The 72089-nt window shown below is 44.1% G+C and overlaps 2 protein-coding genes across 2 annotated transcripts in view; both read left to right on the forward strand.

Moving 5' to 3' along the window:
* Positions 1-9121: 9121 nt before the first annotated feature.
* Positions 9122-28776, forward strand: LOC142491114 (thiol S-methyltransferase TMT1A-like). The gene is made up of 2 exons (XM_075593416.1): positions 9122-9716; positions 28131-28776. The coding sequence occupies exons 1-2, from the start codon at positions 9219-9221 to the stop codon at positions 28239-28241; spliced, it is 609 nt and encodes a 202-aa protein (XP_075449531.1). The 5' UTR covers positions 9122-9218; the 3' UTR covers positions 28242-28776.
* A 40237-nt stretch (positions 28777-69013) lies between these two features.
* Positions 69014-72089, forward strand: part of LOC142489967 (thiol S-methyltransferase TMT1A-like) — an 8549-nt gene continuing 5473 nt past the window's right edge. The window contains exon 1 of the mRNA XM_075591653.1: positions 69014-69632. Coding sequence (XP_075447768.1) covers positions 69135-69632 — 498 coding nt within the window. The 5' untranslated portion in view covers positions 69014-69134. The remainder of the gene's footprint in view (positions 69633-72089) is intronic.

Below are 72089 nucleotides of genomic sequence, written 5' to 3' on the forward strand. Positions count from 1 at the left end.
ACTGCCTACTAACTGCTCCATTTTTTCTTTCCAGAGAAAGCTGCACCAGCCACCTACTGTACAGTAGGTCTACCATAATACAGTACGCACATACAGTACAGTACAGTAACTGAACAAAGTTTTTGTTTTCTTGTCGTTCCAGGAAAAAGGGTGCACCAGAGGGGAGGGGGGGCCTTGTGTTCGTCAAATCTGCTTGTGCAGTCAAATGTACAGTATATAAACAGCAGTAATGATGTACACAAAACCTCTCCTCTCTCAATGAACTACTGTACCGCAGACACAATGAGGATACTGTTACAGTATGAAGGGAAAAAGAACAGGATGGGTTATTTAACATTACAGTATACTGTGCAATATTTATACTGTATATTTATATATACTGTATTTTTATTCTAAAGGTATTCGAGAATGTACTCTACTAGATGAGGACCTGGTGACTTTCAACACTCTCAGACACACAGAAAGGATTATTTCACATCACTGTATATTTATCCTGTATATTTTCAGTAATTTAGAAGCAGTGGCTGTTCTGAACAGCCCAGGGCCAGATTAACAAAACAATGGCTTGGATTGGATTAGCCAGACGATTGATGCTTGGCCAGGGAGGGATTAAAAACTCTAAGGGAGGGGGTGGGTGGTGTAGCTGTAGGATTGTACTGTGTCAGTATTTCCAACGCCAGGTCACCCTAATAATTGCATGAATAAACCCCCAAAGACAAGGCCCAAATATACTAGTACAGTATACTGTACAGTACTGTAAAGTATGTATTATTGTGTGTTGATGTTTTGAATTGCTGTTAACTTGAAAAGTTTCACCATTGTATTGTACTGTATTTGTAAATAAAAGTATTTTGTGGCGACTTCAGCAATAAAAGAACTGGTTAATTTATCTCACATAAAGTACGTGAATACGACCGCAATCACCATTGTACAGTAAATGGGTGCATAGGATGGAACGACAGGTGCTAAAGGGGTATAAATATGATACTGTATTTATCAGTATTGATCAAAGAGAATTGATCAGAAGGATTCCCCTTATAAAGTATACAGCACTCTATTGTCATTCATACAGTACAGTATACTGTAGTAAAAGGTAGACAACACATGGTCTTGCAGTACAGTATACTGTATTACTAAAAATCTGTCAGGTTGACCAGAATCACTGCGGATATCGGAAAATAATACAATTTTATTAATTCTACGTACTGTATATAAGGGGAATCCTTCTGATCAACTCTCTTTGATCAACACTGATAAATACAGTAATTTATCTCACACTCAGTACTACAAACTGCTTTTTGCTTGCAATAAACAAACAAACAGGGAAGCGCTACTGTATACTGTATGAGTTAGGATCAGGCCCAGCAGCCACTTTATGTTGAAAACCACATATGAAATGAGCATAAATTTGCATGAATAATTACACAAAAATATATAAAATAAATAGCACAAGTCTCTGACAGAGAGAAATTGTCCAGGTGGTGTGGATACAGGTTAATGCCCCTGTCTGATAGGACAGACTCGGGCAAGAATGGCCTGTGAGAGGTGAATATCCAGAATGGTAGCTGGGATGGAAAGCGCTACCAACTGTGCAGGTATTGAAGTGTGTAGAAATGGGAAGGTGCCGTAGGCATCAAATGTGGAAAGCGCTCACCCAGACTTCATACACTGCGCTTTTTGCTTGCATACTGCAAAGCCGCAAGACCAGCAACATTGTAAAAAAAGAGCAAAAAAAGAGCAATGAGCGCGAAATTGGCGTGGGAACTTCTGTTCTAGGGCCCCTAGAAATAATATTCTTTATTTTATTTATAAACTCACATTTATATATAAAGTATATATTTATTTCTCTTCATGTATTTATTTATATTTATTTATTAATTGTGGAGCTGCTGTGCGTGAGGGGCCATGGCCAGGATGGGGGGGGGGGGGTAACGGTACAGTATGTGGGTAGGGGGTGAGGGTGGTTAGACCTCACAGTACATTATGCACATTGGGCCCCCCTCCTCCCCACATTTACATACTGTACACTACACGACATCAATGCAGGGAGGGTTTACCAATGCAGGGAGGGTTTACCAATGCAGGTAAGGCTTTAGGCCTTTATATCTCTCTCCCTTCAGTGTAATCTGCTTAACAGAAACATTAGGGGGGGAAGGGGCTTTAGGCCTTTATATCTCTCTCCCTTCAGTGTAATCTGCTTAACACAAACATTAGGGGGGAAGGGGTTTTTAAACAATGCTGCTGTGTATAATGTATAAGGTTTTTTACAATTAGATAGATGTAATCCTTGGTATTGTAAGGGTTAGTTTGTTTTTAAATTGTCTTTTCTGGTTGTTACTTACAGTATATATTGATTTTGGTTTACTTGCTTGGTTAAAATACTGTAGTTAAGTTGACTTGTTTGGAAGTGTTTGTACAGTATTTACTGGTAGAGTAGCTTGCAATTATATTGTTAACATTCATTTGCAGAATGTACAGTACTGTATATGGTGCATAGATTTAATGCTATGCATCATTTACAGTATACAATGTACTGTAAATGCAATGTACTGTGTGGATTGTAATGTTATGTTTTATACTGTACAGTATGCTATTCATTAACTTCATTGCTCTACACATCTAGGGATTTCATTCCACCTTACCACCTTTCCTACACATGATTTGTGCTGTAGGCATTGGTTACTGTACAGTATATTACTGTATGCTAATGCAGATGTGTGATGCTTTGAGACTGTCATTTATACTTTGACAAGTCTACCTTTTGGTGTGTAGTGTGCATTATCCTTAGCGTTGTATACAGTAGGTGCCTTTAAACCCAGTAACCTACTGTATTGTGATTCACTTTGATTCTCCCTAGTGTTTTTTGAGTCACTATCCTTTTCATGATTAGGGTTGACAGTGTGTGTCGTTCCCTAGTGCTGTTCATTAGTGTTTAAGGGTCCATGCCTCTTTTTTAAGTGTTTTTAAATCATGTACTGTTTATTCATCCCTTTTTGCACTGTGTCAAATAAATAAACAAATATATCAATTGCATACCTGAGTGCTCCCATACGGGTTACTTTTTTCTCTTTTCACTCACATACAGTATGTATATATATATATATATATATATATATATATATATATATATATATATATATATATATACAGTATATATATATATATATATATATATATATATATAAATATAGCTGTATGATATATATATATATATATATATATATATATATATACACAGTGTATATATGTATACTGTATGTATATATATATATATATATATATATATATATATATATATATATATATATATACAGTGTATATATATATACAAAGTATATACTGTACAGTATATATTTATTTCTCTTCATGTCTTTATTTATTTATTTATTTAGATTTATTTATTAATTGTGGGGCTGCTGTGCGTGAATTTTTTTTATTGGGGGTGGGGGGGGGTGTTTGGCCCTCAGCACTCAGAAACACAGGCCAGACAGATTTAAACACACACACAATAGGGGGAGGTTTTTTTACATAGCTTGCAGGGAAGTTTAACGCACACACAATAGGGGGATAGGGGGAGGGTTTTTTACATAGATTAGAGAGAAGGCAGGGCGTTTTAAAAGCGAGAATAGGGGAGGGGGTTTTACATAGATTTTATTTATTTATTTAGATTTATTTATTAATTGTGGGGCTGCTGTGCGTGAATTTTTTTTATTGGGGGTGAGGGGGGTGTTTGGCCCTTGGTGTGAGTTTACGACTTGCAGCAGCAGCACAATGAATAAATATAAATAAATAAATAAATAAATGACAATAAATACATTTGAAATACATTTTTATTGATAGTGTACATGTGCAGGGGGTCTCCGGAGCTGAAGCGCACAGGTTTCAGGTCTGGGGACCCCGTGCCCCCCGAGATACAGGCCCCTTTAGGGGGTGCCGGTATCCCTCTGCTCTGCTTGGTTTACAGGCCGCGATCACGTGATCGGGACCTTTAAACGCAGAGCACTCAGCACTCAGAAACACAGGCCAGACAGATTTAAACACACACACAATAGGGGGAGGTTTTTTTACATAGCTTGCAGGGAAGTTTAACGCACACACAATAGGGGGATAGGGGGAGGGTTTTTTACATAGATTAGAGAGAAGGCAGGGCGTTTTAAAAGCGAGAATAGGGGAGGGGGTTTTACATAGATTTTATTTATTTATTTAGATTTATTTATTAATTGTGGGGCTGCTGTGCGTGAATTTTTTTTATTGGGGGTGAGGGGGGTGTTTGGCCCTTGGTGTGAGTTTACGACTTGCAGCAGCAGCACAATGAATAAATATAAATAAATAAATAAATAAATGACAATAAATACATTTGAAATACATTTTTATTGATAGTGTACATGTGCAGGGGGTCTCCGGAGCTGAAGCGCACAGGTTTCAGGTCTGGGGACCCCGTGCCCCCCGAGATACAGGCCCCTTTAGGGGGTGCCGGTATCCCTCTGCTCTGCTTGGTTTACAGGCCGCGATCACGTGATCGGACCTTTAAACCAAGCAGAGGGCTACCGGCACCCCCTAAAGGGGCCTGTATCTCGGGGGGCACGGGGTCCCCAGACCTAAAACCAACGCGGTTCAGCTCCGGAGACCCCCTGCACATCTACACTATCAATAAAAATGTATTTCAAATGTATTTATTGTCATTTATTTATTTATTTTTTGGCGGCTGCTGTGTGTGTGTATTTTTTTATTGTGGGTAGCGGGAGGGTGGGTGAATGGGGTATTCGCCCCAACGATGGTTGGGGAGGGCTTGCGGGGGGGGGGGGGGGGGGTTGGGGTAGCGGGAGGGCTTAACCCCTTCATGACCGTAGCGGTATTAACTGCTACGATCGTGAAGGGGTTAAGTGCACCCGCAACCCCCCCCCCCCCCTCCCGCAAGTCGTAAACTCACACCAAGGGCCAAATACCCCCCTCACCCATCCCCACTACACACAATAAAGCGGGCACGGTGGGTTAACCCCTTCATTGCCTTAGCGGCTATCCGCTATGGTAATGACGCAGCATTTTCCGTATTTTTAATAATATTGATCAGGAGCAGGGGGGGGGGGGGTTCCCTGAGCATTAATCATTAATTTCTGGCTCAGGGAACCCCCTGCTCACTGTACAATATTATTAAAATAATGCTTCTTTACCATAGCGCATAGACGCTAAGGTAAAGAACGAGTGTTTATTTATACTGTATATTGTATGTGTTTTATTGATACTGTACATGTGCAGAGGGTCTCCAGAGCAGAAGCGCACAGGTTTCAGGTCTGGGGACCCCGTGCCCCCCGAGATACAGGCCCCTTTAGGGGGTGCCGGTATCCCTCTGCTCTGCTTGGTTTACAGGCCGCGGTCACGTGATCGGGGCTTTTAACGCAGAGCTGGATACCGGCACCCCCTAAAGGGGCCTGTATCTCGGGGGGCACGGGGTCCCCAGACCTAAAACCAACGCGGTTCAGCTCCGGAGACCCCCTGCACATCTACACTATCAATAAAAATGTATTTCAAATGTATTTATTGTCATTTATTTATTTATTTTTTGGCGGCTGCTGTGTGTGTGTATTTTTTTATTGTGGGTAGCGGGAGGGTGGGTGAATGGGGTATTCGCCCCAACGATGGTTGGGGAGGGCTTGCGGGGGGGGGGGGGGGGGGGGTTGGGGTAGCGGGAGGGCTTAACCCCTTCATGACCGTAGCGGTATTAACTGCTACGATCGTGAAGGGGTTAAGTGCACCCGCAACCCCCCCCCCCCTCCCGCAAGTCGTAAACTCACACCAAGGGCCAAATACCCCCCTCACCCATCCCCACTACACACAATAAAGCGGGCACGGTGGGTTAACCCCTTCATTGCCTTAGCGGCTATCCGCTATGGTAATGACGCAGCATTTTCCGTATTTTTAATAATATTGATCAGGAGCAGGGGGGGGGGGGTTCCCTGAGCATTAATCATTAATTTCTGGCTCAGGGAACCCCCTGCTCACTGTACAATATTATTAAAATAATGCTTCTTTACCATAGCGCATAGACGCTAAGGTAAAGAACGAGTGTTTATTTATACTGTATATTGTATGTGTTTTATTGATACTGTACATGTGCAGAGGGTCTCCAGAGCAGAAGCGCACAGGTTTCAGGTCTGGGGACCCCGTGCCCCCCGAGATACAGGCCCCTTTAGGGGGTGCCGGTATCCCTCTGCTCTGCTTGGTTTACAGGCCGCGGTCACGTGATCGGGGCTTTTAACGCAGAGCTGGATACCGGCACCCCCTAAAGGGGCCTGTATCTCGGGGGGCACGGGGTCCCCAGACCTAAAACCAACGCGGTTCAGCTCCGGAGACCCCCTGCACATCTACACTATCAATAAAAATGTATTTCAAATGTATTTATTGTCATTTATTTATTTATTTTTTGGCGGCTGCTGTGTGTGTGTATTTTTTTATTGTGGGTAGCGGGAGGGTGGGTGAATGGGGTATTCGCCCCAACGATGGTTGGGGAGGGCTTGCGGGGGGGGGGGGGGTTGGGGTAGCGGGAGGGCTTAACCCCTTCATGACCGTAGCGGTATTAACTGCTACGATCGTGAAGGGGTTAAGTGCACCCGCAACCCCCCCCCCCCTCCCGCAAGTCGTAAACTCACACCAAGGGCCAAATACCCCCCTCACCCATCCCCACTACACACAATAAAGCGGGCACGGTGGGTTAACCCCTTCATTGCCTTAGCGGCTATCCGCTATGGTAATGACGCAGCATTTTCCGTATTTTTAATAATATTGATCAGGAGCAGGGGGGGGGGGTTCCCTGAGCATTAATCATTAATTTCTGGCTCAGGGAACCCCCTGCTCACTGTACAATATTATTAAAATAATGCTTCTTTACCATAGCGCATAGACGCTAAGGTAAAGAACGAGTGTTTATTTATACTGTATATTGTATGTGTTTTATTGATACTGTACATGTGCAGAGGGTCTCCAGAGCAGAAGCGCACAGGTTTCAGGTCTGGGGACCCCGTGCCCCCCGAGATACAGGCCCCTTTAGGGGGTGCCGGTATCCCTCTGCTCTGCTTGGTTTACAGGCCGCGGTCACGTGATCGGGGCTTTTAACGCAGAGCTGGATACCGGCACCCCCTAAAGGGGCCTGTATCTCGGGGGGGCACGGGGTCCCCAGACCTAAAACCAACGCGGTTCAGCTCCGGAGACCCCCTGCACATCTACACTATCAATAAAAATGTATTTCAAATAATTTTTAATGTGTGGATGTTTGCGCAGAGAGAGAGCAGCGGATCTCTCTCTGCTGCAAACACATCTCGCCCCCGCCGCCCATACAGTAGTATCATTTATGTATGTGCATATACAGTACAGTACTGTACAGTACTGTATGTTAGGGCTTACAGGGGTTGTTGTTATACAGTACTGTATATATATATATACTGTATACTGCATTACAATTCATTATAGGGGACGGCTTCACAGAGAATAGCTCGCAAGCGCCACCATGTGTATTTTGACGGCATTGCAGTATTGTAACCAGCCGGAATAAAAAGCTTAAATTCCTGCCGGAAAATAACGCAATGCACTCTGGCTGAAAAATATCAGAAACCTGAATACACCCGAGTATACCCGAATTCGCGGGACTAGCCGTGCTCGAATAAAGTGTGTCGCCAGTGTAATAAACGTAATTAGTATTAATTAAATATGTACTCATACTGATATTGAAATATATTCATACATAACAATGCTAATATGTTTTTAAGTATGATATGATATTAAGATTTAAAAAATAATAATGGGAGAAATGTACCGAGTATGTATATCCACAAAAATGAACGCTAATGTTGAATTTGCTTTAATTACTATAACAATCGAATCTGACATTCATATGTGTAATGATCATCTAACAACTAAATATAATGTTTACTATCCCAAAAGTACTTTGTGTTTAGACAAATGTTTGTTTAACATTGTAAGAGATACATACCACTAATGATATGCTACTGTTGAGGAAATGATGCCAAGTTTGGCAAGCATTTCATAAAAAAAAATTACATTATTATATGTACAGTATATATTTTCATATACAATTACATTATATAAAGTCATTAAGACCCATCACATGTTCAAAACATCTATTTGAACGCATGTCGTATTTTTTAAAATATAAGGACAGTTAATTTGTCATCCTTAATACATTGTTGAATAAAGTGTGACAACTACATTTGTGTCTCTATCTCAGATATAGATATGGATATAGCTATAGCCTTAGCTGATTGGAGGGTGGCAAGCTCCTACCTAATTGAAGCTTACCCCCTACCACATTTAAATGGTTAAAAGCTCACTCCATAGCATCTCCCACTCTCAGGGGAACTTGCCTGCATGCAGTGTGATTGTGACAACTCTAATACAGAGTGCTTTTCCTGGTAATGTACAGGTTATTAAAAGCTTCAATCAGACTTAGAACTTTGCAACTAATATTGACAGATTTATTATAAATCATTCTTCCTGGTATTGCACAGGTTATTAAGAATTTATATTAGTGTTAGGGACCCCTGGAAATGTGGTCTGCCGTGCAGTGGCTCAGGGACTTACAACAATTTTGGCCAAAATGTTAAACTAAAAGACCATTTTATTTAATAGATATTTATACATATATATTTAGGCACTGTACCATGTATGAGTTTCACTGGATGTGCACTGAGCTCTGTCTGTGTTTTATGTTCTGTCTCTGGTTTTAAATAGATATAGATATGTTTACAATGAACTTAAAATAAACATTACTGTAATACAACACATTACATTAACTTATTATGTTATTCATCTGTTATGAAATGATGACTCATTACTCACGTATAACAATCGCTACATTTTTTTAAAACTAATAATGTTCTATAAAAATGTTATACTCACTGTTTCTATACTGCAACTTCTTGGTTACAACGTTTTTGTTTTTTTACATAATGTTAAAGATCAAGAAACACTCTATATGCGATTGGGTGGGGGAATACCTGTTACATATATATATATACATATATATATGTATGTACAAAGATTTGCATGCTGTGTGATTGTACAGTTCTGCTGCCGATTTGTTGCTCAGGGAGTGGGTGGAGTCTGCACAGCCACATAACTTTAGAGATTCACAGCTAAAGCTGAAACTGTGAGCAGTCGATCTGACAACTGCAAGCACCAGCTCACATCTTCTGTGTCCCAAAGCCATGTCTCTCTTAATATTGATTCTGCAGCTGAGCATAGCACTCCTGGCACTGCCAGTTCATGTCCTCCACTTCCTTGGACTCTGGAGCTCAATATCCAAGAGGATTTTTCCTTACATCATTTTAAAAATCTCAGAGGTATATAACAAAAAGATGGAGTCCACCAAAAAGGATCTGTTCAGCAACCTCTGTGATTTTACAGGTCCCTCTGGGGAGCTCACTCTTCTAGAGATCGGCTGTGGCACCGGTGTCAACTTCAAATTCTACCCACGTGGCTGCAGAGTGACCTGCCTGGATTGCAACCCAAATTTCCAAACGTTCCTGAGTAAAAGTCAAGCAGAGAATGGCCACCTGAAGTTTGAACGCTTCCTGGTAGCCCCTGCAGAAAACATGAGCCAGGTGGCTGATGGCTCTGTGGATGTGGTGGTTTGCACACTGTTGGCATGTTCAGTGACGAGTATACAGAAGGTGCTGGAGGAGGTGCTGCGGGTTCTCAGGCCGGTGAGATTAAGATGATTTGTAGTTACATTTTCCATATTAGCAGTACGACAACTTTCTGTCCAGTAGCGGGGTTATGTTTTTTCCTATACAGGCATACCCCGCATAAACGTACGCAATGGGACCAGAGCATGTATGTAAAGCGAAAATGTACTTAAAGTAAAGCACTGCCTTTTTTCCACTTATCGATGCATGTACTGTACTGCAATCATCATATACATGCATAACTGATGTAAATAATGCATTTGTAACAGGCTCTATAGTCTTCCCGCTTGTGCACAGCTTCGGTGCAGGTAGGGAGTTCAACTTTGCTGTTCAGGACGTGCTGACAGGCGCATGCGCGAGCTGCCGTTTGACTATTGGGCGATATATACTTACTCGTGAGTGTACTTAAAGTGAGTGTTCTTAAAACGGGGTATGCCTGTATAGCACTGACAATGTTAGCAGCACTGTACATAGAATTTTGCAGTGTGTGTGTGTGATATTGCTCTAATAACAAGCTTCTTCAATGTGTGCTGTGTGGCTTGGATTGATAGTTTATAATCCTTTGAACCACATTGTTTAGTTAATAAGGAATTATTTATTGCAATGTGATACATGTATTGTAATAACACTGACTGTGTATACCGATTATATTTTACTTTCTAGCATCACACATGTTGAACAATAAAATATGCTAAATGCATTCAAATGGCCTCTAACACATGCAATCCTTGCTGAGCTAATTTTGATCTCATCCATTTCTTTTAAAAAAAAAATACAGATACAGTATGCAAGTGATGAACTAATTGATGTAATTCTGATATTTTGCAGAAATAAATGCCTGTGACATAATTTGATATTGCATGCAGGTGTTATAAAACCAGAAAAAGAGTCTATGTGCATTGTGTATCCAGCCTGATGCTATTTCAACATTACAGTTCAGTTCACAGTGAAGGTCACAGTGTCAGAAACAGGTTCAGCCTTTTTAGTACAGATCAGCAAATCTGACTAAATAAATGAATCTCAGCCAGAATATCCTATCTAGTCAAGATATGGCGTGCCCAGTTTCAGAAATGCTACAGTTGGACAAAATAAACTATTCTAGTATTTCTCACAGGAGACCAGGACCTTTAACACCTCTGAACCGGGATCATTCAATAGGCAAAACAAAATGGAATAAAATGCGTTTTTTTTTTAAAAACATGCGTACAACACAGTGAAATACAAAATACAGACAGTATACACACTTACTAGGGATCTGGGGGTGAAAACGAGCCTCAAATAGGTGCAGGGTGCCTGCTTCGGAAGGCTTAGGCTGCGCTTATAATGCCGGCAACGCGACGTCACGGCAAAACAAATGTAATGCCGCCGCATGCACTTATAGTAGAACGCGCGACGGCTTGGTCGCGATCGCTGGAAGTCAAGTCAATTTGATTTTTCCAGCAACCGCATTGTGATGTCACCATCGCGTCGCTGTCACCAGCGACGGCACTTTAAGCGCAGCCTTACCCTGACTTGGAAATTCCTCCCGGTTTCCTGGTCCTCTTTTTGGTTAAATAACGTAGCCACAACCGCTACGTTCTATTTTCAGAACTTGGACCTGGCGTCTGACTTAGTCTGTGCAAGGCAGGGTTTCCTAGCTTCAGAAATGAAGCTGGCTGCTCTGCTATTCGTACCAGAGCAACTTTGAAAAGCACATCCGCGCTTCACCAACTCAAGCCACAAGATGACAAAGCACCGATGGGTACGAAAAGCGTCAGAGCGACTGCGGGGATGTGGTCTCTTAATAAATCTTTTTTCCAACGGTCTCTATTGTCCAGTCTCCTCCTTGGTGCCTGCTGCAGTGCTCTGCACTTTTTCTCCCTTACCTCATGTCACAAGATGGTCTGGTTCTTTGCCTCGGCCATCTCTTTACATACCCTCTGCTGTTCTATCTTCAGCATGGAAGTAGGAGGAGCGACCAATCAGAATGGGAATTCCCTCCCACTAGCCAATTGAAACTGGGGCTCGTCTCTTGCCTGACGACAGAGGAAGAGGCATACCAAGCCAGCTCGAAAAGCCGGGTGAGTGGGAAATATGAATTATCCAATGGGAAATACGCCTACGAGCTGCATCTTCCCCCAGCTAACCAATTGCCACCCGCTGGGCAGGCTCCACCAGGTCTGGCAGTCTCCAGGGTGCCCTTTGTACTCCGGACCTGGCAAACCGCCCTTCCCCTCTCATCAAATAGTTTTGTCACCTCTGGACATCCTCTCTCCTTTGAACTCCGATGTCTATGTAGACATCCCGGCACCTATGAGGATGCCTGGGCTGACTGCATAGACATTTATATAATAAGCACAAAAACACTATAAAACATGTTTTAATAAAGTATATGTCTTGGGGAAGCTTATACCTGTGAGGGAAAGGGGTCTGGGATACTAGGGCTGGAAAACCAGGATTCTAGGGGACACTGTGTAGCCCCCGTGTAATACATCACGCTTACCCGCACATCATTCCTGCACATTGGGGAGAATTACGGGACTACCAGTAACTTTGACCCCCGAACTCCTGCAAATAAGTTAAATACATTTCATCCCAAATATCGTACCGAAAACTTTCATTCCCGAAGTTTTATGTCTCTGGGGCAAGGGGAACAGGTAAAACCCAAAACAGGTCAGGTTTTCCCTATACTTTGCATGGGACTTCCATACACATACCCCATCTTCATCTACAGACGGGTCCCCGCAAATCATAGACGATTTGCGGGTAAATTACCAGTACTACTGGCTACTCCGATCAGCAACATTTCATACACTTTTTAAGTCTAGTTGCCCCCCAATGTCCACCCTTAAACTCCCGTTCCCAAAGTCCCTGTTCTGTATCTATCTCCCAACCGGGGACCTAACTATACATGGCATGCCTAGCTATGGAGCTTACAGGGGACAGTAAAATGGGAGCAGAAATACAGGGAAACATATCAAAGTGCAATACTAGACTCAAGAGCTGACACTTCAGCTCTTGGCACACGGTTTTAGGGGCAGCCAGCCGGGTTTCACCTTTATTAATGAAGGCCGGCTACACCCTTCCGTCACAGTATTATTCGATTAGTTAAAATACAGTACATTTGGTTTTCTATCTCAGGTGCATTATGGGAATAACAGCTCTCGTTGAGACATCATACAGTATGACCAATCACTGTAATATTACTGGCAAGTGAGACATCAGGATAACTAAGGTTAATGTGAAGCGCTATGTACATTATGGTGCTATATAAATAAAGACATACAATACAATGTCATGTTATCTCACTAAACGCAGCTCTGTGGATCTGGCCCTTAGTGTTTTCCATTGCATCTGTCATGAACAGCACATTGTTATGAACGGCACACCTGTAAGCACATGACTGGTGTATGTGACAAGGGTTAATACTGCCAGCTATCTAGCTAACTAATTATCTCCCAGCAGGGTCCTATCAGATCCAAGATATCTTTATTTTTATTAAAGACCTGGAAATGAATAGTAACCCTTTTGTCACCTTCTCTGCTACTCAAATGGGGGGGAGGGGCGTCAGGAATATATGGTCCACTTTGATGATGGCAGCTAGGGCCCCTGGGAGTTCTGGGTACGGTCACCAGACTTCCATAATATAAACATATATTTATTTTATGCTTTTATTACTCATTAAAGTTGGCACATTAATAATGGCCAGTTCCTACTTCTGATAACCTCTATGAGGCAGAGGGGAAAAAACTCTTAAAATGTCACTTTAATTCTAGTTGACTTTAACACTTTGTGTACTATATTATTAAAATACTGAATATTTGAATGGTATTATTATGAAATCTCCCCCCTCAGCTGTGAGCAATGAGAATTGGCTAGCAAGCCTCCGTGCCAACATAGGAGCCCCATTCCCCAAGGCGTGATAAGTGGTCTGTGTCAACCCAGTCAGGGTCCATGTCACTACTAGCTTTCTTCCCCCCTGTGAATCCTGCACTCTATCATTCAAAGGAAAAATACATTTTTGGCCATGCCCATGCTACAAATTCTGAACAAAAGGCAACATTACATTTTCATCCAGAGAAAATATTTTTCACTCAAAATTCTATGAATGAAAAAAACAAGAATTTAAAAGCAGTTGACAAAAAAGATATAATGAAAATTGCATGTGCAAAAGAAGATTGATGTTTTCACTTTGGAAAAGGTTTGTTAAACCTTCCCATTTCCAAAACATGGATAAAAAACAAACAATTGCTTTTTAGATCTGGACAAATAGTGCTATGTGACAAGTAGCTTAACTAGTATCACTGACAGGATATTCTTGTGACTTTTATACAAAACTCAAATTAGAATGTATGCAAAATACTAAAATGTTTAAAGCTATGCCACGTCATCATATATGTATATACTATATATAGTATATACTATATATATGTATGTGTGTGTGATACATATGCACATTGCCTTATGCCTATTATTTTCCTATCGTGTACGCTTGCACTCATTAAAAAAAAATGGACTATTCATTTTCTATGACCATGTTATATATAACTGATTTGTTTTGTTACTGATTTGTCTATATATTTTAAAGGAATGCATTGAGGTGACATCAGAGGATCTTGCTTTTATATATATATATATATATATATTTTATATTATACACACATACACACATACAGACGAGACAACAAGTATTCTAAAACTTGCCTTAAACTAGCCAGGTACATGCTGGGCACATGCTGACACATTTCAGTGACATTTCTGCATAGGCTAATGGCCCATCGGATTAACACAGCAGAGGTCCCTGGCAGTCCCATTCAGTTTGAATGGGGCTGCCAGGGACCCCCGCTGTTAATCCGATGGGCCATTAGTCTCTGCAGAAATGTCGCTGAAATGTTTCAGCATGTACCTGGATCTTGTTGGTGATTGCCACTGGTTTGTTTTAGAATAACCGTTGGCACTACAGTGTATATATATATACATACATACATACATACATACATACATACATACATAGGGTAAGGAAAACAGCAAGCATTCCAACGTTGGAATCCAAATAAGCCTGGTGCTAGTCCCATAAATAATAAATAATGTAAAGAGTACGTCACCATCCAGCAGGGTAGCGGGACATCAAAGAGAAGCAGCACTCAGAGATAAGAGTACAAAGCATTGTATTGTAACAGACACAAAAATCCGACGTTTCGATCCCACAGAGGGATCTTCTTCCTGGGGTGTGCACACTCCAGGAAGAAGATCCCTCTGTGGGATCGAAACATCGGATTTTTGAGTCTGTTACAATACAATTCGTTTACACTTACCTCTGAGCGCTGCCTCTCTTTGCTGTTCCGCTACCCTGCAGGATGGTAACGTAATATATATATATATAATATATATATATATATTGCATTACCATCCTGCAGGGTAGTGGAACAGCAAAGAGAGTCAATATATATAAATTATAGATACAAATTGTAACAATTAAATGGAAAAAAGCTATCATTTGCAATCGGGGGATTAATGGACTGTGTACTTAGCCAAATGTTTCTAATGGAGTATGCGCATCTGACACTAAGTTACAGTATACTACAAGGTTTACATATATTTTACAATTCATATCTATTCATGTACATTTCTCATCTCATGCACCTTTCCCTACTCCAGATGTTGTCAGTTGTTTGTTCAACATTTTTGCTGACTTCTGGCTGGGAGCCAGTGGCGTGACCCAATCTCATGTCCTTGTGATTTTTATTTAGCCACTAACAGGGTTTACAGCAGCCCTACCTTATTCATGTCAGTTTTCTTCTTTGTTTGTACAAAGTTAAATGTTTGAGCAAAGTTCATGACTATATAATCTTAACTCCATATTCACCAGAAAACTGATATAGGCATAGTGCAGGCATAGCAGCCTTTGTAAGAGTCTTCTTAGAGAGTATTACAATTTCCCTTTTGTTCTTCATTGTTGTGGCTAATTCTCTTCATGAGTGGTCTGACATATGGACACACCATACAGTACACTCAACATTTGTTCTAGGGTTGCTATGCTTTTTGAGATAATATTTGAATTACAAGTGTAACCCCTCTTTTTTAGCCTCAGACTAACACCTGCTACTGAGATAAGGGCCTGAGTCCTCCTCTATGTGATGTTTCCCACGTGGCATTATATCAGATAGCGGGAGGCAGACTACATTAAGGTTTACCGTATAATCGTATATTTATAAAGTAATTGCCAATGGACACCTTAAGATCCTTATCAAAAGGATCACTACATACATTCACATAACACATTAACATAACATGCCCCAATAAACGATGTGCGGGTGTATATCAGTGTCTGACACTGAAGCCACCCAATACTGGATATCAAGGCCTGTGTGATGGGGCCGGTACACCGTTGGAACTCTTCACTATGTAATAATGTAGCAGGCCTATACGTCGCAAAACTCTTTGGTACCACTTTATATGACCGCCGTTGAGGATCCCCTCTGACGGTGTGCGTTTCTATGTGCAGCTCTAAGTTAGATGATCCGCCATCAATAAATCTTTTTGTTACTTTTCTACAAAGACCACTTGAGTGCCAACTTCTTTATTCTCTTGGACTGTCGGTGGGATACACTTTACTGCGGGACCACCTTTGCTGAGCACCAGTGGCTAGGTGTGGTCTAAATGCGATCTTTCTATGTGGAGCATGGGAGTGTGACCACATATGTATACTTTTTAATTTTGATTGAAGTGTTATTACACTATATTTACCTTTGTTCTCTGAGAATTATTGAAGAGAACATCTGCTGCACATAACAGCAGGAGGACCCTAGCTATCTCCGTACTACCAGCAGGCTCCTGATTTCTTTCACATTGCTTGTTAATGCTGGATATCACATCTTGGAGAAGACCTTAGTTCTTTGGTCAAAGTATTTTAAGCCTATACCCACTTCACTGTATGGTCAATCTATGGGTCTTAACACTGTTACACCTGCAAAAAGCTCTCATAATCTAGAAGCTAGAACTGCAATTAACATGAAGTCCTTTAGGCTAAAGTGTGTCCAGTTTAAAAAGCTGAAAAGTTTTTCTCTGGGATAGCATCTGCACATTGTTCCTTCCTCTCCAGTTTTGTTTCGCAGTATTAAAACCTATGTATGCGAGTCCAGAGGGATTAGAATTGTGATTTTGTTTATGATGTAGGGAGACACTATACGTTTCTAAACTGAAATGTAAGTTCTACAAATGTTCCAAACTACGGATACACTGTGGTCTCGTAATACGCTCTACATATTACATATTGCATTGAACAACTCAGGAGGTAAACTGTATATACAGTAAGACAGGTAATAAAAACAGTTAATATCAAATACCTCTCCTGTTTTATTTTGGAGTTAACTTGATAGTTTTCTTTCCATGCATACGGCAGGACTGGCTTGATGGCGGTTTCATCTGTGCCATTGCACCGAGCCCCACGATAATCCCCGCCGGCCCTGCATACAGCCTTTACATTTGTTGCAGTTAAAGAATCCCTTGGGTTTTGTACCAGCCAAAACTATCCTTGACCTCTTCATTGTGCTAACAGTTGGTGCTAGTTTATTTGTAAGGATTCATGCTCTAGTGACCATCTGTGGTCAATCTGGCAAATAATCTTTCAAAATTTCATCTTTTTTAAGTATTGTCTAGTGTTTATTCACAATATTTTTAATTTGGTAAGACTTGTCTAAAATATGATTTCTATCTAGATGGCTCACTTTAAATCCTTGCCAGTTTTAAATCCTCTGCTTAATACTGCAGATCCTTTCTAGGATTTTTTTGTTTGAGTGCTAGTGCTTGTTCGTTGTATATATCCAATTCTGTGCAATTCCTTCTAATTCATCTGAATTGGCCCTGGGCTCTAAAAGCTGCTAATAGCAAGAATCTCGCCTTCAGACCTCCCAAATTAATCAAGGCTGCATCCTTAATACATCATGGCTCCAAAAATGGACAAGTTTAACAAAAAAAATACCCAAAGACTAAACGACTTTTTCAAAAAACATGCGGCCAATGGCCATTCCCTGCCATGAAATCCACATTTGGACTCAGAATCTGAGACGGAGGTAGATACCTTTCCATCCACTAAAAAAAACATAACCAATCTTAACAGCAATATTAAACTCTTGCATGTTCCATGTTGTATCGGAAATGAGGAGAGACATCGCTGGCCTGGGTGAGCGCACCGACACGCTTGAAAGGAAAATGGATGACACAATTACTCCCCAGAGACAGGAGGGTGCGGACCTGATGGAGGTAACATCGCAGATTGCGGAGTTGCAAGAGAGAGAGAATGATGCAGAGAACATGGAACGCCGGAATAATGTTAGAATTCAGAGCATTCCTGAATCAGTGTCTAATGTGGAGGAATTTATGGGCCACTGGGTGACAAATGCATTGCCAGACTTCTCAGAGGAATCCCTAAAGCTAGATAGGTGCCATAGGGCCCTGAGGGCAAAACCACAACCAGGCGACAGACCACAAGACGTAGTAGCCAAATTCCACTACTTCCAGACAAAGGAAGCATTCAGTGCTGCAGCTAGGAGAACAGGCAACCTGAGCTTTGAAAATATTCCCCTCCAAGTCTTCGCAGACCTCTCTCCCATCACCCTAAATCGCAGATGCAATCTGAAAGAGATGATGGCGAGGCTACGATCATCCGGCATTAAATACCGCTGGGCCTTCCCTTTTAGGCTCCAGGTGATCAGGGAAGGCAATGTTCTCTCCATGAGGTACCTGGAGGAAGGACGGCCTTCCTGAACTCGGCCTAACAAGCCCATCCAGCAAGCCTTTCGGACCTGCACCCAACCTGGTCGTCTCAGCAGCCAAAGGAGTGACCGACACCCGTGAACAACCCCCTGAAGATACACACCCAACATAATCCCTATAGCTGGCAAGTGACGAGGCTCCCTCAGAGAGGTCCAACCGGTGATCCGGAGAGGGGCCGTTGCCCCGCTGTTGGCAGATTTGACCATTTCTCCACAGTACTGGCAGACTCATACAGTTATAAGTCAAGACGTTCCAGCTATACGTTATGTGAGCGCTGTACCCACTTGTAATGTTTGTTTAAGGTAACAAGCTACACTGGGTTAAAATAGAGACTGTAATGGTCCTGTCCTGGATCAATATAAGGGGGCGCATCGCCTGTTGAGGAGCTGTTTTCCGCTGGGGGCAAAGGCAGATTGTAGGCTGGATGAAAATGTCCCTGGTCGGGTCAGAGAGACTCTTGGGGCCTCCATCTTCTCCTAACCACTGACACAGACTGAAGCACTGCAGGATAAAGCTTGAAACAAATTGTCAGGCTCTTGAATGAAAGGAAACAAAAAACTGCGCAAAACTGCATAGTGAAGTATATCAAATTATAATTGATTTGTATAAAAGGTGAGTATTACGCGTACATCAGGTTAAGAGAACAAACGCATTGAGTGCATAAGCACAACAGGTTACCACACTGCAGAAGGTATCAGGAGTCACTGGCAATCACAGTTGAAATGACTCGTGGAATCAGCTTCACATCCACAGTGGATCCATCGTAGCACTAGAAACGTATTATCCTACGCGTTTCGTAGCTATCAGGGACGAAGTAGCGATAGCTACAAAACGCGTAGGATAATACGTTTCTAGTGCTACAATTTTTTAGCCCATTATGCTTGGTGACTGAACCATTGAGTCTGTGACTTTAAGCTGCGCATACATCGTTTTAGCGAGATCGGGACTCTGTTCCTTTGTTGGACTGATCCACACACCATGTGTGCGGAAGAGACTATCATCTCTGGTGCTGTGACGTCATCCGACGGCGACGCGGTCCTGCAGTGTGCGTGTACACATGCCGGTTTCCCGGACAGGAATATTCCGTTGATGAGATCGAGACCACCGGACAGACGGGGTTCCAGTAGTACCTTCCACTGAGGACGTGAAGCTGATTCCAGGAGTCATTTCAACTGTGATTGCCAGTGACCCCTGATACCTTCTGCAGTGTGGTAACCTGTTGTGCTTATGCACACAATGCGTTTGTTCTCTTAACCTGATGTACGCTTAATACTCACCTTTTATACAAATCAATTATAATTTGATATACTTCACGATGCGGTTTTGCGCTGTTTTTTGTTTCCTGTTTGTTTTAGCGTTGTTGGAGTGTTGAGCCACCCTGACCCATTACAGCTGAAGCCGCCATACTGTTTACACGGTTATTGTATGTATATACACTCCAAGGTTGAGGGTATTATTGTTTTAAATCACTACTCACTGTTAGTAGATTAGTTTATATTGGTTTAATTAGCTGCGCACTTTTTTCCCTTTCTTTGTTCTCTTGAATGAAAGCTCAGATGTCCGCAGCTTTAGCCCAAAGGCTGGCTGCTCAGTTGGACTTCCGGACTTGGGGGGAGAAAAAAAAACCTCTGCATATTAAGTTCCTCATAATATTGGATATAGTTGTAGTGGTTAAGCATTTGTTAGATGCCTATGGGGGCCCTCCCAAGTATGCTGGTGTAAGTGGGGGTATATTAATATTCATTTAAAAAAATGAAACAATGCTATAGTCCTAAGCATTCAAAGTGTATGAATGTTGCTAAAAAGTTATATTATGATTATCCATTAAATGTGCTTGGAGCCGAGGTGATATGCTACTCCTTGTTGAAAAACAAATTCCTAATCTGAAGGGATCATAGTATAAAAACTTCACAAAGCCCGTGGATTGGAAGTGGTGCTGGGAGGTCAGGTTCATGCAGCCCATTCCCCCACATATACAGCACCGGAAATGGCGTTTACGCCCTTGCATTCCCCTTTTCTTTTTTCTCCCCAATTCCCATATAAAAAGGGCAAATTAGTAAAATGGGGCTCCAACCCCATATCAGCACATCTCAATTCCTCTTAAATCCCATTACCACTCCCTCTCCCTTAGTACCAGTCCACAAAAATCACTAAATTTACTAAACATTTATCTACTGATGCAGCGGCCGTTATTCGAACACTTCACGCGTCATGTACATCGGAATCCCGATTTGAAACCGCGGGATGAATTCCAGCCTTCCCCGCACTAAGATGCGAGTGCGGCGAGTGCAGAAAAATGAATTTTAGTGTTCTGGCTATTAAAAACATAGTAACACAGTAGCACAGTAGCACAGTAGCACAGTAGCACAGTAGCACAGTAACACAGTAGCACAGTAACACAGTAGCACAGTAACACAGTAGCACAGTAGCACAGTAGCACAGTAGCACAGTAGCACAGTAGCACAGTAGCACAGTAGCACAGTAGCACAGTAACACAGTAACACAGTAACACAGTAGCACAGTAGCACAGTAGCACAGTAGCACAGTAACACAGTAGCACAGTAGCACAGTAGCACAGTACTGCACACATTACAATTCATCCATTTTATTGCAAATGAAGAAACAGAATCCATGAAATTCAAACAAAACATCCGTGATAAGCGCGGGTGCCTGGGGCGATTGGCCGCGTTCATGCTGCATGGGGAACAGCAGAGAACTCAAAATCGGCGCCGAGATGTGTTCGAATAATGGCCGCTGCATCAGTATAACAACAGTATTCAGACACAAAAGTTTTGTAAAAAGCTACCATAGCTCCACTGTTACAGTATAATGGTTCTTTGTAAGGTCCCGCGCTGCGGGGACTCCAGCTCTCGGCGCCTCCTTACCTGTTACTCCCGCTGCTCCGAATCCCCGGCGGTGTTTCTCTGCCATTGGCATCACCCCCGCGGCTGCTCTCCCTCTTCCGGGTCGCGCGCGTCATCTTTACAGGCGCGTGCGGACCCAAGCTTCTCATACCCGGAATCCTGAAGGTAGTCCTGCCTCCTCCTTACAGGCATGCACACTAGTGCGCTCTCCAGCCCCAGCTCTACCGGGTCTGCCCCCAGTCTTCTCTCCCCTATCAGGATTAATCCCTGGACCGCACCTCCGCTCCTCCCTTTCCCCTGATAAGCCCCTGCCCACTATTTAGTCCTGTCTCCCCATTCTCCCAGTGCTCTGCATAGCTACTGTACCTTGGTGCTGTCTGCTTCTGCTTGGCTCTCTTGTTGTTTCAGCCCCTGTTCCTGTCCCTGGATTCTCTGCTGACCTCCCTGGATTTTGACCTTGGCTTTGGATTTCGACCACGCTGCTTTCTGGACCCTCAAACTTGGTTTATGGACACTCTACCACACTGACTTCTATACCCCTTGGACTCAGCAAACGGACCCTCGACGACGCAGCTCTCTCCTCTCCACGACCTAGGCTTACGGACACTCTATGATGCACCCATCTCTACTCCTGGACCATTGGCTTACGGACTCGACCATTCTACGCCAAATTTGGCAAGTACCGAACTACTTCTATTTTTGTCCCCGGACCAGCTACGCTACTTACCACACTCCGGCCGCGCCCCCGTTTGCTGTTGTGTGTGTTATTTGTCCGTTCCACCTTAGTCCTGTGGTCTCGTCTGGTTTGTGGGCAGGCCGAGCGTTACATTATGCAGAGCCCATCAGACCCAGACCCCCCTAAGGTGGAAGATAACCTGACCACTATCTCCAAACATTTTACCTTTCTGGATAATCAGGTCACCGCCCTTAACCAACAGGTTGCTACCTTATCCTCTCAAATGCCCAAGGTTAACGCCTCCAGTTCCGCTATTCCTCACACTGTTTCCCTAGAGGGAGCTGGCACTTCTGAGTTACGGATCCCTACGCCTAGTAAATATGCTGGAGACCCACTTGCATGCCGTGGGTTTTTAAACTTGTGCGAGATACAATTCGAATTGTCACCTTCTCGCTTCCCCACGGACCGAACCAAGGTAGCTTACATCTTTTCCCTCCTCACCGGGGACACTTTGGCCTGAGCTTCACTGATCTGGAAGCTAAGACCTGAACTCACTTACAGCTTTCCCAACTTTAAGAGAGAATTTTGTTTGTTTTTTGATACCCCTGGACGTAGTGATACGGCTGCTTCCTCCTTGTTCCACATCTCACAGGGACGGAAATCTGTGGCACGATACGCTCTGGAATTTCGGACAATCGCGGCTGAGACTGATTGGAACGATGGTGCACTCTCCGCGGCCTTCTGGCAGGGGCTTTCGGAGTCTTTAAAGGATGAACTGGCGGCTCACGAGAGGCCATCTTCATTGGAGGGTCTGATCTCTTTATGCGTCAGGGTGGATCAACGACTTCAGGAAAGGCGGGCCGAACGTCAACGTCCTCGTACTGCCTTCTTTAGGCCTTCTGTTTCCAGGTATCCTGTTCCTGCCTTACCGGCATTGGACGCTCCGGAACCCATGCAACTGGGCAGCCATCAGCTTTCGTCTGCGGAGCGACTTCATTGGAGGAATGAGGGCCTGTGCTTTAATTGCGGATCTCCTGGACACATCTTGCCTCGTTGTCCCTTGAGGCCGGGAAGCGCCAGCACCCAGTGTGGTATGAGGGGATTTCACTGGGTACAATCTCTTCCTTCCCTTCTCCCACGCAGGAGTTCCCCAAGCGCATCTTACTCCCTGTCCTCCTTAAGTACGTCAGCTTCCAAATCCCTGTCCTGGCCTTCCTCGACTCCGGATCCGGAGGGAATTTCATAAACCATGCTTTTGCTATTCAGAACAGCATCCCTCTCCGGGAGAAAGCCATTCTGGTCGGGTTGGAGGCTATCGATGGTCGACCTCTTCAGCCAGCCTTTATTTCCTTGGAGACACTTCTCATTGAACTTTCTATGGAGGATGGACACTCGGAATTCATTACCTTTGATGTCATCCATTCCCCTGCAGTTCAACTCATTCTGGGCCTACCGTGGTTACAACTCCACAACCCCATTATTGATTGGACTGCTAAGTCCCCCATCCATTGGAGATCTCCCCATGTGGAATTGCTCCCTCCTCCCCCCACGGTAATACGGAGGCCATGGCAGAGTATATCGCGGAGAACCTTCAGAAAGGCTTTATCCTGAATTCCACCTCCCCCGCCAGAGCAAGTTTTTCTTTTGTGAAAAAAAAGGATGGAACTCTTCGTCCATGCATCGATTTCCGCGGGCTAAATAAGATTACCATCAAGAATCGCTACCCGTTGCCCCTGATCCCCGATCTCTTCGATAGGTTGCAAGGCTTGACAATCTTTTCTAAACTTGATTTACGGGGGGGGTCTATAACCTTATTTGCATCCGCAGTGGCGACGAGTGGAAGATCGTGTTCAACACGCGCAGTGGTCACTATGAGTACCTGGTGATGCCTTTTGGGTTGTGCAATGCCCCTGCAGTCTTCCAAGACTTTATGAATTAAGTTTTCCGTGATCTCTTGAACATTTTTGTGATTATCTACTTGGATGATATCCTCATCTTTTCCAAGACCCTCGACAAACACATTCTCCATACCAGGAGAGTGCTCTCTCGTCTGCGGGCCAACCGGCTCTATGCCAAGATGGAGATGTGTGTCTTTCATCAATCCTCAACCACTTTCCTAGGATACATTATCTCGGACCAGGGGTTCATCATGGATCCGGAGAAGCTCAAATCTGTACTCTAATGGCCGCAACCCAACTCTTTGAAGGCGATCCAACGTTTCCTTGGCTTCGCGAACTATTATAGGAAATTCATTGCTGCTTTCTCTACTCTGGTAGCACTCATTACCGCCCTTACCAAAAAAGAGGCCGATCCTTCCTCTTGGCCGACGGAGGCTAGTCGTGCTTTTGAGTATCTCAAAAAAACCTTTGTCTCGGCCCCCATTTTGCGACACCCTGTTCCCACCCTCCCCATTAGCCTAGAGGTCGATGCTTCTGATGTGGGAGCCCACCCCCGAAGATAAACTCCACCCCTGCGGGGTTTTTTCCAAGAAATTCTCTCCGGCAGAAAGAAATTACGACGTTGGGAATAGGGAGTTGTTGGCCATCAACGGGCCTGTAGAAGGGGTTCCTATACCCTGAAACGTGACGTTGCCCCACTTGCCCTGGACTTTTAACTCCCCGTGTTTTCCCTTTTCTTTCCCTCTCCCCTCTCCCTTATCCCTTTCCCTGTCCTTGTCCCTGACCTAGCACATAGTGCTTTCTTTTTTGGTCGTTGTTTGACCATTTTTTGCATCATTCGTGTACCATTAAATACTTACTTTTGGCTGATCCATTTACTACTGTATCTGTTCGAGTGCTGGGAACATTTGTGGTTTATTGATTATTTGGGAGGAATCAGGGTCCTCCTTGTTCCCGTTTTGCACCTATTATTTCACTTTATACAGAGTTTTGTGTGCTGTCTAATACTGTTTGTTCAATATTTTTCTTGCGTCAAGAGCTGAGCAATCTATAAGGTGGGGAAAAAAAAGAAATGTTGTGAAAAAGCCAACAAGGCAGATGCCCTGCTCACAGCCAAATTGAGAAACAAACAACTAATATCTGGTATGCGATCAATTAGATAGCAATCGAGTTCCTTGATGTCCAAACCAGATAAAATCCTGGACGAATTTCACAAATGTTACTCTATATATAATGGGAATAATCCACATTCTGAAGGGCGAATAAATGTTTATCTGACCTCACTAAATCTCCCAAAGATATCTATAGCAGAAAATGAAATGCTCAACCAAAAAAATTGCTCCAGAGGAACTTTACCTGGTCATTAAAAACCTGAAAACATCTAAGGGCCCCCGGTCCAGATGGCTTTACCAATATTTATTATAAGAAATTTGCAAAAATTCTCTCCCCCCATATGTTAAATCTCTACAATTCAATATTATCAGACTCCTCTTTCCACCTTAACATGTTGCAAGCTTCAATATCCTTGGTCCACAAAGAAGGTAAATATCCTACGAATTGCAAGAACTGTCGTCCAATCTCATTAATGAACTCAGATATCAAAATATTCTCAAAACATTCTAGCTAATAGACATATCAATTCTTCTTTCCCTTATTCACACTGACCAGGTGGGGTTCATACCTCGAAGACAAGCGGCAGACAATATCAGGCGCATAGTGGCCCTAACAGCTCATCACAAAGAACAAATGTCCCCTCTATCCTGCTCAGACTTGACGCAGAAAAGGCTTTCGACCGTGTGGATTGGGTCTACGTGAACGAAACCCTAAAAGTGTTTGGATTTGGGGGAACGTTGCTCAAAGCTTTGATGTCTCTATAGAAAGACCCCACAGCCAAGGGGGATCTGCGAAGGTGTCCCTTCTGAACAAATCCAAATTAAGAGTGGGACGCGTCATGGCTGCCCCCTATCACCATTTATACTGTATGTGCTTTATGCATAGAGACTTTGGCAACTCCAATCCGGGAAAAATGCTAATATCTCAGGCATACAAGTTGGGGATCAAAATTGTAAATCGGCAGTTTTTGCCGACGATATTATTCTTACAATGTCTAGGCCCCTGATCTCCCTCCCCAATCTATTTAATGATCTTGCCCATTTCAAAAAACTATCAGGCTTTAAAATAAATAATAATAAATCCGATGCCCTCAATATTAATCTCCAAAAAGAAACGACTAAACTAATTTGACTTAATTTTGATTTGAAATGGCAAGAGCATGCAATAAAATACTTAAGAGTACACATATTCAAGGACTACTCCTCCCTATACAAAGCAAACTACCTGCGTTTACTGAAGACTCTCGCAACAAACCTCACAGACTGTTCCAGAGGACTGACACACCGCAGAGACTCTGCACCACTGTGGATTCATATGACCAACAATATATATTCTTTTCTATTCTTTGCACTAGTGTTTTGTGCTTCCTTATGCTTTGCTGTGTTTAGTATAGTTGGGCATATTCCCCAAAAGTATGGCTTTAATATGTATTTTCTGTATTTTAATTTGTTGGCAAAGTCATACAGTAGGTGGTTAGTCACAATTCTAGTTGTTTCATTAAGGTGTTGTTTACTCCTCTGGTATCTATCAGATAATATCTTTTATGCCTTTGCCCTTCCAAAAAACAAGACACAGAATAAGCTTAACTATATTGAACTATGGGAAAAAGATCTAGGAGTAGAACTGGAAAATGACGATTGGGATAATATCTAGCTGCTCCATATGTACAACAGTTAAAGAAAATGCATATAAAGTTATGTTATGGTGGTACAAACACCATTAACCATATCCAAGTATGTCTCGGGTTACTCCCCCCCCCCCCCTCTGTCCAAAAGCATGTGGAGAAACAGACACTTTCCTCCATATGTGGTGGACCTGTCACAGAATTTCAGAATGATGGCAGCAGGTTCAAAATTGGATCCATGAAACCTGAAAACAGATATACCATTGGACCCATGGCTCTTCCTTTTAAATAAAGCCCTCCACAATCTTTCAAGAGCAGAGAACAAACTAGTGACACATATAGTCTCAGGCACTAGATGTATAATTGCTGAGGGCTACTGTAGAAAAAAAAACAAAATACAGACTCAACCGAATATCAGGGCCAAAGTGTGGTTCCTACTGTATGTCAAATGGAGAAGCTTACCAATTTTCTTAATGACACTTGTCAGAATTTCTCTCCTTTGCAGACAACCCCCGCCTTAACCTAGGAACAATCATGTTATAGCCCTTCTCCACTAACCCACGGCCCCTCTTTCACAAACTCTGAAGCAGGGTAAGTCCAATATCAGTTAGGCCTCGCGGTAGTAGCCAATAAAATTTAAATTCTCTGTTACTAGAAACACAACCCCTACTATATGTTCCATATATGATGTATGTTTTGTTGTAGCTCAAGACTTGAATAGTATATGTACTGTATAATGTGTTACACTGGTATCCCCTTCCCCTCCTTATTTTATTTCTGTTCCCCTTCTCCCCTCCCCATGTGTTTGTAAAGATTATGTGAAATCACCAATAAAATTTATGTTATATAAAAAAAAGTAGTAGATCTTTTGATCTTGTAGTTTGCTCAACAATGCAACTGAACAACTAGGAAATGTATTTATTTATTTATAAAATATTTTACCAGGAAGTAATACATTGAGAATTACCTCTAGTTTTCAAGTATGTTCTGGGCATAGACTAAAGACAAATAATACATGGTTACAAATACAGTTACATAAGTGCCTGAAACGCGTAGGGTTGTTATGTATTAGTTTTTTGTGTGTCCCCATTTTCATTTTATGTAGTCTTTATTAAACTTTTTTAGCCCTTCACTTGGTGAGCTTTTGGTGCATTTCTTGGACTTCTGCGAATCAACTTTCCAATCCTTACTTCATATATACATTATATACAAGACACTGCATGCACAGTATAATAACAATTATAATAATATCCAGATACAACAACCCCTATTTTTCCATATAGCCTTGTCACTGCTACCCCTGCACTGTTGTTTTGTCTAGTTGAACATATTTTGTTATATTACATGAGTAATTAGGACTGGATGAACTGCTCTCTTATAACCTCATCTATATATTTTATTTCACATTAAAATCCAGAAAGCTATATCTAGTCTAGTTGTGCAAATGAAACACAAATGCAGTTTTTCTTTCTGTAACAAATGTCTGTGTGCTTTGCTTCTCAGGGCGGAGCTTTCTATTTCTTGGAACACGTGGCTTCCACGGATGAATCCAGCTGGATGTACTTTATTCAGCAAATCCTAAATCCGACCTGGAAACTATATTTTAATGGATGAGAATTAACAAGAAGCCCCTGGAAAGACCTTGAAAGAGCAACATTTTCTGAGCTGAAATTGCGTCATTTAAAAGCGCCGTTCAATCGTAATCCTATAAGTCCTCACATCATTGGATATGCTGTGAAATAACTTAATGCAATGTACTATTCAATTGGGTCTATGTATCAAAGTTTCGTAACTGCAAAACTGATGCAAAAATGTGGATGGGTGGATATGGAATCTGTCCATCTATTCCCAATCACCACCATAGTTGTACTGCGGATGCCTTGGGGAACAGATCTCAACCTACAAATGTTATACAGCAATATTACATAGCTATAAAGTTTGGGATAATATTGGCTTAAGGGAACTCACCTTTAAAAATTACTCCCCCATTTAAAAACCCTACATTTCTCTAAGCTCTACATTTAGGCATATTTATTAGACGTACTGAAAAATAGACCTCTATGGCGCCTGGATGACTTTGAATCTGGATCTATTCAAATGTAGATCTCCCTGTATCCATACCAATATTGGTGGTTTCTTTAAACCTCAGAAAAAGGGAGACAAAAAACAGGACATGCCACAAAGGTGCATTACCTATGTGATAGACTGATTTAAAACTAATGATCAGGGATGACTTGGCAGATGGTAAATCCACAATTTAATATTCCATATGGATACAATAAAACAGATTGTAATAACAATCTAGAACATAAACGTTGTACACTTGTACACAATGAACGTTGGTCCTCTTTCCTCCGAGTAAAAATTGGAATCCTAATCACGGAAGGTTCCTAGAATATGCACCTTATACAGTGGGTTTCTGTGGCGATCTGGTCCCAGAATTGTAGCTGGAGTTGGATGCCGGTGTCTCTGGCTATGGGGTCCTCGCTGTTCCACAAATCACCCTACGCGTTTCAAGACCAGTTCTGGGACCAGATCACCAGAGAGGGGCATATTCTAGGAACCTTCTGTGAGTAGGATTCCAATTTTACTCGGCGGAGGAAAGAGGACCAACGTTCAGTGTGTACACGTGTACAACTTTTATGTTCTAGATTGTAATAACAATCTGTTTTATTGTATCTATATGGAATATTAAATTGTTGATTTAACATCTGCCAAGTCATCCCTGATCATTAGTTTAAATCAGTCTATCACATAGGTAATGCACTATTGTGGCATGTCCTGTTTTTTGTCTCCCTTTTTCTGAGGTTTAAAGATACCATCAGGATTGGAATGGATACATTTGAATAGATCCAGATTCAAAGTCATCCAAGCGCAATAGAGGTCTGCTTTTCAGTACATTTTCCAACTGGTTGTCAGACAGCCAGACAGACTTTTTAGTCAGCATCTGGAACTTAAGTTATTGGACTTTAATTTAGCACTGTGCCCATTATATGTATATATATATATATATATATATATATATATATATATATATATATATATATATATATATTTATATTTATATTATGTTTTGTCTCTAGCGCTAATTGCTCTAATTATTCACCCATATTTTTTAGACGCCAAATATTACATGCAGTACCTAATTAGAGGATATATATATATATATATATATATATATATATATATATATATTTATACACACATATATACACATATAGCAAATAAAAAGATCACTTGTGAGCACATTCACATGTCTTGGGCAGGTCTGCAACCCTGCTTTTCACCATTATCCCCAGCATACAGTGCTTCCACTGCATCAAGGGATTCTGAAAACGTATATATACATACACATATACACATACGTCTAAAAATGTGTACCTGATTGTGGCAGACGTGACAAGAGGAGACTCGTGACTGAGACACTTTGAATCACTTTCATAATCTGGCTATTAAGAGAAAGGCTCCACCTCATTACTTTATTATTTCATGGTCTCAACCACACATGATGCAGAAAAGAATGGATGTACAGTATGGTCAAATCGGAGGAGGATCTGTGCAGTGAATTCTCAACAGATGAGTGGAAGAAATTTTGGGAGAAAGTCACCAAGAGCACTATTTACACAATCATAAAAGAGAATTCCAATAAGCTTTAATACAGTTTGTATTTCCCAATGTATAAGCAAAAAATTGCTCGCTTTCACTCTCCCCCCCCCCCCCACTCCCCTTCTGTTGGTGAGGATATGGTGGGAATGTCCTAAAAATGTCCCCTCCTGGAGAAAAGTTTATTTAGTTATTTTATTTTAGCTTTAAATACACATTTAGGAAAGAAGAAAATTACATTCATTTTAGAGGGAATACAGTATGTTGTAATTCCAATAAATCATTTCAGAGTCACAGGAGTAGGTCTCTATGGTACTGCAGGAACTATTGTAATTGTGACTTTTTATATACTGTACTGTAGTTACAGGAAGCTAGTGAGGGAAAGGCTAATAATGAAAATATGTATCAAATATACTTGCCTGAATTTGTTCTAGATACTAGATAAAGATTTATAAAATGTTGGGTAAACTGGTTACATACTGCTTCATACATAATTAATTTTATTTAAATGTATAAGAATTTCAAAATTATCTTACTTATATGAAAAGCACACCATTGTGAAAGATTGTGTAACTTCTCATTTTTAATATTTCATCTTTGGATATAAAAATATACCCCTGGTAAAAATGTACCCATTTGCCCTCACCTTTACTCAACAGTCTAGTTGATATTTATCATTGCATTTGGAAGCTAATATAAACATATTCTTCTAACCACTTTATTAAAGAGTTTTAGATCTAAATGGAAGTATCTGAACCGGAGTAACACATTTGAAACTTTAGATGGTTTATTAACTGGTCTTAAATATACAAGCTTGTAGATTAGTTTTCAATAAAGGCCATATACAGAACATACTGTGTGATCTTAAGCAAAACACTTTGATACATTACCCCAATGTAAAGAAAGTATAAATAAAAGTTTATTTTGAGGCAATGCTCCATTTCCTGCTTGTATTTGTGTCAAATGTAAAAAAAAGTTTTTTAACATATGAAGCAAGAGAAGTTTACACTTTAGAACAGAAGTTAAATAGATTTACATGGGTACAATGTCACCCAGGGGTTTAAATTAAGGATTTATGTATTCAGATTTTCTCAAATAGTGAAGAGATGCAGGAGGCACCCACTACTGTGTAGTGTATTATATTGTATGTCTTTATCTATATAGCGCCATTGATGTAAATAGCGCTTCACAGTAGTAATACACAAGGAAATCAAATAAATAATAGATAATATATATAACAGGTCATGGGAATAATTGCTTCAGACATAAAAGTAACATTAAGGAAGAGGAGTCCCTAGTCGGAGGAGTTAACAGTCTAATTGGTAGGTAGGAACGTACAGAGATAGTAGGAGGGAATTCTGGTAAGTGCGTCTGCAGGGGACCAAGCTATATGTATCATATGTCTAGTAATATCTACGGTGCTACTCATATGCTTCTTTAAGCAAGTGTCATATTGCATGGTCTCAAGTTATGTAATATTAGGGAATAATATAGAATATACCCCAGTACATCTGAGCTTTATGTACATTATATATATGTACTGTATATGTACTGAAGAACTCATTTATTCTGCACTATCGCAACTGGACTAACATGGCTATTTCCGTTTATATATATAAATAAATATAAATATTATATATAAACGGAAATAGCCGTGTTAGTCCAGTTGCGATAGTGCAGAATAATTGAGTTCTTCAGTATTAGGTGATACCTTTTTTATTTGGACTAACAATTTATGACATAGGACAAGCTTTCGAGAGTTTTCCTCTCTTGCTCAGGTCTGTAATACTGATATACAAAGGTTTCTATGACTTAGACAGAGATTGGGGGGAGAAAACGAAGAATAAAGAACAGAGAGGCACTGGAGGGGTGTTAAAACAGAGATAAGGAAGGTGAGAATTAGGGATGGGGGGCTGTACATCCACAGCAGCACAGAATATATAGCAAGAAAAAATTGATGTGCAAAATCAAACACCTCCCAATTACATGTACATGTGTATATCATGTAATCTGTTCCTATTAAATGATGCTATAATGTCTCGGGTCCGACACAAAAACCACACAGAAAGATAGACGAGAGAAATAACATAAGCGCAGATAAGGGAACAATGTAATCAAGTAGAATATAACAATATAAATTTTGCTAAAATAGCTAACTATTTTGGTTATACCTTGACGTGGTGTGCAGGTTTATGACGCTTTGGCCAAAAGTTTAACTAAATAACCAAGTAAATATTATTATTATTATGGAAGTATTTAAACTTTATACTTATTACTTTATATGTTTTGTCATTTGGATGTAGCATTGGGCACCCCTGTCTTTTGTTGTAAAATAGCTAACTAGACAGAACAAAATACTAGCAGAATACAATATTTGGCCGAGAATCCCAAGTTGATAAATAGAAGTAGAGTACGATCCTAAAAAGTTGAAAAAAGCACAAAATAGTGAAGTACAGGATAAAAAGGTTTATATACGCAAAAGGAGGAAAGCCACATACAATTTGTCAACGTTAAACAGCATTATGTGATAGAATCCCAGTACCACAACCAATGTGGAGTAGATTTCGGTGTCTGAGAATTCCACGCTGGCGGACAACTGCAACAGCTGGTAGACAGACACCAAGAATCCAGCACGCTCGGTCGCTTCCTCGTCTCCTCGTCACCAGCTGATCACGTCAGGAAAATCGACTGTGTCCGTGCACTCGGGTAAAGACCACACAACTGAGTATGCGGTCGTAGTTGGTTATTCGTAGATACTGGTTACTGAATAGTATCAGTAGGATCTGAAAAGCACGTAACCCAAGTAACTTAAGTGGAATAGAATATGTGATCTATAATTTTAAAGTGGGCAGATGGAATTGCAAAAAACTACTGGACATATTTGGATGGAAATGGGATGTATGTTATCATTGGAAATACAAAAATGCCCCAACCATAATTATAAGGTAATCCTACCAATGATCTACAGAGACAGCTTCTAGGTTTTAGGAGATGTCATTTTGATATATATTCAGTTTCAGTCTTGCTCCATTATCAGGCAAGATTGCATTATTGAAGTGAAAAAATAGTAAAGTGCGCTACTGCTAGCATTAAGTGATAAAAATAATATATATGGGATATGTAGCTGGGATTAATAGCCTACAAATCCTAAACACCCAAAATGATCAACACTATTAGTTGAACAGATAATACAAAGTATGAAGGTGAATAGATGGAGCGCCTGCTGCTGTGAACAGAGGGGATGGCTTGGCACCCCTTAACACTTGGAGAGAAAAAAACAAAGAAGACAGAGCAAAACCGCTAATGGTAAAGTGTGTTTTAGTAAAATTAAAAGCTATAAACAGGTAAGTATTCTGCATACATCAAGATAAATAATCACAGGCACATCATGGGTTAATGGTCATCAAATATGGAATAAGTGGGGGAATAAAGTTGTCATCTACAGGTAGGTGGCTTCTCTCACATAAGCACGATAAATCCTCCTGGAATACCCCACCGTCAGATAGACCCTTCAGTGGACTGGAACCTGCTTCAGTAACATCACCGATACCCAGTAAATTGAATCCCACATGATTGGAAGTGTGGTATGAACAGCCCCGGTGGTGCAGTAGTAGCAGATCTCCTCTCACCGGACAGGTGGGGGACAGATTTTAAGCGTCACTCGGGGGCCACATCTGAAGATGAATCGCACACAAAGTCCCACAAGTCCAAGTGAGTAGCTAGTAAAGTCCCAATGGCTCAATGACGCCACCAGCCTCCTTGTCTACCCTTTCACACGGGGCAGGAGATAGTATTGGCAACTGGCAGGAACCGTAGACAGGGACTCAGCATGCCACATATATTGCACACAGTACAAACATATGCACTGCTGAGGTTGGAGCCAGGAAGCGTACTAACACTCAGTGAGCATTGTTGCCAGTCCGCAGGTGATTGCATCAATTAGCTGCGAACAGCAGCAGCAGCAGAAGTCGGAGCAGTACAAATGATATTATATTGACAGATCAAATACAAGATTTTAGCACAAAGTTAAAATAGGACCATCCTACGTGTTTCGTAGCGCGAACACCACTTCATCAGGGAATAAAAAAATCAAGCTAACGGGTTCAGTAAATACCCCACGGTCTCTAGTGGTTGGTCATGCATTAGGAACATAGCCAGCCAATCCACGGTACCTTATGGGAACCTTCACAGCCGGCAGCCTAATTAATTAGTTTAATAACAATCTACAAAAAAACAATAAGCCCAGCATATAATAAATATACATAAATGCTGTAAAAAAGAAGAAAAAGTCATTAGAACACATAAAAAACAATAAAACACTAATGGTAAGGAAATACTTCGCTAAACACTAACATGCAGAGGAAGATTGCGTTATTGCCATTGCACCCTGTCATCGCTCTATTGTATATAGAGCAGTTTATAGATTCATTGAAAGTTGAATTTTTCGTTTCTGTTTTTTCATGCAGTATTTGTGACCCAGATATTAATTGTCTTCCATTAGGATTGATAATATCCCGCATTGGTATATTTTTTATTCAGTAGTTTTTAGGGGGTTTGGCCACATATATCAGTTGCTTTTTGTCCTATTGTGATTATCGTATTATATATAATTATATATATATATTATATATATATATACTGAGTTAAGTTATGGTGAGTAAAAAAAGTGACAAAAACCCTCCACAGCAAATCAAATATGCAAATGTAAATACAACTGTATGCTCATCTGCATGTCTTAGGCAGGTCGGCAACCCCGCCTTTCACCATTATCAGCACACAGCACTTCCACTGCAGCAAGGGATTCTGGGAAAAGACATGCAAATGAGCACACAGTGCCACTTTTTGCTTCAAAAAACATTTTTAACATGGTTCCTGTAGAGGGAGAGATGGGGTGGCCCGGTATTAAAGGGGTTACATCCCATTTGGCCAACCCCTGACCTCACCAGGGAGACAAGGGGTTAACTGGGCTGAGGTCCAGAAATGTGATTTAACCCCTGTTATTACATGTAAATGTGTATTCCCCTGTTCCCCTGTTTTATTATAACATCTGGTTTAATCAGTGTCTGCATCACACACACACTAGGATCCATCCGGGAGCACAAGGGTTAATAGTTGTTTAGTGATTATAGCCCTTTGTGTAATTTTCCCGCCTTTTCAGGCACCATTTTGCAGGCTCCCATAGGCCGCCATTGAGGCTCTATGTGTTTCAATGGCGAATCTTGCTGTTGAGTCCTGTTTCCTGAGAAGACCAGCAGATGGCGTCCGAGAGGAAGAGCGGCGGTTTCCCATTGTAAGTCAATGGGCCCATTGACTTCAATGGAGAATCCTCGAAAGACCTTTCCAGGAACGAGTTGGCTGCCGTCCAAACCGCTTAACCGCAAAGCGGATACATTTTCAATAGGAGAGCTTTGATCACTTACAAGTCAAGTTCAACGACAAGTGGCGTGGGAATAAACAGTTCTAAAGCACCTAGAAATAAAATTCTTTCTGCCCCTAGTTCCTAGACCTCCCCCCACTCGACCACAACCGGGTCCCCGTATCCTGGACCACCGATAAGGGTCAAACCGAGAAGAGCGGGTCGCGCCATAGGTTCCAATGGCGGCGGCAGAAACGGCTCAGGAAAACAGCTAAGTATGAAAAGCTGAAATTTGGTAATCCATAGCTCCGGTTCCGGAGGGACCAGCGGAACAGGGTTTGGGGTATATGTAGCCACTGCTCCGGCATCGCTGCAGAACCATCCTTGACCCGCTTGGATCAACCCGACGGAGTATGGACCCCCTTGAAAGTTTGGGATTTTTCCCTTAGACTCCAATGGCGGCCAAACCCCATTGACCGGCTACGGCGGAAAAACCCCATTGACTTCAATGGCGGCGTCGCCCTGTTGAAAGTCTATGGCGGGGATTCCCATAACCGCCAACGGCGGCAGTTTGCCATTGAAAGTCTATGGCGGCGGAACCCGTTGTTTTCAATGGGGATTTAGTGAAAAACCGTGATTTAATTTACAGCGGAGATTTTTGTATTAAAATGTGAAACGGTTTTAAGTGTATTTGTGTATCTCCGGTTCTGAAGGTCATAGCAAGTCGCAAATTGGACCATAGGGTGTCCCAGTTCCGGCATTGAGAACTGGGAAGTTTTGACCTGCTGGACCTAACGGAACTGGATATTTTAATATGTTTATGTTTTATCTTTCATACTGTGTTTCAATGTATGGGTAAAACCCAGAGGAAATTCCTTTGCATACCAGGGTAGCATATGGCCAGAAAGGCGACCCAATGTCTAGGACCTAAGTATGTTTCAAAGGATTTTGTCACCCCCACTGGTTGCATGAGGGTGGAGATTACTCAAACCAGAGCAGTCTTCAAGTGTTCCATTTCACACCTCACAACAAAGGGTTTCCTGCCAGATATTCCGTTTGGTAGACTGGCTGGCATTCCTGATGCAAATGTGGAATTACAGAAATGAGACCCCAGAGTGCTACTGCGCATGTACCAACTAGCAGGGGGGCATGGATCAAAATGTGTTCCCACGTTAATGAGTGGCTAGAGTTAATTGAAAACCAATCCACTGTACTCAATGTTAAGGATAGGGCACAAAAGGTTTATAAACTGCTGTTCACCCTTTATCCTTTGTCTTCTTCTGATATCATCTGATTGTTACCTGATTGCGAGAGAATTGCTATGCTTCATACTTCTCATTCCCCAACCACAAAATAAGTGTACTTCTTGTTTGTTACTGTATTATTCGTGTGTTCACCTATCCAAAGGAATAAATATACTTTATTATATCTAAGACTCGTTCAGTTCAACCCAGTGATTTGTGTAACCTTAATACCTGTGACAGGCTATCGTCACAGTTCCCTATAGGCTTAAGCTTGCTGCATGGTCACAGCTTTGAGCACAGCCAGGATTAAGGTGCATACCCAGAAAACCCACCCACAGACAGCTGTTTCGACCTTAATGGGTCTCATCAGTGTGGGGTTGGTTAACTGGGTATGCAGAGAAGCTAAAGGATGGGGTTTATCATACTGAGTTAAGTTATGGTGAGAAAAAAAGTGACAAAAACCCTCCACAGCAAAGCAAATATGCAAATGTAAATACAACTGTATGCTCATCTGCATGTCTTAGGCCTCGGCCATGTTTACCGCTTGCTGGCGGAAGCGTGCTGAGGCGCGCTCCCGCTCAGCACTGAGCCCATACAGCTGCAATTAGAGCGGCTTTAGTAGGGGCTCACCTGCGCTTCCGCACGCTTGCGGAAGCGCAGGTCTTAGGGGAATTTAAAATTCCCCCGCTTGCCGGCGCGACAGGCCGGTCACGTGAGCGGTTCGCCCAATGAGGGCGAACCAGCTCCGTGATGTCACTGGCCCGCCCCCGGCCAGTGACGCGCCCGCCCCCGGCCCGCCCTGCCCCCTGATGGCCCGCTGACAGCGTGTGCGGTAAGCAACCGCAAAGCCAGGGAAAGCACCCGCTTTCCCTGCGCCTCAGAGTGCCTCAGCATGCCAGCAGGGAGCATGGCCGAGGCCTTAGGCAGGTCTACAACCCCGCCTTTCACCATTATCACCCAGCACTTCCACTGCAGCAAGGGATTCTGGGAAATGACATGCAAATGATACACAAACACACACACACAAAAATATATATACAGCTTAACCCCGTTATAGCGCGGTCCTCTGTCCAAGATCCTTAGAACATGTGGAAAAAAGAGAGACGAAAAGGAATGAAGATCGGGCACACGGATTTGAATATAAAGAGATTTATTTAAGCATACACAACGTTTCGACCATGCGGTCTTTGTCAAGTGCAAAAAAGTGTCTTAATGAACAGAACACCAATGAACCTTTAAATAACACCCACAATTACCCACAGTGCTTCCTGTTCAAATTGTTAAGCTAAAACACATGTGGAGTTACCTGCTCATCATCCAACGACATGGATTCAGGCTCCACCTCCCTTCCTTCATAATTAAACATGCATCACTAAAAGTCATCACATATCTGAGTCATATGACCCTAATAATCCATCAATGTTATCTTTAGCAAGCATTGCTGAAAGTGTTTAATATTGCTCCTGTTTATATCTCGTATCCTTTGGTAGCAATGACTTCATCCAGCTTGAATCAATGATATTGTCGCTCCGCCGACGTCCTCTATCAAAGGTTCCTCCTCTTTGCATCTGGTAACCCCTAACAATGAAATCACCGTCTGCAGTCTTGCCTCCTGGGTGTTGTCGCTGTGTTGGCATCATCAGTCGGCGAATCCTACTCCTCCTCATCACTTAGCAACTGATAAACAGCCGTAGAAAACTTCTCCTGCATGATGTCGCTCCAATCTTGTAATGGAAGGGTTGCTCCTCCCACTTTAACGCCTTAATAGCTGATGGATCGTAACTCTAAGGCCTGGGACATAGTGGTTGTATCCGGGCAGAGGCGTGCTGAGGCTCAGGGAAAGCGGTGCTTTCCCTGGCCTTACACAGCGCGCCGTCCGTGGGCATGTCGGGGGGCGGGTCTGGGGGCGGGCCAGTGATGTCACGGAGCTGGTTCGCCCTCATTGGGTGAACCGCTCATGTGACCGGCCCTGCGCTCCGACGAGCGCCAAATCTGAAGACTCGGTGAGACACACACTTCTGCAAGCGTGCGGAAGCGTGCGCAAGCCCCTGCTAAAGCCACTCTCATTGCGGCTGCAGGGGCTCAGTACCGAGCAGCAGCACGCGTCAGCACGGGTCAGCGCATAAGCGCTGACCATGCCCGAGGCCTTAGTTGATGCGGAAAGACAACATCATTGATGTAAGCCGGATGACAAAGACCGCATGGTCGAAACATTGTGTATGCTTAAATAAATCTCTTTATATTCAAATCCGTGTGCCCCATCTTCATTCCTTTTCGTATGCTATGGATGGGAGCACCGGTAATTGTATCAATTCTTTATTATATTGTAGTGTGCAGCATTTACTCCTTTACTCATATGAAAAAAGAGAGACAACAGGGGAGCAAAGGACAACAGCCAGAAGGGAATGGCAAGACTGTGTGGTACACAGTCAAAACTATGACAATACAAATCAGTATAAAAACAGTATAGAAAACGAGGAGTGCACGTGTAAGCACAGAAGAATAGAAAGATATCTTTTGTAGCTTCCTTCACAGTCTGCGTGGCTGTGTGTAGGGTCAATCAGTGGGACTGGTCTGGGTCAGATGACGTGATGTCAGCTGTACCTCTCTCCCACGTAGTTCTCCCATGATACAATAAAATGTATGGAGCGTATTTCAGATAAAAATCACAGCATTTATTAGTAGAAAAACAGTGAGTGTATTTGTTTTTTTCTACCAATAAATGCTGTGATTTTTATCAGTCCCACTGATTGACCCTACACACAGCCGCGCAGACTGTGAAGGAAGCTACAAAAGATATCTTTCTATTCTTCTGTGCTTACACATGGCCGTGTAAGTAATGCACGTATCGATTATTGCTCCACAACACCATCCCTACTCCCCATTGGGTGCAGATCTGTGCACTCCTCATTTTCTATACTGTTTTTTATACTGATTTGCAGTGTTCGACAAACCTATACATTTGCACGCCCCGGGCGAGTGGATTTAACATCGTGGCGAGCTCCTATTGGCCCAAGCAGCACACGTGTGGTACTAGGTGGCGAGTAGATATTTTGTTCGGCGAGTAGATTTTTTGGTGATTTGTCGACCACTGCTGATTTGTATTGTCATAGTTTTGATTGTTTACCACACAGTCTTGCTATTCCCTTCTGGCTGTTGTCCTTTGCTCTAAAAGAAACAGCCAGGTTCTTCAGAAGATACAGATATACAAAGGGTGAGGGAGTGGTTGTTTTGCAGACACAGTGGATAAACAGCAGCCAGTTCGTGGCTTGACAGTGGTAAGTGGAATGATGATAGTGGTTGTAGGTACAGGTGCAACTTGGATCTTTGCAAGATTGGCATAAAATACACAGAAAATAAACAAACAATGAACAAAACAAAATAGTCCTTGGCGCACTATCGGGTATATAAACCTGACAAAAAATGAAGTCCCAAAATCTTGGTAGTGGGGATGATGAATAAATCCGAAATCCAACCACACTTAAGTCCTTTAGGATGGCGAAACCAGATCTGAAATCATACAAAACAGAACAACCATTGCGCAGTATCTCCTGGTCAATCGTGATCTCCCCCACCGTTGCCAGCTACTTACTTAAAAATAGATAATAAAGGGCCTCAAAAGGTATCTTTGACTTCCTTCCCGGCTAGCTGTACATATATGTGTTGTCAGGTGATGTGACCTCTCTTCAGATACACGCTCGCAACACCATAACCGGAATGTAAGGAGAAATAAGGCACCAATGGTATGATACCGTAAAATGTAATAAAAATACTACAGGGCTAAACAACAGTACACTCACATGCCGTTAGTCCCTACACACAGGATACAACGTGCCGTCCGCTTGCGTGAGAGGATGCCGGGGTGATGCAGATGGAGGTGGGACCTAGCGTGGATCCCCGCTTCGTGGCCGCGACTCGGAGCGCCTTGTCCTCCTCCGATGACGTCACTGCTAATGCGCCCCTTCTCCTCCCCATACGTGTGCACGCTGTATCACGTCTAAAAGAACTCCACCCTACGCGCATTTTGTGACTGCTGACGTCACTTCTTCAGGGGTAATGGAGTAATGGGAGCAGTATGTGCTATTTATACACGTTAAGGAATGTCCGCAGGGCTCCTATTGGATATCTTCACTATAGTGTATTGTTAAGTTAGGTTAATAGGTTGAGCGCTTAGTATATGTTTAGTTAATTTTGTTTTCACTGTATTTTTATCCATTCACATATCAGCAGCCAACCATTTATTTAAAATGTCACTTTTTTCTAGTCGAGCACTTCGTAGTTGTAATTTAGATAGCATCTTTGCAGATGACACAGAGGTGGAACACATTGATGTAGACACTGAAAATCTAGACACTCTATTCAATAAAGTAGAGAAACTCCTCACACAGGAAATGAGGCAGATCTGGGAAGTGATAGCATTGAAAAAATATATAGAACATAAGAGAATACAGAGAGGACTAAGGGTCCTTAAAGTTCCAACACTTGAGACAGAGAATGAGGTATTCATGAAGGAGTGGAATTATCTTCTTGATACATGTGCGTTTGGTTTAGTCAATTTGTCTATTCAGTATAGAACTAAATCCCTAGATGTTTTGGATAAAGAGATCGTAGAAATCCAAGAAAAATTGGGCCATTTCTCCGAGCTCAAAGAGTATAAAGTATTGGATGAAAAAATCTCACAGAGAATAGAAAAATTGGAGAAAGAGGTTATTAGCTCAAAACAGAAAAAAATTATTAGGGACAAAAAAGACTATGAACAAAATAGACAAAGGGACTGGAAATCAGATAAGAAAGTCAACATTGTAGAGGAAACTCCAACAGTGGAGGATAAGTCCACACCGATTAATAAGGGAGTGATACTAAAGGAAGACACAAAATCATCTAATAAAAAGGTGGCACCTCAACGTCCCTATTTTGGAGCTCGGCCACAAGCACCATTTAGAGATGATCCCCATAGATATCATGGTCCACCACGTGGAGGGTATACCAATGGCCATGGTAGATATGGGCATCATGAGTACTACCATGAAGGACCTAAGGAGGGCTTTAGAGGCTATGACAACAATGTGTTTAGACCAAACAATAGTTTCAGACCCTATAATATACCATCAAGAGATCAAGAGAACAACCAGTATCAAATGTCTTTTTTAGATCACGACAGGGAATACGATTTTCCTCTAAGGAGAAACAGCGAGACAGACAACCTAGTAGGGAGACAGGACACCCCACGGTCTGCGAGACGCAAAAGAACAGAGGATTCAGAGGAAAAAGAGGAGGAAGGAGGAAAGAGAAAAAAGTCAGACCAAGCGAGCCCCCGGTAGAGGTTAGCAATATATTCAACATCAGTGGCTATAAAACCACTGAGGTTGAAGAGAGGGTCCTCTCAAAGGGTCTTAATTTCGCCCCTTCGCAGGGACCTAATATGTTTGATCCTTATATAGACACTCACAAATTTGGGAGACGTCTAACACTGAAAAAGTACTTCATTAAAGACGCTGTAAGTAGGGAGGCCATTCAGGAAAGTAATAACTGTAATGATACTAAGTCAATTCCATCAACTAAGTTTAAAAGGCCCTCTGTATTGGACTTCCGGTGACGTCACAGCCGATGGTCTGCTAGTGGAGGAGCTCCCGGCGCCCTCGCTATTAAAAACATTAGAATACGCTTTTTCCCCACCCCAAACTCCCCGAATTTCGGCCCCACCTCAAGATCAAACTCCGAAGAGATGGCAGGGAAGGCGCAAAAGAAGAACCAGTACCCCGTCACCAAGTTCTTCCCTCCGCCACAGCGCCCAGATGGGCAAGATGGCGCCGACGAAGAACCGGAGCACGAGGCGCGCAGCGGCCGGCAGAGCCCGATTGACACGGATCCCCCAGTCCTAAATAAAGAGTTTTTTTACTCCCTTATAATTAAAATGAGGAGGGGGGTCCAGGAGGACACGGAAAAAGCCCTCCAAACCATACGCGCCGAAGTGGGAGCGCTGACGGAGCGAACAGAAGACCTAGAGGTGAAAATGGAGGGAATCACAAACGAGCAAGCAGAGACCCACGAAGAAGTATTAAGATGCGGGGAGGCGATCCACGACATGCAAAACAAGCTCAAGGACCTAGAAAATAGGGAACGGAGGTAAAACATCCGCCTCAAAAATATCCCTGAAGACATCACACACGAGGAACTACAACCTTACCTCCGCAGACTCTTCCTGCAGCTTGTCCCTGATCTATCGGATCATGATCTGCACACCGACCGTGCCCATAGAGCCTTGGGCCCAAAGTCATCAGACCCCAACCGTCACAGAGATGTGGTGCTAAGAATGCATGCTTATTCAGCAAAAGAACGCATCATGACGGCTGCCAGGGACCTACGATCCGTGACAATGGACGGTGTGCCAATCCAGCTTTTCAACGATCTCTCCCAGCTAACAATAAATAAAAGAAATGCAATGCGTCCACTTACCTCCCACCTCAGAGACCAAGGGGTTCCCCTTTAAGCTAGTCGTGCTCCGCAATGGCCGCCACCACACAGTGTCTGCCCCGGAGGATGCAAAGGACTTTCTTAAAGCATTGGGGATCCCCCTTCCTCCACAAAAGAACAACCGTCCCCGCACTGATGCGACGTCGGAGACGGCACCCCAGGACACCCCCCGAGCATCGGAGAGACTGGCTAGTCAACGACTCCGGTGAACCCTGAAGTCCCCGCTAAAGGAACGACAGGACGCCCTCACAGACATCCCACGCAGATCCAGATGCTGCAAAGATTGAAGCAGACAACTTTCACCTAAACCTGCAAAGAACAAGAGTCCCCATGGGCCCTGCAGGCCCCAACACATCGGCCCACGAACCTCCTCCTCCCCCCCCCATACCCATCCCCCCCCTCTCCAATACCCTGCCCCCCCCCTCCCCTCCCTTCCCCCCTCCTCCCCTCCCTTCCCTCCTCGCCCCCCTATCCCCCTCCCCCCCCGCTATCCCCCCCTACCCCGCCCTCCCCTCGTCCCCCTCCCCCCCCTCCTAACAATAGGATACTGTCTACTTACCTCCCCCCCCCCCGATGCCATGGGAACCGAAGCTGCACCCGCGGAGATCCAGAGTCCAACGGAGAGTAACAGCTGCTTCCTAAGCTCTCTAGAAGACGTCCTCTCACGATCCTCACCCGTCCCCAAACCCGAAGAGGCCCGACTCCAAGAACGGAGAGCCAGGGTCTCACCTACCAGACACTCCTTCCCAGGGACAGCTACTGGAGTCCCCCCCCCATCTTCGCCCCCCCCCCTGTCCACAACGGTCCTTTCCCCCCCTCCTCCCCCCCCCCCGTCATACCTCCTTACCCCCCCACCACCCCCATCCCCCCCCCTCGCCCCCTCCTCACCCCCCTCCCAAAAAAAAAAAAAAACAAGAGTAACCGGCTTACTTACCCCCCTCGCTTCCCCCCGACGCAAAGGAACCAAAGCTGCACCCGCGGAGATCCAGGCACCAGTGGAAAAAAACAGCATCCGCGCTGCCTCACAAGTCCTCTCTTCACGCTCCCGATGGACAAGACCTACGCCCGGCCCCCAATCCAGCTCTAGGACTGGAGAACAAGAGACTCTCCCCATAGACACTACGTAACAAGGACTGCAGATGGAGGTTCCCTCCCCCTCTCCCCCTTGACCCACACCAGTCAGGTCGTATGATCAAAATATAATCACCCCCCCCCCTCCCTACTCCCCTAATAACGAATGTGATGTACCCCATTATTACTCCCGCGACACCCGTGCAACTCCCCCCTCCCACAATGCTAAGACTAATGTATGTGTCCACAATGTTTAGGTTTAAACAGGGCCCCTACTCAAGGGCGCCCCACCAGAAAAATACCATTTCCAATTTAACCTACAAATGTATTGTGCCCCCTTAAGCTCCTCCATTTCCCTTTACCCCCCGCCCACCCCCCACCCTACCCCTACCCCCCCAGCCCCTACATCCCACCCCCACCCCCCTCCCCACCCTATCTCCCACCCCCACCCCTCCATCCCCTCCCCTCCCAACCCCCCCCCCCCCAGAACTGGACAACACTGGGAATAATCACTCTATTTCGCCCCATAGCAACAAACAAACCAAATACATCTGAATAAAGTATAAATATAAAGTACACTAAGGAATGCTATAAATAAGATGTCCCCTACCCCTCCCCCCACACCTCTCCATCTCACCCCCCCCCAACCAGACCTAAGACCATGTCTAAAAACCCGCCATCCTCCCCCCCACCCAGGGCTGATCTGTTCTATGCATAACCAACCTATTTAGCTCTATGTCAATGTGTGAACCAAAAATGATTCAATAGAAGGCAACCGCAATGTTTAGGCGAGATTTCGACCTATGAAAAGAACTCTTCCCGAGAGCAATGTTTAAACCACCAACCGATGAAGTAAATACTATGTATGTAAAGGTACGCTATCAGGCTCCCCCATAGCCATCCTTAACATCTACGCCCCAAACGCAAACCAAACCCAAATCCTCCAGAATCTCCTTAGTACCCTTGACCAACCGACGCTCTCCTCCCTTCTCCTCGTCGGAGACGCAAATATGGTTCTAAACCCAGACCAAGATAGATCGGGCCAAACTGCGGCCCCATACTCTACCCAGCTACAGAAAAAAGCCCAAAAATTCCAGGATATTCTTAGAGAGTATTCGTTGACAGATATCTGGCGGACCCAGCACGTGGGCCAGAGAGACTACTCTTTTTATTCAGCCCCCCATCAGTCTTACTCGCGGATCGATTATTTTCTAGGCACCAACAATGTACTCCAGGCATCCTCCCACTCCGACATAGGCCCAATAACCTGGTCCGACCATGCCCCTATCATACTCACCCTCTCTCTGCCTTTCGTCAAAACATCAGTATATAACTGGAAACTCAGCGACTCGCTTCTCAACGACCCACAAGTGATCAAGACGATTAAGCAAAAACTACACACCTTTTTCCAACTAAACAAAGGCTCAGTCCCTGCAGCGGCAATGCTCTGGGAAGCGCACAAAGCCACCATTAGAGGGGAACTTATATCACTAGCCTCCTATAAGAAAAAAATAAAACAAAAAGCCCAGAAAGAACTTACCGAAAAAATCTTAACGCTAGAGCAATTACATAAACAATCCCTATCGAAAAAGGTGTTTAGAACCCTTGAGAAAACGAGATCCGATCTAAAAATACTCCAACTTGACGAGGTAGAGAGAGCCTGAAATGGACCAAACAGCGGTTCTATGATAGGGGTAACAAGGCGGACAAACTTCTGGCCTCAAAACTAAGAGGCATTAAGACAAAGGCCCAGATTACAAAGATTAGAACCAATAGGAAAAAACCTGGCGCTTACCTTAAGCTTAATATATGAGGTGTGCTTACAATGTGGCAGTAAGTTAGACCACGGCTCTATGACAGATGCTTTGAGCCAGCATGGAGTTCCCCTCTGCTGCAACCCCAGGGAAGGGTTAATCCGGAACCCTTTTAAAGATATAGAGACATACAAGCAATGGGGGAGCGTGGGATTAGAAAAACATTTGACAATAAAAAACAATAAAATACAATAAAATTAATGTGGTTACAACAATATTGCTGGGGGTTGGTGAAAATATTAAATACACTTACACGGCCATGTGCAAGCGGACACGGTAATGTGGTTTCTTTAAGCAATTCCAGTCACTCCCAACAACAGGTAATGGTGGTTTAGAGGGTTTTGAAATAAATATATAAATATATCTGTACTCACACGGCCATGTGTGAGTCCTTGCAGGAAATTGGTAACTTTGGGGTTAAATTAACCCATCTGCATCTCCCCCCAGTGTAGACTCTTCTTTGTTTGCAACCAACGTGGGATTCTAACTCCAGTCTTGGGCATCAGATGGGGACTCTCCCCAGTGGTGGTAGTAGGGGGGGGAGTAGGTAGAGAAAGTGAGGCACGTTGTCAGTGGGGTTTAAAACACATTTATTAGTTTTAAAAGCAATTGGTACAACAAGACTCACATACATACATAGTGGTTGGACCCCTGGCCTCCTCGTGCAGTCCAGGATACAGTTTAAGCAGCCGTTATTGCCAATCACGCGTCCGTGATGCAGGAGGAAAAAAAACAAAACTTTTTCTCCTTATCTGCAATGGCTGCCTGGTTGATCCGGCTACGGGAGCCACGTTGGGCCAAATTCAGCAGGAACTTTAGAGCTACGCGTTTCGTCGAATCATCGACTTCCTCAGGCTATGAGCCTGAGGAAGTCGATGATTCGACGAAACGCGTAGCTCTAAAGTTCCTGCTGAATTTGGCCCAACGTGGCTCCCGTAGCCGGATCAACCAGGCAGCCATTGCAGATAAGGAGAAAAAGTTTTGTTTTTTTTCCTCCTGCATCACGGACGCGTGATTGGCAATAACGGCTGCTTAAACTGTATCCTGGACTGCACGAGGAGGCCAGGGGTCCAACCACTATGTATGTATGTGAGTCTTGTTGTACCAATTGCTTTTAAAACTAATAAATGTGTTTTAAACCCCACTGACAACGTGCCTCACTTTCTCTACCTACTCCCCCCCCTACTACCACCACTGGGGAGAGTCCCCATCTGATGCCCAAGACTGGAGTTAGAATCCCACGTTGGTTGCAAACAAAGAAGAGTCTACACTGGGGGGAGATGCAGATGGGTTAATTTAACCCCAAAGTTACCAATTTCCTGCAAGGACTCACACATGGCCGTGTGAGTACAGATATATTTATATATTTATTTCAAAACCCTCTAAACCACCATTACCTGTTGTTGGGAGTGACTGGAATTGCTTAAAGAAACCACATTACCGTGTCCGCTTGCACATGGCCGTGTAAGTGTATTTAATATTTTCACCAACCCCCAGCAATATTGTTGTAACCACATTAATTTTATTGTATTTTATTGTTTTTTATTGTCAAATGTTTTTCTAATCCCACGCTCCCCCATTGCTTGTATGTCTCTAAAGATTAGAACCAAAAACGGTCAAATCTCATATAACGAGAGACATCGCGCGCGAGTTTGCAGAGTTCTACACGGACCTCTACAACCTCCACCCCACCAGCCAATCAAACGATAATGATAAGAGCACCTCCGACTATTTAACCCAATGCAACCTCCCGTCCCTCTCATAAGAAGAACTTGAGTTCTTAAACCAGAGAATAACCCAAGAAGAGCTAGATAATGCAATATCCTCACTCAAAATAGCCAAGACACCCGGACCGGATGGATTCTCCAACGGTTACTATAAAAAATTAGCAAAATCCCTGTCCCCCTACCTCCTAGAAATGTTTAACTCCTTTCTACAGGGAGAACAGATCCCAGGCACTATGTCAGCAGCCAATTTGGCCATCATACATAAAGAGGGCAGAGACCCACTTCAATGCGGCAGCTACCGCCCAATATCCCTGCTAAACACTGACCTGAAGCTTTTCAGTAAAATTCTAGCAAACAGACTGAACCCTATTCTCCCAAGGCTAATTCATTTAGACCAGGTGGGATTTGTGTCAGGAAGACAGGCCTCTGACAACACCCGCAAAATTATTGATATTATAGACCACGTGCACCTCAAACAGTCCCAGGCCTTGATACTCAGCCTCGACGCGGAGAAGGCCTTTGACTGGATCAAATGGTCCTTCCTTCACCAGACGATGCGCCAATTCGGCTTCTCCGGCCCATTCCTTGATGGAGTCCGAGCCCTCTACACTAACCCCACGGCCTTATTAAAACTCCCGGGTGGCCGATCCAACTCAATAAAAATCCAAAACGGTACCAGACAAGGCTGCCCCCTTTCCCCTTTACTCTTCGCCCTGTCCATAGAGCCCCTAGCCGCCAGAATCAGAACTGAGCCAACCGTAAAAGGAATCCTAGTCGGAGACAGGGAGTATAAAATCTCCCTGTTCGCCGATGATATTATCCTTACCCTATCAGATCCCCTCACTTCCCTCCCCAACCTAGAAAAACTATTAGACCAATTTGGCCGCCTCTCAGACTATAAAGTCAACACAGACAAGTCAGAGGCCCTCAATATCTCTCTACCGAACCCCATATGGACAACCCTACAAAAGAAATTTAAATATAAATGGAATAGCTCCCATATCAAGTACTTAGGGATTAAAATAGCCAGCTCATATGGCTCGTTATACCAACTACCCTCCCCTTTTCCGTCAGATCATAAGAGATCTCGAGACCTGGCAGACCCACCAAATATCCTGGTTCGACAGAATAGTATCCACCAAAATGAATATCCTTCCCCGTCTGCTCTACTATTTTCAGACCCTCCCTGTCCCCGTTCCACTAGCAGAACTGAGAAATATCCAGACCCACATTCTGCGTTTCATCTGGCAACAACGAAGAGCCAGGGTCCCACGGTCGGTACTTTTAGCGTCGAGGACGAGAGGGGGTCTGGGGGCGCCGGATGTAGTCCGATACTACCAGTCAGCCCAACTGAGGCAGGCGGTGGTTTGGAATAACCCCCCGACCTCTAATTGCTGGTTAGAGATAGAGACGCACCACACGTCCCCGACCCCCCTCTCAGCCCTACTATGGACCCACGTCCACAGAGGTAAGAAGCCCATGAGACTCAGCCTTGGAGCAATGAGATGCACGTGGTCGACATGGTTGAAAACCAAAGGGAAATATGGCCTAGCTTCAACCCCCTCTCAATTGACTCCCTTATTCGGGAACCCGGATTTCCCGCCCGGCTGTTCCCGACCCCAATTCAGCCAATTTCAAGGCCTAAACATCAGAGTGGTTGCGGACTTGCTGGAAAACGACGAGGTCATACCCCTCCGGGAATTACGAATCAAACTAACGTCCCCTGACCTCCCTATATTCCAATATTTACAGATTAGGCATTTCCTGAGAACCCAATCCCCTAGCCTAAAATTCCCGCCGTGCTCCAGATTTGAGACCCTCTGCCTCAGAGGCGAGTACCAAAGGGGCCTCATCTCCGAGATATACAAAACACTAGAGGCGGCCCAGCCCTCCCCTAATCATTCATATATGCAAAGATGGAGCGAGGATCTGAACACCAATATAGACCTTGAGGACTGGGAGGATATCTGGGAGGCAGCTATCAAAACTTCAATTTGTTCCGTCACAAAAGAAAATATCTACAAAATATTATTTCACTGGTACCTGACCCCGAGTAGACTGAGCCAAATCTACCCAGGCACCCCCGATGAATGCTGGAGGGGATGTGGTCAAAGGGGGGACATGTCCCCCATTTGGTGGACATGCCCGGAGATCCAAAAATTCTGGACCCGGATCCAGGGCCTTCTGACCGAGACCATGGATGTAGAGATACCCCTGGACCCCCTGACCTACGTGCTGGGAAAACCAGTTGACGACCTTCCCACCCCTATAACTAGACTCACAGCAGCGATTCTAACGGCCGCCAGATGCTGCGTAGCAGCGGCTTGGAAAAAAATCAAAGCCCCTTCTAGAAGAACGGTAATCACTAGAATAGATGGAATTATGGGTATGGAAAGACTAACAGCAATGCTGAATCAAAAAATGCCGCAATTTTACTCAACCTGGGAACCCTGGCCAGGATCAGGCGCCATGACTAGCACATAAACCTTACCGCAGGACTAGCCCCCCCGACCTCCGAACCCCAAAGCTCCCCACCCCCCACCCCCCCTCTCCCCTCTCTTTGTCCAAGTCGTTCCCAACTATCCACCCCTCCTCCGTCATCCCCTCTCTTTTTCACCACTGAAAATGGGAAAACGGACTATTGTGTGTCACCAACTCCTCCCATGTTATGTACATGTACTGCGCCGTATCCCTGTGATGGTTCGTCTACCAATATCTGTAACATGTACCAATACGCTGTTTGACACCAATAAAGGAAAAATATTTATTAAAAAAAAAAGGCCCTCTGTATTTTATCCTAAACATATTAAGGGTAATTTTACACCTTTACTGAACTAGTCATTCAGGACATGGAGAAGGCAACTAGTGAGTTTAGAATTCCAAAACATAATTTGAGCAAATTGGAAAAAGATGCTGTTAAGAGTCTGGAGAGTAATACACAAATTGTAATTAAATCCGCAGACAAGGGGGGAGGTATTGTTATCATGGATTCTGAATATTACAAGACAGAGTCCATGAGAATCCTAAGTGATGTAACTACATACCAAAAACTGCCATGTAATCCATCGGCTGAATTTAAAGTAGTTTTGAATGATTATCTGCAAAAGGGATTCATTGATGGAAATATTTCCAAGGGAGAATTGGAGTTCTTGGACATACAGCAGCCAAGGATTCCAATTTTCTATTTTATCCCGAAGATCCATAAGGATCTTTGGAACCCCCCTGGTCGCCCTATCATATCTGGGATTAAATCGTTGACATTCAATTTATCCCAGTTTATTGATTCTACATTGTAAAAGTATGGCTCTCAAATACCATCATATCTCCGAGACACTACTCATGTCTTAAATCTAGTGAATCATCTTAAGTGGGAAGATCATTATATATGGGTCACGTGTGACGTGACCTCACTATATACTGTCATTAACCATGACTTGGGCATTGAGGCAATTAGGAGAGTATTAGATCACGATGATAGTCTCGAACAGGGATTCAAAGAATTCATACTAGAAGGGATACGATATATCCTTACACATAATTTCTTTAATTATGACAACAATTTCTACCTCCAGGTATGTGGCACCGCCATGGGCACAAGGTTCGCCCCTAGTTATGCCAACCTTTTTATGGGCATGTGGGAGGAGGATTATATCCAGTCCCGCAGCCCATTTGGGGCAGACCTTGTGCTGTGGAAGCGTTATATTGACGATGTGCTATGTATCTGGGGTGGAAGTGAAGAGAATTTGGGGAAATTCCAACAGTATCTGAATAGTAATAATATGAATTTAAAATTAATACTAGTCCACTCACTATTGACTTTTTAGATCTGACATTGTTCATTGAGAAGGGATCTATTGAGACCAAGACCTTCTATAAAAAGGTTGATGCAAATACCTATCTCTTGGCATCGAGCCACCATAACCCTAGATGGATTAATAATATTCCCAAGGGCCAGTTTTTGAGAACTAAACGTAACTGCTCCCAGATAGAAATATTTAATAAACAGGCCAATGAACTCAAAAACAAATTCATTGATAGGGAATATAGTCATAATAAGGTTATGAGGGATTTAGAAGCAGCTAAAAGTACTGATAGAGAGGATTTAATTGGTATGGATAATAAGAGAATAAAAAACAAACAAGATGGAGTTGAATTTATTCCTTTTATTACAAAGTATAATGGAATGGCTAATAAGATTACACAAATAATTAAAAAACATTGGAGCATCCTACAGGGTGACACGATATTAAAAACAATATTACCTAAGTGTCCGCAGATAGTATTTAAAAAGGCTGACAATCTAAAATTAAAACTATCCCCCAGCTGTCCATTTAATCCAATTAAAGAACGCAATACCACATGGCTAAAGGAACTCAATGGATTCTTTACATGTGGTAAGTGAATTGGTTGCAGCTATGGTTGTAAATGTAGGGACTTTAAGTCAAATATTACAGGGATTTCATTCCCGATTAAGTCATTCATCACCTGCAAGACTCCTTTTGTGGTCTACCTGTTGGAGTGCCCATGTGGGCTACAATATGTAGGGCGAACAGGTATAATATAAAGAGAGGTTTGGAGACACATAGTGTCTCCAACCACTTTAAATTGAAACATGGTCAAAATCCTGCAGGATTAATATTCAAAGGCATTAAATGCCCTAAACAAAATTGGAGATGGGGGGATAAGATGAATCTAATATCCAGACGCGAAAGCTTCTGGATATATACCCTTAAAACCTTGACCCCAGGAGGTCTGAATATAGAATTTGATATGGCATCATTCCTGAAGGATGGCTAGGTCAGTACTTTATTACAAGGGCACCCGCCAACCAGTCCTCTGATTTGAAAACCTTTTTCCTCTGAGTTCTTTGTAATGCAATTAATAGAAGTTTCCCCTGGCAGTATAAGGTTTAATAAACCCCCGTAGAGCTGCTAGCATTTTTTAATCATTATAATTGTATTAATTGTGTGTCAATTGTTGTGAAGTAGTGTGTAAAATACATGCTTTGTTATTATCTCTGTATAGTATATGTAAGATGTATGTATATTAGATCGATCTTGATATGTGTTTAAGGTAATCAGTAGGAGGTTCTAGTTTAAGTAATTATCCAATAGGAGCCCTTCGGACATTCCTTAACGTGTATAAATAGCACATACTGCTCCCATTACTCCATTACCCCTGAAGAAGTGACGTCAGCAGTCACGAAACGCGCGTAGGGTGGAGTTCTTTTAGATGTGATACAGCGTGCACACGTGTGGGGAGAAGGGGCGCATTAGCAGTGACGTCATCGGAGGACAAGGCGCTCCGAGTCGCGGCCATGAAGCAGGGATCCATGCTAGGTCCCACCTCCATCTGCATCACCCCGGCATCCTCTCACGCAAGCGGATGGCACGTTGTATCCTGTGTGTAGGGACTAACGGCATGTGAGTGTACTGTTGTTTAGCCCTGTAGTATTTTTATTACATTTTACGGTATCATACCATTGGTGCCTTATTTCTCCTTACATTCCGGTTATGGTGTTGCGAGCGTGTATCTGAAGAGAGGTCACATCGCCTGACAACACATATATGTACAGCTAGCCGGGAAGGAAGTCAAAGATACCTTTTGAGGCCCTTTATTATCTATTAAGTAAGTAGCTGGCAACGGTGGGGGAGATCACGATTGACCAGGAGATACTGCGCAATGGTTGTTCTGTTTTGTATGATTTCAGATCTGGTTTCGCCATCGTAAAGGACTTAAGTGTGGTTGGATTTCGGATTTATTCATCATCCCCACTACCAAGATTTTGGGGCTTCATTTTTTGTCAGGTTTACAGTATATACCCGATAGTGCGCCAAGGACTATTTTGTTTTGTTCATTGTTTGTTTATTTTCTGTGTATTTTATGCCAATGTTGTACATACCTTGTGGATAGGGTTGTTTTTTCATTCCTTAGGCAGCCATTTCCCAGTCTGCTAAGTCAGCCTGTGGGATTTCTCTTATATTGATATTTCTTGAAAAGGAGATTCCAACACATTTTTAGAGCACTTATTCTTCACTATAGTGTATTGTTAAGTTAAGTTAATAGGTTGAGCGCTTAGTATATGTTTAGTTAATTTTGTTTTCACTGGATCTTTGCAAGGATGGGGAAAAAAACGGGGAATTTTTATGTGCCATTCAGGACACAAAATGGTATCTTTCAGTAGAGGACTGTCTCTCTCTCCAACACAGGATCCCCACGAAGCTGTGACGTCAACGATTCTCCGGTTCTGTTGTTTTCTCCTCCTCTTGCTCACTCAACACGTTTCTATCGAACCTCCACGGCATTCCTTAGATACATCATCTCCGATTCTGGCTCAAGGCAGTCCTAGACTGGCCCCGTCCCACCACTCTCAAAGCCATATAACGCTTTTTGGGCTTTGCGAACGATTATCGTAGGTTCATCCGAAACTTTTCTTCCACGGTAGCCCCCATCACAGTCTTGACCAAGAAAGGGGCAGATCCTGCCTTGTGGCCCCCAGCTGCCATCCTAGCCTTCGACCATCTGAAGAAAGCCTTTGTCTGCCCCAATCTGACCCCAAACTACCATTTACCCGGGAGGTTAATGACTCTGACGTAGGGGCCGGTGCCATCCTATCTCAAAGAAAATCACCCCTGGCAAGACTGCATCCATGCGTATTTTTTTTGCAAAAATTTTCTTCAGCCGCACAGAACTATGATGTAGGGAACCGGGAACTTTTGGCAATAAACTTTCTCTTGAGGATTGAAGACATTTCTTGGAGGGTACGGAGAATCCTATTACCATCCTAACCGACCATAAGAACTAACTCTACGTAGAGGGCGCTCGTCGCCTGGGCGCACAACAAGCTCGCTGGTCGCTCTTCTTCTCCCGCTTCAGCTACATCATCTCCTTTGTATCTGGCTCCAAAAACCTGAAGGCCGATGCTCTCTCGTCAGTTTCTCCCTGAAGATAAGTCTGAGTATCGTCAGGAGACGGTCCTTCCTTCCAAATATATAATCTCCGCCAACTCCTTTCATGTTATGGACGACATCCGTCAGGACCAATCTCAGGTCCCTGAAGGCCTCGAAGTCCCGGGGGGCCGCCTCTTCACCGCCCAACTATACAAAAGGAGGGTCCTCGAGTGGGGTCATTCCTCTAAATCATCTGGGCACCCAAGTACTCGAAGAACTATCTACCTCGTGGAGCGAACCTTTTGGTGGCCAGGTATGCAAAGAGACAAAGAATTTGTCAAAGCATGTGCTACTTGTGCTCATAACAAAAAACCCTGTAACAGACCATTGGGACTCCTACATCCCCTTCCGATTTCGGACCGCCCATGGATCCACTTATCTATGGACTTCATAGTAGATCTTTCTTCCTCCAAGGCGATGAACACCATCCTCGTCATCGTCGATCGCTTTTCCAACAGTACCTGCGTTGTTTCATTTCTGACACCCACGATAACTGGTTAGACCTTATACCCTGGGCCGAATTTGCACATAACTCTCTATGCAACTAATCCACCCGAGATTCGTCGTTTTTCATAAACTATGGATTTCATCCATCCCGACTACCATTGGCCTCTTCTTCAGCTCTGGTACCAGCAGTAGACAACAGAATCCTTCTTCTACAGGACTCTTAGAAACGTATTCAGCCGAATCTAAAGGTCGCAACGGATAGACAAAAATTCCAGCCAGACCGCCATCGTCACAGGATCCCAGGTTTTTCCCCAGGATAGAGGGTATGGTAATCCTCCAAAAACATTCGCCTCCAGCTGCCCACACAAGTTGGCACCCAGGTTCCTTGGACCTTACCCCATAATACAGAAGATCAACCCGTGGCATATCGCCTGTGCCTTCCCCCGTCAATGAAAATTCCCTCCGTCTTCCACGTTTCCCTTCTAAAACCCGCTTTCCAAGGCTCAGGCTTCTCTGATAATACCACACCACCTCCTCCGCTACTCGTACAAGGCAACAGGAGTACCAGATCCAGTCCATTGTGGATTCCCGGCTCTCCAGAGGGGCAGTACAGTACCTGGTCCACTGGAGGCACCCAAGAACGTTCCTCTGACAGAGTGAAGTCAACTCCTATCAGTTACGCCTGGGATACATATGTCTGAGTGCTTCATCCAGCACTCATAAGGGTTAACTCAGGTGGAAGTTAGGTAGTCAGGATGTAAGCTGACACCTGAGAGCCAGCAAGGTAGAAAAGGATCTTGTTACTAGCAGTAGCTGGCTCTCTCAGACCAGAGCACATGGATATATGTGCTGCTAGCCAGACGGATACAGCACACTACTTACTGCAACCAAAGTAAGATTTGTTTCATTTGTTTTCATGACTTCTTAAAAGACTCTTACGGTTTGGTTATGGTTTAGCCAGCCAGCCTGCTAGATAGGCCTGCTGTGTTAGTCAGTTTTTCTCCAAACGTGGAGCAGGATTTATTTGTTTAAAGGGACAGTGTACCCGCATGTTATGTTGCTGTGGAGAAATAAAGCCACTGAACGTTTTCATTTATCCTGAAACTACACGTGTGGACTGTTCCCTGACCTCGGCTACAGGCCGTCCTGTCACAGGTGGTGTCAGACGTGGGATCAGACCGGCCCTGTATCTGAAGGGCCACACACCCACACAAAAAAAATGGAGAAATTTTTTTCTCAGTTCCTTCAGCAACAGCTCCAGCTAGCAGAGAAACAAGCTGAGCAACAGGCCCAGCAAGCTGAGCGACAGGCCCGGCAAGATGAGCGACAGGCCCGGCAAGATGAGCAACAGGCCCAGCGGGAGGAAAAGCTACTCCAACTGCTAGTCGAAGGCCCAGCCCCAGGCAGACCAGCGATTCCAAATAACCCACCGGTGATGCTGCCTAAAATGAAGCCAAACGAAGACCCAGAGGCATTTCTTCTCACTTTTGAAAGGGTAGCCATGGCCAACAGCTGGGCAGTTGATCGCTGGGTAACGATTCTGGCTCCACTCCTCATTGGGGAAGCTCAGGCAGCCTACCAGGCTCTTCCAGCAGACGAGGCCATGGACTATCAGCAACTAAAGGCTGCTATTCTGGATCGCCTAGGCCTCACTCCAGAGACCTACAGTACCGACAGCGGTTCCGGACAGTCAAATATACAAGCAGAGACAGACCCCGGGTCGTAGCCCACCGCTTAGTAGACTTATGTACCAGGTGGATACAACCAAAAAAACATACCAAGGCAGAGATCCTTGAACAGTTTGTGCTGGAGCAGTTCATACAGATACTGCCCCCCTCCTCCCGCTCCTGGGTAAAAAGACACGCTGCATTTTCCCAGAATTCAGCGGTCCGCTTGGTGGAAAACTTCCTGGGCGACGACACCCAACAGGATAGCTGGGAACGGCCGGTGCAAACACCAGTTGCTTCCAGTGATGCTAGAGGCAGGAGAGCAGACAATCGAGGGGTCTACAACCCGCCAGCTCGGGAGATCCAGTCAACCCGATCGGAAGACCCTTTCCCATCTCGGAGGGTTCCTGGTACAAACTCCCGCAGAGACGCCCATCCCGGGTCCGAGGCCACTGAATCACTCAAGGGAGGCCGCCACCCACAGTATTCCCCGAGAACCTGGACTCCTGTCACCCACCCGGTGGAGAGGATAACCCCACCAACCAGAAGGGAGGATCCCATCCAACAGCGGAGAGGTCCAAACACCGAGCCCTGTCGAGAGCTTCCGCTGACGACCAAGGTTGCGGACTCAGGAGATGATGAGATGGACTGTTCATATGGCAGAACCACTGCCACAGCTTGTCTCCGAGAGGACCACAATCCGTGGTTAGTCCCAGCATCTCTGGAGGGGACAAAAGTAAAAGCCATGCTGGACTCGGGCTCTGGAAAAACCCTGATCCTAGAGGGCCTAATTCCAAGCAACAGACTATCTTATGGCTCTCCTTGGAATATCGAATGTATCCATGGGGATACAAAGAGATACCCGACGGCGAACGTTCTACTGCGTATCCAGGATCAAGAGGCTAGCCTACTAGTGGGAGTTGCTCCCTGGCTAGCTGCTCCTGTTCTACTTGGCCGAGACTGGCCCTACCTCGAAACATTGTTGGCCCCTACTCCTACTGAGCCTACTTCTCTGGTACCGGAGAAGCCCGGAGACTCGTTTCCTTTTTCCCCAGAGATTTTCCCCCGTAGACACCATGTCCCAAAGACACGTAAACAGAGACGTGCGGAAAAAGAGGACTGGTTAAGAAAGGCTGGGACTCTTGGTAACATTAGTCAGCCCAAAGGACTGCAGGTCATGGCCGGGGATGACCAGGGTGGGGAACAGATAGATACGGGAGTGTTGCCAGACCTGGATCTTCCTGACTTCCGTCAGAGGCAGAGGGAGGACCCAGCTCTGGCTAGACAATATGAGAAGGTGGTACAGGTCAACAACAAGATAATGGATGAACAAGGTGTAAGAGTGTTTCCACATTTTGAACTGTTGAATGACATCCTATATCGTGTGAATAAGGTTACACAAACAGGGGAGGTCATTCGACAGATGCAAGTCCCTAAAGGGTTGATTAAAACAGTTTTCACCCTAGCCCATACTCTCCCATGGGGTGGTCATTTGGGCAGAGATAAGACCACGGACCGCATCTCGTCCCGGTTTTACTGGCCAGGCATACATGGTGACATCATGAAACTATGTGAGACATGTTCTAAATGCCAGTTAACTAGCCAAAAAGAACAGAAGCCGGCTCCCTTGGTTCCTCTGCCCTTGGTAGCCGTCCCATTCGAGAGAATTGGGGTAGATCTGGTCGGACCTTTAGAACCCTCTGCGAAGGGACATAAATTTATACTCGTTGTTGTAGATTATGCCACCAGATATCCTGAGGCCTTTCCTCTGAGATCAGCCACTGCTAAACAGGTTGCTCACAGGCTGTTAGAACTGTTTTCTAGGGTAGGACTTCCCCAAGTAATGTTAACTGACCAGGGAACAAATTTCATGGCAAAGTTAATGCAGGATGTCCTGAAGTTATTGGAGGTAAAATCCGTCCGGACCTCAGTCTACCATCCTCAGACTGATGGATTGGTAGAGAGGTTTAACCGTACTTTAAAAACCATGCTTAGGAAGTTTGTGGACACTGAAAAGCGAGCTTGGGATGAACTTCTCCCTTTCCTGTTGTTTGCGGTACCAGAAGTTCCCCAATCATCCACAGGTTTCTTCCCGTTTGAGCTCCTATATGGACGCCAACCTCTAGGTATTTTCGACCTACTGAAGGAATCCTGGGAGGAGGAGCCCTCCCCCTCCAAGAATACCCTTCAGTATGTCATAGATCTTAGAAACCGCCTAGACATGATAGGTTGGTTTGCTAAGAAAAACCTCAAATCTGCTCAAGAACGTCAAGAGAGGCAGTACAACCAAAATGCTCGCTTGAGGGTCTTCAAACCTGGGGACCAAGTGATGCTACTACTACCGACATCAGAGAGTAAACTCCTTGCGAAGTGGCAGGGTCCTTTCCAAGTTCTCCGCCACACCGGGGAGGTGAACTATGAGATCTCTCAACCAGGGTCCAGGAAGGGTAAACAAATCTACCACGTGAACCTCCTGAAACCCTGGAAAACGATGAGATCGCTGTTCATTCACCCTCGGGAAGGAGAGACGGATTTGGGTCCACAGCTTCCAAAGGGTAGTACGTACAATGACCATCAGGTTCCCATGGGAGGGCAGTTAACAACGGAACAAAGGTCAGACCTACTAGATGTATGTGACCAGTTCCCAGATGTTTTTTCTGAGCTGCTAGGGCAGACTGATTTAGTGTCCCATAGGATTGAGACAGAACCTGGCGTAAAAGTACGGTCCCGTCCCAATAGATTGCCAGAGGGCCGAAAAGACCTGGTAGAGAGGGAGATAATAGACATGTTGGAATTGGGCGTGATCGAGGAGTCCCACAGCGAATGGTGTAGCCCTATAGTGTTGGTCCCTAAACCATATGGGAAGGTGAGGTTTTGCGTGGATCTGCGAAAGGTAAATGCTGTATCCAGATTTGATGCATACCCAATGCCTAGGGTGGATGAATTGCTTGACTCGCTTGGTAAAGCAGAGTATATCTCCACCCTAGATCTCACGAAAGGATATTGGCAGATACCTCTAGCGGAAGAATCCAAATGCAAAACTGCCTTCGCCACCCCTCTCGGTTTATACCAATTCGTCACCCCTCTCGGTTTATACCAATTCGTCACTATGCCATTTGGGTTACATGGGGCTCCAGCCACATTCCAAAGGTTAATGGACAAGGTACTACGACCCCATAGGACATATGCCGCGGCCTACTTGGATGACATTGTCATCTATAGCAGACACTGGCAGTCTCATATAAAAAGGTTAAGGGCAGTCCTAACGTCCTTAAGAGAAACAGGGCTCACTGCAAATCCAAAAAAATGTGCCCTGGGTAAATCCACTACAAAGTACTTGGGCTATGCCGTTGGGGGAGGGATAGTAAGGCCACTAGCTAGCAAGGTGGCCGCCATAAAGGAAGTCCCCACCCCACAGACAAAGACACAGGTCCGCGCCCTTTTGGGGTTAGCAGGGTATTACAGGCGGTTTATCCCCAATTTTTCAGAAATTTCTGCACCCCTAACAGATCTGACAAAAAAGAGTGCCCCGACCCAAGTTAAATGGTCTTGGGAGTGCCAAGACGCCTTTGACATGCTTAAAAAGTGCCTGTCAGAGGGCCCCGCTCTTCGGAGCCCAGATTTTAAAGAGCCCTTCATCATCCAGACGGATGCCTCAGAGGTAGGACTGGGAGCAGTGCTGTCCCAACAATTTGATGGTGTTGAACACCCCATACTGTTCATCAGCCGGAAGCTGTTCCCAAGGGAAGTGAGGTATTCCGTCATTGAGAAGGAGTGCCTCGCTGTAAAATGGGCAATTGAGGCCTTGAGACATTATGTCGCTGGAGTACACTTCACCCTGGTCACTGACCATGCGCCCTTGAAGTGGTTAAACACAATGAAGGACGCAAACTCAAGGTTGACCAGGTGGTATATGGCCCTCCAACCCATCTCTTTTGATATTCAGCATAGACCTGGAAAGGACCATGGAAATGCTGATTTTTTGTCAAGAGAAGGAGTGGAGGGTCGGGCTTCAGCCGTGTGGACACTAGCCACACACAAACAGGGGAGGTATGTGACAGAGTGAAGTCAACTCCTATCAGTTACGCCTGGGAGACATATGTCTGAGTGCTTCATCCAGCACTCATAGGGGTTAACTAAGGTGGAAGTTAGGTAGTCAGGATGTAAGCTGACACGTGAGAGCCAGCAAGGTAGAAAAGGATCTTGTTACTAGCAGTAGCTGGCTCACTCAGACCAGAGCACATGGATATATGTGCTGCTAGCCAGACGGATACAGCACACTACTTACTGCAACCAAAGTAAGATTTGTTTCATTTGTTTTCATGACTGCTGAAAAGACTCTTACTGTTTGGTTATGGTTTAGCCAGCCAGCCTGCTAGATAGGCCTGCTGTGTTAGTCAGTTTTTCTCCCAAAGTGGAGCAGGATTTATTTGTTTAAAGGGACAGTGTACCCGCATGTTATGTTGCTGTGGAGAAATAAAGCCACTGAACGTTTTCATTTATCCTGAAACTACACGTGTGGACTGTTCCCTGACCTCGGCTACAGGCCGTCCTGTCACAGTGCCCCATCGTCATCTGCACACTCCCAGACTCGTACGGTCCTTCCATCTGAAGAACCTTTCCAAACCGTCCTGGAAACGCCCGGAGGTCACTTCTGAAGGGGGGGGAAGGCACTGTGAGGCTCAGGGAGCCACACTGCCCTCAGCACGCTCCCTGCTTACCTCCTCCGGCAGCCGGTGTCCCCTTGAAGCCTGTCCTGCCTCCTTCGACATGGGGGAAACGCACGCAGCACACACAGCTTCCCTTTCATCCAACTCACCTGAGCCTTGCTGATTATTCCTCCTATCGCATCCCTCGCTCCACACTTACCTCCACGCTGCAGTTTTCACATTGGACGCTCTCACGTTTGTCTCCTCAAGCGATTTGAGATTTTGTTTTTCACACACAACAGCCGCATCACGTGATTTGCATGGCCAATCACAGTGCATCATCAACCAACCAACCTGGCCATGTTTCCCTGCAGTAGCGCTACAAATCTCTTTGGCATGTTCACATGTAGCACGGCGGCGTCGCTACGATTACGTCACCGGATCGCTTTGCAGCTCTTGCAGTTTTTGGTATAATTAAGGCCTTAGTATCATCGTTATGTTTCTGACGCTCCAGATGGGACTTTGTTAGATCTCTTTATTGATCTTAAAAAGGGGAAGTACTACATGTCACAGACGTAGGAATGGGCAAGAAGATAGGGTTGGTTACCTTGAAACGTTAAACGTTGCCCCCCTTTACACTTTGGACTATTAGTGTTATTTTTTATTGTTTGTTCTTGTTTCCCTTTATATTTGTTTGTTTTTCCTTCTCCCCTTTTTTTCCCGTCCTCACTATGTTTGATTGCTCTTATCTGTGTGTTTATTTCTTTTAGTCCATATTGGTAATATATTACCTTGGACTTTTTTCTGCATTATTAAGTATCAGTAAAAATATTACTTTGAAGTATTTCTGACTATATCATCTTTGAATGGGGGGGTTAACACTTTTTTGTTACCAACCAGATTAATAAGTGAGACAGCTTTAGTTTTGAAAGAACTTAGACTGGTGGTGGCTTTGAGAGTCTCAGATAGATTGTTCCAGGTGCAAAGTGCACAGTAAGAGGAGCCGGCAGATACTTTGTTGAACCTTGGTTGCTGTTTCTTAGAATTTTTTCGGAAACACAATAAGTAAAGAATGCTGCATTGATTAGCTAATGATCGGCACCTCCTAGGCTGGAGAATGTACAGAATGCTAATAATCTGGTTGTCCAAAGTGTATGTTGCAAAGGTGTAGTCCAATAACAATAATTATGGGACTGTCCAATCCTCTACTTGTATGACTTTGCATTATATACAACTAGAGGATTCGTGCAGGGTGTCCATGCTATTTTTTAACCCTTTTCCTCACTTGTTTTTTACTCTATATGAATTAAATAAACGTAATGTGATATTTTGGTAAACTTGTGTGCTCCTCAGGGATTCTTTTTTTGCTTGTTCTCACATATTTCTACTTCCCTGGAGCACCGCCGGCAATCATCATGCCTTATTCATATGCCGGCTTAGTTGGTGTACCTTTATTATGATACGGTGTGCATGCGGTATCTTGTCTTGTCTTTTTGTAAATATATATATATATATATTCAATTTTTATATTTATCCCATCTATCCTTAACGCTGCTGCAAGAATCACTCTGCTCTTTCCTAAATCTGTTTTAGCGTCTCCCCAATTCTTCTCCTGGTTTCCTATCAAATCCCGTATCACACACTCAATTCTCCTCCTCACTTTTAAAGCTTTACACTCTTCTGCTCCTCCTTACATCTCAGCCCTATAATCTTACCATACACCATCCCAGCTCTTGCGTTCTGCTCAAGGATGTCTTCTCTCTACCCCTTTTGTATTTAAAGCCCTCTCCCGCCTTAAACCCTTCTCATTGACTGCATATGAGTCGCTCGATGGCTGATAATTAACACCTCATACACCTCCCCAACACCTTGGCCCCTTGGAGATGCCCTTACCAGAATGCCCTCCTACTGTCTCTGTACGTTCTTCCTACCAACTAATTAGATTGTAAGCTCTTCGGAGCAGGGACTCCTTTTCCTAAATGTTACTTTTAAGTCTGAAGCACTTCTTCCCTTTGTGTTATTTATATCTTTTTATATGATTGTCACTATTACTGCTGTGAAACGCTATGTACATTAATGGCGCTATACAAATAAAAACATACATACATATATTTAATATATACTTACAGGTACTAGTCAATACAGTACACCCAGGCATATCATTTATTGTATGAGCCTGGTATCTATACATATTTTCACATTTGTGTGCACTTTTAGTCCCTCATAGTAGCATTAGCGCTTCTGTACTTTATATTGTTTTTATTGATTAACTAATGTTGAAAATATTATTTTCATCTCCATGTATTAGGAGACTAAATGATCAGATTATGTAATAATATTAATTTTAACAATTTGCCTTCTATTAAAGTAAGCCGTTTATAAGTTTAATATTCCTATGTCTAAGACCCCAAAGAGAAGGGTCAAAAAAGCACGCCCGAAATATGCACTCAATGCCCTATATGCAGGATAGCTAAATATTCTTGTAGGAGAATATTACTGAATGGTAAACAGTAGTCAAAGGTGATGGGCTAAAAAACACAAAATAATAACATTTTATTACATCTTAAATATTCAACATTCAAAAATATTTTAAAATCATATCATATAGAAACCTCGTAGTGGAGTCCGAGGACCCCATATAATTTATTATTCCTTAATAGGCATATGGTCCTTTAGAGTTGTAGATATGTATATAGGTGGAGCCTATATGTTGATAATAGCAATCACTCATAGAGTTAGATGCTATAAGCAATGTAAATATAACCAATAGCAGTTAATACACTTGGTCACAATACCATATGTTCTTATAAGTCACAAAATTGTATATGGACATAGAGCAAGACCGAGCCTGTATATTGGAGATAGCAAACACTCTAATCTCACTGTTGTAACCCGATATGTGGCAACTATTGTTACCAAGAAACACAAAATAATAACATTTTATTACATCTTAAATATTCAACATTCAAAAATATTTTAAAATCATATCATATAGAAACCTCGTAGTGGAGTCCGAGGACCCCATATAATTTAATATTCCTTAATAGCCATATGGTCCTTTAGAGTTGTAGATATGTATATAGGTGGAGCCTATATGTTGATAATAGCAAACACTCATAGAGTTAGATGCCATAAGCAATGTAAATATAACCAATAGCAGTTAATACACTTGGTCACAATACCATATGTTCTTATAAGTCACAAAATTGTATATGGACATAGAGCAAGACCGAGCCTGTATATTGGAGATAGCAAACACTCTAATCTCACTGTTGTAACCCGATATGTGGCAACTATTGTTACCAAGAGCAGCATACACTAAAGATAAATGCTATGGTATCGTAAGCTTAAGTGCCATAAATAATGTAGATAGAGCAAAATGCAGTATAACACATGGACAAAACACCAGAAGCTCCTATAAATCAATTGTTGCAAAGCCTCCCTTGTATCCCATATATAATGTTACAGGGATACTAAGATGTAAATTGGTAGACAGCCACAATTATGCTTGGTTATTACCACATAAATCTCCTAGTATTACTGGGTCATGTAAGCTATAATGGCCCAATAGAGTTGCCGCAAATAACAAGAAAACGCTGGGACAATAGGAACCCGGCAGCACAGCCATTATCAAGAATCAAGGTTTGCCCGCCCCTATACAAGCCGTATTCCTGCAGATCGCGTTGCTATGCTACTGTCTGCAGCTCCCTCCGTGACGTCACTCGAGCGACGTCCTACTTAGCTAAATATTCTTGTAGGAGAATATTACTTATCATGCATATAGGGCATTGAGTGCATATTTCGGGGGTGCTTTTTTGACCCTACTCTTTGGGGTCTTTGTTTTGAGTACACTATCATTTACCTCTTTCATAGGTGAGCAGTCTGATTCATAATTTTTTGTTTTATTCCTGTCTAGTCATGTTTTCCTATGTCTAGTCATATTACCTTAAGGCTGCGTCCATAATGTAGTAGACGGCGCGAGCGACGGCGCATGAGCTGAAAACAAACACTAGGACGTAATGTGTATGTAACCTTGTTTGGCTGCATCCATAGTGGAACACGCCCGCTTCCACACTCCTTGGCGCAGTGCACGCTCGCCTGCAGCAGGGGATATTTTCTGTCCTGTAGGCAGAGGCGACAGGAAGGCGTGTCAGGGGGCGTGGCCGTGATGTCACGGAGCTAGTTCGCCCTCACTGGGCAAACAGCTCACGTGACCCGGCCGTCGCACGGGAAATTCAAACTGGTTTGTAGCGCGAAGCGCCGGTCTCCCTGTAGTGCATGTGCATGCGTTATCGCGCGCACTGTGCACTAATACATTGTTGTCCTAGTGTTTATTTCGCGGCGAGCTATATAGCTCGCGCCGTATACTGCACTTTGGACGTAGCCTTTGCATTTGCCGCGCGACGTACGGGTCACAAGAGCAGTTATCCCAATGAGGGCGAACCAGCTCCATGGCGTCACGAGCACGCCCCCCCCCCCCCCCCCCCATCACGCAAACATGCAGGCAACGAATCTCAGCAAGTACAGGCACGCGTGATATCATACTTTCGGTTGCGCGCCCGCATGTATGTATGTCTTTATTTATTTAGCTCCATTAATGTACATAGCGCTTCACAGTAGTAACATACGTGACAATCATATAAATAACAAATCATGGGAATAAGTGCTTCAAACATAAAAGTAACAGTGTAGAAGAGGAGTCCCTGCTCCGAAGAGCTTACATTATAATTGGTGGGGAGAACGTACAGAGACAGTAGGAGGGCATTCAGGTAAGTGCGTCTGCAGGGGGCCAAGCTTTATGTATCAGGTATAGTATTAGTCACGGTGCTACTCATGTACTATGTCCGAGGCCTTAGTTTATTAATATATATATTGGTATAGTGTTATTTACTTTCAGTTTAACATTTATATGTTTTTTTTGTAATATATAGTTATCTTTTTTTATATTCTTTAGATTGTGTTACAAAGGATATTAGAATAATTCACGATTTTGTGCAGTTTTTTTCCAGCAATTCTATCTTTATATTGTATCTATGAGATTACTGTGCCTGCTGTTACCTGACAAAGCAATTAACACCATTTTTTTTCCATTGCACCTGGTGACACTTGCATGCTCACTTCACAGGTATAAAACCTGCATTTCATTAGCAGTGTGGTATCTGGACAAAGATCCACGTTAGGACCGAAATGTCGATCTGTTCACCATTAAACACCTTTTCATATTTGCTAAATCCTGTGGAGTGGTTTTTTTTCCTTTTTGGATCCAGTTTTGTAACTGAAAGTGAGTTACATAAGTGCTAGCCCCATCTCATTGTGATATCATATAATAAATATAGCCAGGACTTTGGCTAAGGCAGGGGTGCACAAACGTTTCCCTGTGCGCACACCTGCCTGCTATCATCGGCACCTCGCGCCCCTCGGCTCTAGCGTCAAATGACACACGGTCTCATGCGATGTAACGTGACCCATCATTTGATGTCAGGTTATCATCACAACGCGTCGCTGGAAGGGAAGTATGTTATAGAGGCATGGGCTGTCCCCCGGCATTTAATTTAAATGCCTGGGGGGAGAGGGCGGGACCTCTATAACTGCCGTGCCCCTCCACCCCCCCCCCCCCCCCAGTTTGCCCACCCCTGGGCTAAGGTACTTTTGGGCTTTTTGGGTTGCTGCATGTCACCTCTCTTTTCCAAACCCCCACCCAAATGTCACCTCCTTCTCCACCCCCCCCCCCCCCCCAATATCACTTCCCCATCACCAAGTCAGCTCCCTCAAGTGTAATCTGTCTCCCTCTCCTTCCTCTTTGGCATGTCACTCACGGCGCCTCTCTCCCTCATGCCACCTCTTTCTCCCTCTGCCAAAGTTTCTTTGCATCCTTTTTTCCCTTCCTCCATGTTTCTTCTGTCTTTACCTCTCTTCCTTCCCCACTTTCTACACCTGTCTCTTCTCTCTCTCTCCAGTTTTCTTTTCCTCCTCTAATCACCTCTCCCACATGTAACTTCACTCTCTCCTCAGGCCACACTTGTCCTTATGTCTTTCTTTTTCCATGTTCCCCACGGTCATTCTTTTTCCATTTTCACTTTTTTGAAGTGAAACTTCTTTAGCGACATTCATGTGTTTAATTGAGATGGAAGTCAGTGCTGACGGAAGTGATGTCACTGCTGGCAGATGAGGCCGTCAGTGTTGGCAGCTGCCAGTAGGAGTCACCAGAGACGAGGAAGGCAGCGACACACACATACTCACCCGCATCCCCTGAATAACCCCCCCCCCCCCCGTGAGCCGCCGAACACTTCCCACCCACACTGCTGCGCGACCACCACCTCCTCCCCCTTCGGCTGGGACCTCCGCCGGGGATAGGGCATCTGAATCATCACACACGCGTCTGTCCCCGCTCCGGATACTGCTGCCCTGGCTGCCACCCCCTCTCGCAAACTCACCACCAGCATCTCCAAACCACTGCTGGGAGGGCCTGCATGCGATTTCCCCCCCCCCCCCCGGACACAGAGACACACACACACACACTGCTGCTGGCATGTGCTGCTGCTATGTGCTATTATACATTGTGCTGCAGGGTCCTCTGACCTGAAAAAAACTTTTTCAAATGAATGGAAAATAAAAACTTTTAAAAACAAAGTGCAGTCACACACACACAGTTAGCATAAATATAGAAGTGCAAATAGCTAAAACAGGATGTGTGCCGAGCATGCACGTTCTAAGACAAACTTCTTTGCGTTTGTCACTGAAACTGTGTTTTGAGTTTTAATTTTAAAAAGTACCATCAAAAATACAATTTCTGTGACAAAAGATGAAGACGTTTCACTTAAAATGTGCATGCTCGGCACACACACACACTTTTTTTTTTTGCTCTCATTTCATTTCTTGAATATTACTGTCTCCTTTTTTTTATGGACCGTTTTTTCCCTCTTCTCGCCCACACCGCCATTGCTTTAAAGGAAGATGATGCAGTTTCCATTGAATGTATTTCAGACAGGAAGCCTGCTGTCTCCAAGGCCCAGCACAATGAGAGGCAGAGCCGACCTCTGCAAATTAGAACTTAGATCTGATAGCAGCCCCGTTTTCGTATAGATCTCACATGCTGCAGTTTCTCTTCTATTGCAATTTCGTAAACGTGAGCATTATTTCCTCAGGCTGTTGTAGCAAATGTGAGACTGCTAGAGGTACATTTCCAGGGACAACTCTCTTTAAAGAAAATGCCCATGATGTGTTTCCACGTTCCCAAACCAAAGATGGCGCTGAATGCTTCAGGCTCCAATACTCAGCTTGTTATCTTTATTCTTTCATGAGATTGCACAGTTGAAGGTCACTTTCTGAATAACATAAACCTAGTGTTATATGAGAAGTTATACTTCTCACAATTCTTTGTACGTCTTTGACACAGCAGCTGCAGGAACCGCCCAGTCACCAGATACACTCCTCCTCACACTGGTAGATGCACGTCCCTTGTAGACTGACAGACCGCTGCGTTGCGTGGAGTGTCATAGCTGCAGATGGCTCTGCATATAGTGTTCCTGCAGCTATGTGTTGGCATCCTGGCACTGCCCATACACATCCTTGCCTTCCTGGGGCTATGGCACCCGGTGATCAAGAAAATACTTCCTTACCTCCTGGAGAAGGCGACCAGGTTTTATAACAAACGAATGAGAGAACACAAGATTGGTCTTTTCAGTAACCTGGGGGACTTTAAAGGTTCTGCCGGGGAACTTGCTCTACTGGAAATCGGCTGCGGTACAGGTGCTAACTTCCAGTTTTACCCTCGGGGGTGCAAAGTGACTTGCGTGGACCCCAACCCTAATTTCAAGAAGTACCTGAGCAAGAGCCTGGCGGAGAGCGACCACGTGGAGTTCCAGAGCTTCCTGGTGGCCTCTGGGGATAACATGTCCCAGGTGGATGATGCCTCGGTGGATGTGGCGGTTTGCACTCTGGTCCTGTGCTCTGTGCACAATGTAGAGGGGCTGCTGACAGAAGTACTGCGAGTTCTGAGACCCGTGAGTGAGCTCCGAATATCCGAGCGAGTTTGAGTGGCACCTTAATTTAAAGAGACGCTGGTTGCAGAGGGAGGTCATTTCCATACGAGTTAGTGACCTTTAACAAGCATGTTTTATTAGTGAAGAGATTCATTCACTATGGGGTTAAAATACGTATCTCCTGCTCGCATGTGTTTAAACTTTGCTCTTGTGGTAGAGCGGAGGAATGTGAGTGCCTTCCGTCATACGTTTATCACTTAAGTGGACCTTAAAGAAATCGAGACAGCGGAAACAACTGAGGGATATTTAATACATTGTCCTCAAATTCAGTTGTAGACCCATAGCTTCTAATTACAAGGGAAGGGGGGTCTAGACCGATTGACTCCTTAAGTCATAAATCCAGTGCTTTCAATTGGATTTTATCTCTGACAAATCTTGTCACCTGTGTTATGGCATATTGCCTATGGATTTTAGGTGATGATATTTAGCATATGAAGCAAAGTATTTCCTTATTGAGAAATAATAGTGTGACATTGTGATTTAAAAGTAACACTCCTCCCATGTTGCCTAAACAGTGGTGCCTTAAATGCAAACAGCTGAATTCTTATAACCAGGAACTCCCTTTACAAATATGCAACTTGGTGATAGTGCTCCCTAAACGAGCAAGGGCCTTATTACCTATTGCAGGGGTCCTCAACCTGAAGGGACTTTAACATCCATTCTCCTCGCTTACATATATACTCAATCTTATTTTCACAAGCACACCCCCCCACCCTCTTAGGCTAGGGTGATGGTGCGTCCGCACGCTGAGCGATCAGACTGCCTTAAGGCCTCGTTCAGGGTGCTGGCTTCGGAGGGAGGGCGTGCTGACGTGCTTGCTGCAGTGAGAAACAAAGTATTCAATTTGAATACTTGTTTTCAAGGTAGCTACTGCCCTGCCTCCGAAGCCAGGCGTTGCCGCTGACGACAGCTCAGTAAACGAAAATTTCGTTTCTTGGAGCTGAAGCGGCGTCACAGGGACCAAGGCAGCCAATGAAATCATTCTTCAGAATGATTTCATGGCTGCAGCTTGGATACTTTAACCCTGCAGCCTGTAGCCCCGCCCCCTCCCCAACGCTGAAAAGGCAGCTGGGGGATAATCACATGTCGCCAGCAAACTCCCAGCACTGCCTCCCGCACGCCCCCCCTCCGAGTCCTCAGCTGCCTCCCTGAACGAGCCCTAAGAGGCAGTGATCTCGTCAATGTGGCGTGCGGGCGGAAGTGGGAGGTTGCACGCGTTGCGCAAGAAATCAGTTGAAGCTGATTTCTTGGCGCGACAGGCCGGTCACGTGAGCGTTTCGCCCAATGAGGGTGAACCAGCGCTCTGTGACGCCCCCAGGCTTAGACACTGCACATTCACCCTCGTACAGCATACTCGCCTATCCACTTAACACACACTTCACATGTCTCCCCTTCTCACACAGCACCCTCACCCTCTTTGTAAATCAAACACCACATTCAACCCCATTCTCTTACTTACACCACATACCTTCCCCCTCATCCACCTTTCCTTCCACGGTTCCATCTTCCCACACATTTGAAACATGTCAGCTGCTGAGCCGCTGTGTCCTGCACTGTCTGGAGATGGAGAGATGCCTCTCTCCTCTGTGCCAGGCTGAGCGAGAAGTGCCTGCTGCAGGGCCGCCGACCGAGTTCATGGGGCCCAGGACTAGAGTTTAGACCGGGGGCCTGCAACTTGTCAGTTGCCTGCCCACACCATCGTGAGCCACCTCCTCTATTTTCCCTCTCCATGTGTATTTCTCTCTCTCCCCCATCACCTCTTTCCACCCTCCCTCCGCTATCACTTAATGACCCCCCTTTCATTTAATCCCGCTCCCTCAATCTCCACCACAATAATTACCCCCAATGCCACACACACACACACACACACGTAAAATACAACACACACACACACACACACACCCTTGTACCTGACATCACCACCCCCCCTTGTACCTCATATCCTCCCTTGTACCTCACCCCACCACTTGTACCTCACATCACCTCCTCCGCTGCACATCGCTTGCGCACCTTCTGTGCAGTGCCTACAAGCCGTTGAACTTCCGGGCCTGCACGGGAAGCTGCATCAACAGCAGAGACAGACGCCTGCTGCAGCGGGGGAGGAAATCTGGGGCCCGGCAACCAGACACGGAGCGGCGCTGGGGCCCGGCAAGAGGTCATGTCCAACTGTCAGCACCAGCCGGGCCCCCCACAGCCTCCGAGCCCGGGACAAGTGCCACCGCTCTCCCCCCTGTCAGCAGCACTGGCCTGCTTAGCAAGGTCTGTACACACCAGGGTTTTCTGGCACCTTGGTTGACAAACACTGACCTATTGTTCAATTATGTTTTAAATTGTATGGTTTGTTCTTCCCTACTGCTATATTGTTCTGTATCCTGGTGCCATATAAAATAAATAATAATATCATGGTCCCACTGGGGT

The sequence above is a fragment of the Ascaphus truei genome, chromosome 3, assembly GCF_040206685.1.
Source record: "Ascaphus truei isolate aAscTru1 chromosome 3, aAscTru1.hap1, whole genome shotgun sequence".
NCBI classification, from domain to species: domain Eukaryota; kingdom Metazoa; phylum Chordata; class Amphibia; order Anura; family Ascaphidae; genus Ascaphus; species Ascaphus truei.

Bases quoted from the DNA above. Each gene is read 5' to 3' on its own strand.
- LOC142491114 (XM_075593416.1), top strand. From the start codon at position 9,219: ATGTCTCTCTTAATATTGATTCTGCAGCTGAGCATAGCACTCCTGGCA. The intron at 9,717-28,130 runs GTGAGATTAAGA...TTTGCTTCTCAG, and splicing joins TGCTGCGGGTTCTCAGGCCG to GGCGGAGCTTTCTATTTCTT.